Below are 72,089 nucleotides of genomic sequence, written 5' to 3'. Positions count from 1 at the left end.
CAACGACAGCAGAGTTGCCCACATTTTAACGTGTGCAGACTACTGGGTTGCCACCTTGCTGTATCCCCGGTACAAAGACAATGTTCCCACCTTACTTCCTACACTGGAGCGTGATAGGAAGATGCGCGAGTACAAACGCACGTTGGTAGACGCGCTACTGAGAGCATTCCCAAATGTCACAGGGGAACAAGTGGAAGCCCAAGGCGAAGGCAGAGGAGGAGCAAGAGGTCGCCAACGCAGCTGTGTCACGGCCAGCTCCTCTGAGGGCAGGGTTAGCATGGCAGAGATGTGGAAAAGTTTTGTCACCACGCCACAGCTAAGTGCACCACCACCTGATACGGAACGTGTTAGCAGGAGGCAACATTTCACTGACATGGTGGAACAGTACCTGTGCACACCCCTCCACGTACTGACTGATGGTTCGGCCCCATTCAACTTCTGGGTCTCCAAATTGTCCCCTTGGCCAGAGCTAGCCTTTTATGCCTTGGAGGTGCTGGCCTGCCCGGCGGCCAGCGTTTTGTCTGAACGTGTATTCAGCACGGCAGGGGGCGTCATTACAGACAAACGCAGCCGCCTGTCTACAGCCAATGTGGACAAGCTGACGTTCATAAAAATGAACCAGGCATGGATCCCACAGGACCTGTCCATCCCTTGTGCAGATTAGATATTAACTACCTCCCCTTAACAATATATTATTCTACTCCAGGGCACTTCCTCATCCAATACTATTTTTAATTTCATTTTACCATTATATTGCGGGGCAACCCAAAGTTGAATGAACCTCTCCTCTGTCTGGGTGCCGGGGCCTAAATGTGTGACAGTGGCCTGTTCCAGTGGTGGGTGACGTGAAGCCTGATTCTCTGCTATGACATGAAGACAGATTCTGCGCTGACATCAGGCCAGATTCTCTGTTACGGGACCGCTCTCCTCTGTCTGGGTGCCGGGGCCTAAATGTGTGACAGTGGCCTGTTCCAGTGGTGGGTGACGTGAAGCCTGATTCTCTGCTATGACATGAAGACAGATTCTGTGCTGACATAAGGCCAGATTCTCTGTTACGGGACCTCTCTCCTCTGCCTGGGTGCCTGGGCCTAAATATGTGACAGTGGCCTGTTCCAGTGGTGGGTGACGTGAAGCCTGATTCTCTGCTATGACATGAAGACAGATTCTGCGCTGACATAAGGCCAGATTCTCTGTTACGGGACCTCTCTCCTCTGTCTGGGTGCCGGGGCCTAAATATGTGACAGTGGCTTGTTCCAGTGGTGGGTGACGTGAAGCCTGATTCTCTGCTATGACATGAAGACAGATTCTGTGCTGACATAAGGCCAGATTCTCTGTTACGGGACCTCTCTCCTCTGCCTGGGTGCCTGGGCCTAAATGTGTGACAGTGGCCTGTTCCAGTGGTGGGTGACGTGAAGCCTGATTCTCTGCTATGACATGAAGACAGATTCTGTGTTGACATAAGGCCAGATTCTCTGTTACGGGACCTCTCTCCTCTGACTGGGTGCCTGGGCCTAAATGTGTGACAGTGGCCTGTTCCAGTGGTGGGTGACGTGAAGCCTGATTCTCTGCTATGACATGAAGACAGATTCTGTGCTGACATCAGGCCAGATTCTCTGTTACGGGACCTCTCTCCTCTGCTTGGGTGCCTGGGCCTAAATGTGTGACAGTGGCCTGTTCCAGTGGTGGGTGACGTGAAGCCTGATTCTCTGCTATGACATGAATACAGATTCTGCGCTGACATAAGGCCAGATTCTCTGTTACGGGACCGCTCTCCTCTGTCTGGGTGCCGGGGCCTAAATGTGTGACAGTGGCCTGTTCCAATGGTGGGTGACGTGAAGCCTGATTCTCTGCTATGACATGAAGACAGATTCTGTGCTGACATGAAGCCAGATTCTCTGCTATGGCATGAAGAGACTGATTCTGTGCTGACATGAAGCCAGATTCTTTGCTATGGCATGAAGAGACTGATTCTCTGCTGACGTGAAACCAGATTCTCTGCTATGGGACCTCTGTCCAATTGATATTGGGTCATTTTTTTTTTTAATTTTTTATTTTTTATTCATTTCCCTATCCACATTTGTTTGCAGGGGATTTACCTACATGTTGCTGCCTTTTGCAGCCCTCTAGCTCTTTCCTGGGCTGTTTTACAGCCTTTTTAGTGCCCAAAAGTTCGGGTCCCCATTGACTTCAATGGGGTTCGGGTTCGGGACGAAGTTCGGATCGGATTCGGATCCCGAACCCGAACATTCCAGGGAAGTTCGGCCGAACTTCTCGAACCCGAACATCCAGGTGTTCGCTCAACTCTAGTTTTGAGTAACTTGAGGGGTATAGTTTCTACAATGGGGTCATTTATGTGGGTATCCACTATGTAGGCCCCACAAAGTGGCTTCAGACCTGAACTGGTCCTTATAAAGTGGGTTTTGGAAATTTTCTTAAAAATTTTAAGAATTGCTTCTAAATTCTAATCCTTCTAACGTCCTAAAAAAAATAAAAAGACATTTCCAAAATGATGCCAACATAAAGTAGACATATGGGAAATGATAAGTAATAAATATTTTATTAGGTATGACTTTCTGTTTTAGAAGCAGAGAAATTGAAATTTGGAAAATTGAGAATTTTTCAAAATTTTGGGTACATTTTGGATTTTTTCATAAATAAAGGTGAAACATATTGACTCAAATATATGACTATCATGAAGTACAATATGTCACGAGAAAACAATCTCAGAATGGTTTGGATAAGTAAAAGTGTTCCAAAGCTATTACCACATAAAGTGACGCATGTCAGATTTGTAAATTTTGACCTGGACATTAGGGCATCAATGACCCTTTTTCATGAAAGGGTTAAGTATTTTGCCCAAAAATTTAGTTTTTTTTACTAACAGAATATGACAGCTGCATTGTTATGGGATATAATGGACACTTGCTTGTCACTTACAAAATGGTGTCTGTCCGAGAGGCAACCCCCAGTATGAATTCTATGATTGAAACTATTTGCAGCAAAAACTTGAAACTGTCAGGAATTCCTCTGAGTCTATCATACATATGCCTTAACACCTTAACGACCCAGGACAAGAATGCTCGTCCTTAGGCCTCATGCACACGACCGTTGTGTGCACCCGTGGCCGTTGTGCCGTTTTCCGTTTTTTTTCACGGCCAACGGTTCACGGACCCATTCAAGTCAATGGGTCCGTGAAAGAACACGGATGCACACAAGATTGGCATCCGTGTCCGTGATCCGTGGCCGTAGGTTAGTTTTTATACAGACGGATCCGAAGATCCGTCTGCATAAAAGCTTTTTCAAAGCTGAGTTTTCACTTCATGAAAACTCAGAACCGACAGTATATTCTAACACAGAAGCGTGTGTGGTGATGGGGACGCTTCTAGTTAGAATACACTACAAACTGTGTACAAGACTGCCCCCTGCTGCCTGGCAGCACCCGATCTCTTACAGGGGGCCGTGATCAGCACAATTAACCCCTTCAGGTGCCGCACCTGAAGGGGTTAATTGTGCTGATCACGGCCCCCTGTAAGAGATCAGGGCTGCCAGGCAGCAGGGGGCAGACCCTCCCCCCCCTCCCCAGTTTGAATATCATTGGTGGCCAGTGCGGCCCCCCCCTCCCTCTATTGTAATAATTCGTTGGTGGCACAGTGTGCGCCCCCCCCCCCTCCTCCCTCCCTCTATTGTAATAATTCGTTGGTGGCACAGTGTGCGCCCCCCATCGGCCCCCCCTTCCTCTATAGCATTAACAACATTGGTGGCCAGTGTGCGGCCTCCCATCTCCCCCCCCCCCCATCATTGGTGGCAGCGGAGTTCCGATCAGAGTCCCAGTTTAATCGCTGGGGCTCCGATCGGTAACCATGGCAACCAGGACGCTACTACAGTCCTGGTTGCCATGGTTACTTAGCAATAGTACAATAGTAGAAGATTCATACTTACCGGCTGCTGCGATGTTCGTGTCCGGCCGGGAGCTCCACCTACTGTTAAGTGACAGGTCTGTGCGGTGCATTGCTAAATGAACTGTCACTTACCAGTAGGAGGAGCTCCCGGCCGGACACGAACATCGCAGCTCCCAGGTAAGTATGAATCTTTTACTATTGTACTATTGCTAGTAACCCGCTGCCACCAATGATCGGGGAGGGGGGGTAGATGGGAGGCCGCACACTGGCCACCAATGTTGTTAATGCTATAGAGGGAGGGGGGGCCAATGGGGGGCGCACACTGTGCCACCAACGATTTATTACAATAGAGGGAGGAAGGGGGGGGGCGCACACTGTGCCACCAACGAATTATTACAATAGAGGGAGGAAGGGGGGGGCACATTGTGCCACCAACGAATTATTACAATAGAGGGAGGAAGGGGGGGCGGGGGGGCACACTGTGCCACCAACAAATTATTACAATAGAGGGAGGAAGGGGGGGGGGGGCCGCACTGGCCACCAATGATATTCAAACTGGGGAGGGGGGGGTCTGCCCCCTGCTGCCTGGCAGCCCTGATCTCTTACAGGGGGATATGATAGTACAATTAACCCCTTCAGGTGCGGCACCTGAGGGGTTAATTGTGCTGATCACGGCCCCCTGTAAGAGATCGGATGCTGCTAGGCAGCAGGGGGCAGTCATGTACACAGTTTGTAGTATATTCTAACTAGAAGCGTCCCCATCACCATGGGAACGCCTCTGTGTTAGAATATACTGTCGGAAATGAGGTTTCACGATCTAACTCATATCCGACAGTATATTCTAACATAGAGGCGTTCCCATGGTGATGGGGACGCTTCAAGTTAAAATATACCATCGGATTGGAGAACACTCCGATCTGATGGTATAAAAGGGACTCCAGACTTTACATTGAAAGTGAATAGGGACGGATCCGTTTGAAATGGCACCATATTGTGTCAACGTCAAACGGATCCGTCCCCATTGACTTGCATTGTAATTCAGGACGGATCCGTTTGGCTCCGCACGGCCAGGCGGACACCAAAACGACTTTTTTTTCATGTCCGTGGATCCTCCAAAAATCAAGGAAGACCCACGGACGAAAAAACGGTCACGGATCACGGGAAAACGGAACCCCGTTTTGCGGACCGCAAAAAAATACGGTCGTGTGCATGAGGCCTAAATCGACGGCACTTAGGGCTAGAGGACGAGTATTCTCGCGCTGCGATCCATCTCTTCCCCCACGCGTGGTCCCACGATCAGCGGCAGAGATCCGGCTGTTACTGACAGCCGGATCCCTGCTGCATCTACCAGCATCGGTAATGATGCCGATGTCGGTGGATTAACCCCTTATATGCCACGGTCAGCATATGGGAGGTTTGCGCCTCATCCACCGGTCCCTTTCACCTCATCCACCGGTCCCCGCGCTGCTGTGGCGGGGACTCAATGGTTGCCATGGCAGCCCCAAGCCATTCCAAGGTCCCCAGGCTGGGTCTCCTAGGCACCTGTTAGCGTCTTACAGTGTAAGACACTAACAGTTCAATACAGCACAATACAGATGTATCGTGCTGCATTGAAACAGGGATCAGACTCTGTAATGTTGTAGTCCCAGAAAAATAATAAAGTGAAAAAAAAGTTAATAAAATAAAAGTTTTACAAAAAAATTAAAAGTTTCAAGTAAAACAAAAAATGCATCCTTTTCCAAAAATAAAGTAAAACATTTTTAAAAAAATGGGGAAAAGACATATAGACATATTAGGTATCGTTGCGTCCGAATCGACAAGCTCTATAAACATATCACATGACCTAACCCCTCAGATTAACACCATAAAAAATAAAAAATAAAAACTGTGCTAAATAAACCATTGTTTTGTCACATTACATCACAAAAGGTACAACAGCAAGCGATCAAAAAGGCGTACGCCCACCAAAATAGTACCAATCTAACCGTCACCTCATCCCGCAAAAAATGAGCCCCTAACTGAGACAATCTCACAAAAAAAAAAACTATGGCTCAGAATATGGAGACACTAAAACATCATTTAAAAAAAAAAAAAAAAAAAAGCTGTTATTGTGTAAAACTTACATAAATAATTTTTTTTTTTACACATTTTAGGTATCACCGCGTCCCTATCAACCGGCTCTATAAAAATATCACATGACCTAACCCCTTAGGTGAACACCGTAAAAAATAAAAAATAAAAACTGTGCTAAATAAACCGTTTTTTGTCACCTTACATCACAAAAAGTGTAATAGCAAGCGATCAAAAAGTCATATGCACCCCAAAATAGTGCCAATCAAACCGTCATCTCATCCCACAAAAAATGAACGCTACCTAAGATAATCGCCCAAAAACTGAAAAAACAATGGCTCTCAGACTATGGAGACACTAAAACATTATTTTTTTGTTTCAAAAATGAAATCATTATGTAAAACTTACATAAATAAAAAAAAAGTATACATATTAGGTATCTCCGCTTCCGTGACAACCTGCTCTATAAAAATACCACATGATCTAACCTGTCAGATGAATGTTGTAAATAACAAAAAATAAAAACTGTGCCAAAACAGCTATTTCTTGTTACCTTGCCTCACAAAAAGTGTAATATAGAGCAACTAAAAATCATATGTACACTAAACTAGTACCAACAAAACTTCCACCCTATCCCGTAGTTTCTAAAATGGGGTCACTTTATTGGAGTTTCTACTCTAGGTATGCATCAGGGGGGCTTCAAATGGGACATGGTGTCAAAAAAACCAGTCTAGCAAAATCTGCCTTCGAAAAAACGTATGCATTTGTTTCCGTCTGTGCCCTGCAGTGTGCCCGTACAGCACTTTACGACCACATATGGGGTGTTTTTGTAAACTACAGAATCTGGGCCATAAATATTGAGTTTTGTTTGGCTGTTAACTCTTGCTTTGTAACTGGAAAAAAAATAAAAAATGGAAAATCTGGCAAAAAAGTGAAATTTTGAAATTGTATCGCTATTTTCCATTAATTCTTGTGGAACACCTAAAGGGTTAACGATGTTTGTAAAATCAGTTATGAATACCTTGAGGGGTGTAGTTTCTATAATGGGGTCATTTTTGGGTAGATTCTATTATGTAAGCTTCACAAAGTGACTTCAGACCTGAATTGGTCCTTAAAAAGTTTGTTTTTGAAAATGTCTGAGAAATTTCAAGATTTACTTCTAAACTTCTAAGCCTTGTAACGTCCCCCAAAAATAAAATGTAATTCCGAAAATAATCCAAACATGAAGTAGACATATAGGAAATGTAAAGTAATAACTATTTTTGTAGGTATTAATATGTATTATAGAAGTAGAGAAATTGAAACTTGGAAATTTGCTAATTTTTCCCAATTTTTGGCAAATTTGGTATTTTTTTATAAATAAAAATGATTTTTTTTTACTCTATTTTACTAGTGTCATGAAGTACAATATGTGACGAAAAAACAGTCTCAGAATGGCCTGGATAAGTCAAAGCGTTTTAAATTCTAGCTGTATTTCTAGCTTAAATTGCACACTGACTAATGTGGCAGAGGCCCCAGATGGAGGGTATTGCCAAAAATGGGTGTTTTTTTCAAAGCCAGAAAATGATTGAAGTATTTTAAGCTTGTTTTTAACAATCACAGATGCAGCAAAGGCTGCAATATTAAGTATTTTGCCCAAAAATTGTGTTTTTTTACTAACAGAATATGACAGCTGTATATAACGCTTGAATTTCACACGTGCAGATGCAGCAAGGGCTGTAAAATTGTGTATTTTGCCCAAAAAGGGTGTTTTTTAAAACCCAGGAAATGTTAGCTGTATTTCTAGCTTAAATTGCACACTGACTAATGTGGCAGAGGCCCCAGATGGAGGGTATTGCCAAAAATGGGTGTTTTTTTCAAAGCCAGAAAATGATTGAAGTATTTTAAGCTTGTTTTCAACAATCACAGATGCAGCAAAGGCTGCAATATTAAGTATTTTGCCCAAATATTGTGTTTTTTTACTAACAGAATATGACAGCTGTATATAACGCTTGAATTTCACACGTGCAGATGCAGCAAGGGCTGTAAAATTGTGTATTTTGCCCAAAAAGGGTGTTTTTTAAAACCCAGGAAATGATAGCTGTATTTCTAGCTTAAATTGCACACTGACTAATGTGGCAGAGGCCCCAGATGGAGGGTATTGCCAAAAATGGGTGTTTTTTCAAAGCCAGAAAATTATTGAAGTATTTCAAGCTTGTTTTTAACAATAACAGATGCAGAAAAGGCTGCAATATTAAGTATTTTGCCCAAAAATTGAGTTTTTTTACTAACAGAATATGACAGCTGTATATAAAGCTTGAATTTCACACGTGCAGATGCAGCAAGGGCTGTAAAATTTTATATTTTGCCCAAAAAGGGTGTTTTTTTTTTAAAACCCAGAAAATTATAGCTGTATTTCTAGCTTAAATTGCACACTGACTAATGAATGCTGCAAAGGCACCAGATGTAGGACATTGCCAAAAGGGTGTTTTTTTAAAACCAGATTATTATTGCAGTATTTCAAATACTGCAGGGTAAAAAGATTGTGCACTGCACCCACACAACTAAATCTATGTAGATCACTGCGTTCAATTGGAGTTCTGATTAAAGATTCTGTCCTATTCTCTCCCTCACAGCAGCAGCATCCTCTCACTACAATAAGCACAGCAGAGTGACGTGCAGCACTACGTGTCTCCAGCTTATATAGAGGCTGGGTCACATGCTGCACTGGCCAATCACAGCCATGCCATTAGTAGGCATAGCTGTGATGGCTTCTAAGGGCACACAGTTAAACGCTTGTTGATTGGCTGCTCTGCAGCCTTTCAAAAAGCGCCAAGAAATCGCCGAACACCGAACCCGAACTTTTACAGAAATGTTCGGGTACAGGTCCGGCGTCCAAAAATCCTAAAGTTCGGTACGAACCGAACCCTAATATTTATGGACCTTTAACAATACATTCTAACAATCTCTTTCAGATGTTCAGTTTTTTAGAAAATTGTTAATCAGATGAACTGTAGGTGTAAAATTGCATCTGCTGCGTATAGCAACCAGCAACAGGAAGGAAAAAAAAGTTATGTAAGCCCTAAGCTGTGCAGTGCGTCTATTTAAAAGCTATTTAAGATAATGAGCCTGTGGAAAGTTTCTGTCACTTGAAGATCAAATTAACACATTTTATAATTGTTGTAAAAAGGAATTTGCATTATAAAGTAGACTGTGTGCCTGCCAGTGTCAGTTATGTCTTTGCAATATATATAATTAATTTGATTCAAGTGCAAGTTTAAGATTACAAACCCAAGCTTTGTAAATGTTTCAAGTGTTTAATAGCTTTTCTGTTTCGTTTTATGATTTCAAGATAAATACTACAGATTTCATTTTTCATATTTTAGCATTTTTTGTACTTGTTTGCCAATAAAAAATGACAATTAGAGGAGTAGTAAGCTCTCCATGTTGCAATGTAATGAAACACATGTAATGAAAATTGAATGAAAATTATGTTCTATATTGATAAAAATGCCATATATAAACAGACACCATATCCCTTAAAGTGAACCTGTCAAATTGAACATGGTGTCTGAGCTGAAGGCAGCATATTACAGAGTAGAAGAAGCTAAGCAGATTGATATATCATTTTAAGGGAAACTTAAGATTCAGTATATCTTATATTTTATACATTTATATCCATGCTCATTCTTGGCTTTGAAGTCAAGGGTGCAATACTTTCAGTAAATAACAGGTATCTGTGTATACACAGTCATAAAGGGAAGACTGTCAATCACTTATAGGACTACCTCCTTGACTTCAAAGCCTCGAATGAGAAGGAATTTAAATGAATGAAATAGATTGAATCTTTTCCCATAAAATGTATATCAATAAGTTCAGCTTCTCCTTGTCTATAACACACTGCCTTCAGACTAATCTGCATTTTCATGGTGACAGGTTTTCTTTAAAACAATTTTCATCTGTTCTTTAGACCACAAGACGTCTTTTTACATGCACTGCTAATTTAAAACTTCACTTTTATTTTATTCTTATTAAATGAGGTGCTCCTTTATTAATTACACTTTAAACTATAACTGTGAGGTGATTTAAAATCTTCAGTAGAGCTACAGCAGTCTGCCTGAGTCTGTTTTGTCATCAGAAGGTGTATAAAGTGTTACTGTTATATTTCATAGCAACACTCTGCAACATTGTATCAGTATCAGCCAGTGTGCACCCTGGCTGTCTGTATCTAGTTTCTCTATATCCCTGATAGTATATTACATTATTTATTCTAACGGGCTGACTGCTTGCTACTGCTTTAAAAACACATACAGACGCACACCCTGCCTCCCAACATGTTTCGCGGACAAACTGTCGTCTTCAGGGATCGTGCAGACGGCGTCTTCATCCCCTGAAGACGCTGGTTTGCTGGCAAAACATGTCGGAAGGCAGGGTGTGCGTCTATATGTGTTTTTAAAGCAGTAGGAAGCAGTCAGCCCGGTAGTAGAAATAGAGTTACAAACTATCAGAGATATAGAGAAATAAGGCTACTTTCACACTCGCGTTTGGTGCGGATCCGTCATGGATCTGCACAGACGGATCCGTTCAGATAATACGAACGTCTGCATCCGTTCATAACGGATCCGTTTGTATTATCTGTAACATATCCAAGACGGATCCATCTTGAACACCATTGAAAGTCAATGGAGGACGGATCCGTTTTCTATTGTGCCAGATTGTGTCATAGAATCAGTTTGGCTCGGTTTCGTCAGACGGACACCAAAACGATGCAAGCCTCCAAAGCGGAATGGAAACGGAACGGAGGCAAACTGATGCATTCTGAGCGGGTCCTTATCCATTCAGAATGCATTAGGGCAAAACTGATCCGTTTTGGAGCGCTTGTAAGAGCCCTGAACGGATCTCACAAACAGAAAGCCAAAACGCCAGTGTGAAAGTAGCCTAAGATACAGACAGCCAGGGTGCACACTGGCTGATACTGATACAATGTTGCAGAGTGTTGCTATGAAATATAACAGTAACACTTTATATACCTTCTGATGAAAAAACGGACTCAGGCAGACTGCTGTAGCTCTACTGAACATTTTAAATAGCCTCACAGTTATGGTCTAAAGTGTAATTACTAAAGGAGTCCTTCATTTAATGAGAATAAAATAAAAGTGAAGTTTTAAATTAGCAATGCATGTAAAAAGACGTCTTGTGGTCCAAAGACCAGATGAAAATTGTTATAATAGATGTTAATGTCTGACATGCACTAAGAGATTTTATTTAATTTACTTGCAACCGTAAGGTTTTCTTTAAAGAGACTACAACACAGATACCAGCTCACTGTGTCTGCAGTTGAAATATACCCGTGTGCTCGGTGCCTGGTTTTTCAACCTCCTTATACAGGTACGACAAATAACAAAAAGATGTAGGCTCCAGCACTCACTTTTGTTGAAGTGTTTTTTCTCCTTCTTTATTTATCAAGTATTTACAGACATACAAACAGGACACAATTTCTCTCTGGTGTATTGGCTGTTGACGCATTTCGAAAACTTCTTATTCGTAACAGTGGTGTGCGTCTGGTGTTCTCAGGTATATGTAGCAATATGGGTGAATGTAATTAGTTACTGGTTTACTCCCACTCCAAGTCACATGGGAGGGAGGGGAGGGATATAGGCTAGACTTAGCCATTTTCCAAGACGCTAATCCCTAATAAACATCACCTGGAACACCAGACCCATTCCAGCTCAATATCTGACATACAAGGTTTGACATTTAAAAACATTTACTAGGGTTGTGATAGAAGCAAATTCTTCATCACATACTCATAAACTACAAATCGCAAGAGGCATAATAGCAGAGTTCTTCCCCTATTCCCTTTTCCCTTATCTGCATGATGTATAGCTTTTACTATGTTACAAGAGTTTATGAGTATGTGAAGAAGAATTTGCTTCTATCACAACCCTAGTGAATGTTTTTAAATGTCAAACCTTGTATGTCAGATATTGAGCTGGAATGGGTCTGGTGTTCCAGGTGATGTTTATTAGGGATTAGCATCTTGGAAAATGGCTAAGTCTAGCCTATATTCCTCCCCTCCCTCCCATGTGACTTGGAGTGGGAGTAAACCAGTAACTAATTACATTCACCCATATTGCTACATATACCTGAGAACACCAGACGCACACCACTGTTACGAATAAGAAGTTTTCGAAACGCGTCAACAGCCAATACACCAGAGAGAAATTGTGTCCTGTTTGTATGTCTGTAAATACTTGCTAAATAAAGAAGGAGAAAAGACACTTCAACAAAAGTGAGTGCTGGAGCCTACATCTTTTTGTTATTTTTCTTTAAAGAGACTCTGTCACCATGATCAACCCTATTAAACCAGACATACTGCCTGGTGTGGCTCATTATGCTGATAAAAACAATACCTCTGTTTTGTCTCTATGATTGTCAGTATTGGGTCCGTGTCCCCACTGCAGTGTGACAGATCCGTGTCTGCACATCTCAGCGCCATGGGTCCCAGGGCTGGCTTACCTTGCAGGAGATGCAGGCGTCCGCCAGCATATCGCCGCATCCGTCCTCACTGCCAGGTGTCATCTGATGCGCTATAGCGCACGCGTGCGCCCCTCTGCCTGTCTTATGGGAGTAGGCAGCTGGGTCCTGATTATTGTCCCCACCCAGAGGCAGAGCTTTGAGTATTTAAGGCAGCTTCACTTAGGAGGAAGTGCCCAAGCATGGTTGTTGTACCTCTTGACTCCCACTGAAGCTTCCTACAGTGTTCTGGACTATCAGTTTATTAGATTTCCTGGATTCCGACCTCTGCTTCGTTTGACCCCGACTCTGCCTACTGTCTGCTTGTTGGATTGCCTGGACTATTGAGCTCTGCAGAGTTTGACTACGAATCTGCTTGCTGTCTGTTTATTGGATCAGCTGGATTAGTGACCTCTGCACCGTCTGACTACGCATCTGCCCATCGCCTCCTGTAAGTCTGTCTAGATTCCTGATCCTGCACCGCCTGACAACGAGACCGCTTGAACCTGCACACTACATTACTTTGAACTATATTTGCCTCAACCGCAAGTGACTGTTGCTTTCCGTTTACCAGTAACGTTCTTCTGTTCCATTTATCTGCCTGTACTAGACTCTGTTCACACTGCTGCAGTTAGCAGGGTGGTTGGTGCAAAACACCAGTATCTTGACTCTGAGAGTCAGCAATGCAGGGCTAAAGTCCAGTCCTCCATCCGCTGACCCAGGGGATCCACAATCTCTGGTCGTAACAGTATACTTGGGCCATGGATCCTGCTGTCTCTAAGCCAGGAATGTCTGAACTACTACAGAAACTACAGCATACCACCCAGAAACAAGTGGTGAATTATCTGCAGCATATAGCTGCTCGCCTGGACTCTCTTTCTACAGCACAGTCTGCATAGGCTCCAACTGCTCCTGCTGTTCCTGTTGCGGCTTCATCGCAGCCAAGTTTTTATGGACCACGTTTATCTGCTCCGTCCTGTTACAGCGGCAACCCGAAAACCTGTCGCGGGTTTCTAAACCAGTGCGCAATTCAGTTTGAACTACTTCCTCATCACTTTCAATCAGACCGAGCTAAAGTGGGGTTCATTATCTCTCATCTCGAGAGGGAAGCTCTGGCCTGGGTGAATCAAATTTGGGAGAGATCTTGACCCATCACCAGTAATGTGGCTCTATTTATGGACTCCTTTAAGAGAGTGTTTGAAGAGCTTCTTCTGTGGCCTCCTCGCTGCTGCATGTCCATCAAGGAAGTCGGTCGGTGGGCCAATATGCGACCGACTTGCACCTTAGCATCTGAAGTTTCGTGGAATAAGGAGGCTTTGGTGGCGACCTTTTGGGAGGGTTTGTCTGGACGTATTAAGGACGAACTCGCAGGTCATGACATGCCTACTTCCCTGGAGGCCCTGATCTCTCTGGCTATAAAAATCAACATACGGTTTTCGGAGCGGGCTCGGGAGGTCAGTCACGAGAAGAGACTTCCACAACATATGTTTAAGTCTAACACGTCTCAGCCTTCATTACATTCCTCCTTTTCGGATCCCGAACCTATACAGGTGAATTCCACTTGGCTTTCGTATGAGGAATGTCGTGTTCGCATGTCTCTACTGTGGTGGTCCGGGTCACTGTGTCTGCAACTGTCCTCAGAAGTCGGGAAACTCCAGCGCTTAGGGTCTCTTGAAGAAGCGACCCTAAGCGAAATCTGTTCCACTCTCCAGATTCATGTAACTCTTTTTTGTGGGGGGCAACCTTTTGGGAGGGTTTGTCTGGATGTATTAAGGACTTAATCGCAGTTCGTGACGTGCCTACTAGTGATGAGCGAGCATGCTCGGCTAAATACCGGTTCAGCTCGAGCATCGCTATGCTCGGCACATGGCGGTACTCGTCCGAGTACCGCATTTGCTCGAGCGCCATGCTCAAGTCTCCTCCCCGCAGGTTTCGCAGGTTTTAAGCAGCCAATAAAGGTGCAGGTAAGTACTGCCCTTACTGTAATGCCAGTAGCCATGTTGGCTGCTGGCATTACAGTGATTGGCTGGCCGGAACGCAGTATCGGGTGCTATATAGCTATATAGTCATAGTCAGGGAGAGCAGAGCGTAGGAAAGGAAAGGCAGTGTAGGGAGCGAAATTCAGTTATTATTCTCAGAAAGCTTTTCAAAGACCCAAAAGTCCTTTTAAGGACTACTATGTGTGTGTCTTAGAGCAGCAATATATTTTGACCTGCGCTAAATTGATCATACTCAGGGACATCCGTGCTGAGGAAGGGACAGATAGTGCAGGGAGAGAAATTTGCTATTTTTACTACCAAAAGCTTTTCAAAGACCCCAAACTCTTTTTAAGGACTACTGTGTGTGTGTTTGACAGCAGCAAGATATTTTTCTTTATTACCTATTAATGACATATACTGTACAACATCCGCAGACTGTGTCTTTTTGCGTAAATTCTAATAATCAGCGCCACATTTATTGTCTATAGTGTGCTTTTAATACACAACTGTTTCTTTAGCGTAAATTTATATAATCAGGGGACAGCCTTCATCTACTGTCTCTGTAGTGTGGGCGTGTAATACACATCCGTTATACCTGACACACATCCCATGCCTAGCCCACGTCTTAAACTTAGTGGTTCAGCGGTTTATCAAAAACGACCTCAATTTGCCAGAGCTACTAGTGAAGGCGTGCTGCGTGTGTGCCCATGCTTGCGGCATCCAGCTCACCGACTGTTATGCGACATGAACCACAGGGCGAAACGTGTTGGGTAAGTAAGGAACACTGGGATGGGTGTTTTTGACTGTTTGGTACTAATATTAGCGGCAAAGAACCTTTATGGATATGTGTTTGGGTTCTCCTCTGTAGATTGCCAATATTTGAAAGCACTGGATTGATATAATTCAATGTGCAGTCTGCAGTGTGGACCAACATACTGTTCTTTTTTCTTGCACTGGCACTATAATGTATACGAGTATATGTAATTGAATAATATGTATACATGCTTCTTTGCTTCTTCCTTGTATACAGTCAGGTCCATAAATATTGGGAAATCGACACAATTCTAAAAATTTTGGCTCTATACACCACCACAATGGATTTAAAATGAAACAAACGAGGTGTGCTTTAACTGCAGACTGTCAGCTTTAATTTGAGTGTATTAACATCCAAATCAGGTGAACGGTGTAGGAATTACAACAGTTTGCATATGTGCCTCCCACTTGTTAAGGAACCAAAAGTAATGGGACAGAATAATAATCATAAATCAAACTTTCACTTTTTAATACTTGGTTGCAAATCCTTTGCAGTCAATTACAGCCTGAAGTCTGGAACGCATAGACATCACCAGACGCTGGGTTTCATCCCTGGTGATGCTCTGCCAGGCCTCTACTGCAACTGTCTTCAGTTCCTGCTTGTTCTTGGGGCATTTTCCCTTCAGTTTTGTCTTCAGCAAGTAAAACGCATGCTCAATCGGATTCAGGTCAGGAGATTGACTTGGCCATTGCATAACATTCCACTTCTTTCCCTTAAAAAATTCTTTGGTTGCTTTTCCATCTGCACTGTGAAGCGCCATCCAATGAGTTCTGAAGCATTTGGCTGAATATGAGCAGATAATATTGCCCGAAACACTTCAGAATTCATCCTGCTGCTTTTGTCAGCAGTCACATCATCAATAAATACAAGAGAACCAGTTCCATTGGCAGTGTAAGGGATCGCCTCTTATTCGGGGGGCATTCTCACAATGATCTTCATCGACCACAGGGTTAGGGGCCAAACATTGCTTTTATTTGGCACCTCAGCAAAACCAAAACAAACAATACAAATAAAACACCTGCCCGTCAGGGCTCTAACTAAACACGAGGACTCCCTACCTCACTGAAAGCCCCGTTCACACACGGGAAGAACATGCAGCTTTTCCCAGCCTAACAATCCAGCACTTCCAGGCTGTAACAAAGTCCAGTACATTTTGGGGGATTGTGGCTCAGAAGTCCTCCTGACTCTGGCCAATAGCGACCGTCGATTCCAAGACCTCGCGGAGTCCCCCAAAGTTCAGGCTAACACCTAGCCCCGTGGCCCCTCAGCCAGCTCAGCTGAGCCCACTTGTACAGTGCCTTCCCAGGCCTCTGCTGCACACAGACTTTTCCTCCTCCTAACAGTCTGGACTGGGCTCTTATCCCAGACTGATTGTTCCACCTGGTGCAGCCTCTGACCTCGTGATTGACAGTGAAGAAATGGAATCTTCTGCCATATCTCTCCCCTAGCAGCCGTGAGGCCTGTCACTGACTCACATATCACCCCCCCCCCACTAGCACCAAACCCAGATGCTTGTGAGAGGGCATCTACCTGGCCTACAGTCTTCCCTTTATTCTGCCAGACCCAGGACAACAGCGCTTGGTTTGTCACGAACACAAGTTTATTATGGAGTATATCATATCTATGGGACTTTCTTCCCCATCTCATGAGCAGGTACTCTCTTTCACGAGCGAGGATGTTACGCCTCCGCACCCGTGGCATCTCTCTTTTCTTTCTTTTTCTCCGGCTTCTGTACATGCTCCTCATGTTCTTTCTTGGACTGCTGCAACTCTTGACTGAACGGGTCCAGTTCATGGTTGTGTCTCGACCCATTCTCCTTCAGCAGAGCAGGCTTGTCTCCACACGCTTTTTTAAAGTGCCTCCGGTGCACATCTTCCATCTTCCCAGCTGTGGTTTCCCCCACTTTGGCAGCAGTTTCAGAGACCTCTGCTTCTTTAGTGGCTTTTTCCACATCAGTAGCCACTCCTTCGGTCTCTGCAGCACCTGAAGACTTCACGTCCCCCAACACCTCGGCCTTAACTTCTTCAGCCTTTGTTTCCGTGGACCCGGCATCATATACTTGCCCTTTTAAGTCCTTCTCCTCTTTCTCCAGAGGCTCACCCAGAACACTGTTCTCCTTTTGGGAGGAATTCGGGAGAGCCAGCCCACAGTAGTAGACAGGATCTGCATACTGGTCGTCCATCTCCTCATATTTCTTCCCCAGCAGGCTGCTGGCTACTTGGAAGGCCTTGTAGGCGGAGGGGACGTCTTTTGCGACCTGGTCCTGGTTACACACTGTCATGAGACTCTTGGCCTCTGCATCCACATCAGCCCAATCAGCAGAAAGACCTTCCATCTTCTCTGCCTCGGGCGGTACTACAGCGCCACCATCTCCAGACCACCTCCTAACAGCCTCTGGCTTAGACCTTATGATATCCTTCAGAGGACTCTCCTCTTCAGGTTTCTCATTTTCCACCTGCTGCTCAAGAGCACGCTTAGACTTCTCCAACTCATAGACGTTCTTCCCGACGTCATCTTTTGAGCTCATGAGATCTTCCATCTCTGCTCTGAGTTGCCTGTTTAGCCTCTCAAATTCATCTCGCTCCTCAAGTACTTCTTCAAGAGCTCTGGGCAAGGAGAGGGCCTTGGTCGACTTCTCTCGAGCATCAGTCTCCGCTTGGTCACGTTCTTCGGCATATCTGGCCGAGGTGGTTTTCTCTTCAGCCAGGAGCTTGTCCAACATCTTCTGTTTCTTCTCCAATTTTGACACAATTTGTTTCTGGTGGTCCAGGTCTACCATCCGATCACGCAACTCTTGATCAAGTTGAGCCATCCTGGCTTCCAAATGTCTTTTCTCCTCCAAGAGAGCAGATTTTTCTGAGGCGCTGTTTAGAACCTCATCAGCCAGCATATCTCTTTCCTGCTCTGCATGAAGTCTGGATCGCTCAGAAGCTGCAAGTTCCTCTTGAAGTTGGAGAATTTCCGCTTCTATTAGTGACTCTAGTTCCTTCAGTTCATTCATCTCTTTCTGTGACTCCTCTGGAGATTCCTGCAGTTGCTCTGCGAGAACCACTAGCCCTATCTCTACTGTATCTAGGGACTGTGCAGAGCGAGCAAAAACATCTTCAAGTTTGTAGCTGTACTGTCCTGTCAGGTCATCTACAACTGTCTGCATATGAGCTTTAGACACTAGGCTGTCACCCGACTGAACTCTTGTCTCGTCAGATATAACGGTCATCTGGTCGCTACTAGTAACCACTTTAGTTTTGCTGGGTCTTGACATGGTAGCCTCACTCTCAGAGTTGCTAACTGTCATGGCACATACGCCACTAATACTGCTTGTGTCATTATTAACCCTGACCTCTAGGGGCACCCATGAGTCAATCTCCACCTGGGACATTTTATTAATCATAGAAACCTGTGGAGACTGCACATCCACCTCTGGTACGTGTGGTACACCCCTCAGCATTGCCACAGTTTCCTGCACATTCACTACAGTGGGTTTACTCAGCTGTGAGCTCTCAACATCAATCAGCATTTTTATACCGCATACATTTTTACCAAGAGGGGGAGCTCCTTCCCCAATAACAGCCTGCAAAGGAAAAGGATCATCATCATCACCACCACTATCATGATATTTTTCACTTGTATCCACATTGCCATTATGCCTATCCTCAAACTTGTCACCATTGTTTTCAATGGTCATATCACTTAAACCATTGTGCAGCTTCCTTGCATAGTCCCCAGCTACCAAGCTGGCATGTACCAGGCTCACCTGGCTTTCGGTGTCCACCAACACTTGGACTGGACAGTCCTTTACCATATTGTTACACATTTGTTTAGCAGTCTCTATTCCCGGTGTCTCAACACCTCCCGGCTCGGCAGGCAGCAACTGCCGCCGGCTCACACCCCAGTTCACGGCTTCTGAGGTACCAGGGCACGGGTCATTAACATGCCCACCCTCCAGAGCTGAGCTCACTGTCACTTTGTCAGCTATACAAGTAATTGCTGGAACGATCTTACCCCTTGTAATCAACCATTCGGGTAAAGCAGTGACATTCTCTCCCGCAGACTCATCAAGATTGTGGTTACTCCTAGCAACAGCTTTACTGAACCTCCACACTTCCTCTCTAGGACTCCGGACACAGTCGCATGTAAGATATGCACTCCTGAGAACCGCACCGCTCTCCACCTCTTTGTCTTCCCGACGGTTGCCCTTGGCAACGGCACATATCTGCTGTTCATCGGATTCTCCAGGTACACAATTTGTAGCATTTTCTCCGCTCCACAGCTGCCAAAATAATGGAAAGTCTTTGCCAAGCACAAATTCCACTTCCAGGGTCTCACATTTTAAGAGCTCCCATTGCACAGGGCCATAGTCTGTTATAAAGGTAAGTGACACCTTAGTTGTTGTCTCTGGCCCTCTTGTCACAAAGTCCAGAATTTCGGGCAGGACCTGAGACACTTGTTGGGGGGAGTCTAGTATAACCTCCAGCAGTATCCCCCCGATCACCATCAAACAGGACTTTTCCCACGCGCTCCATCATTTGGCAGCCATTTTGACAGGTCAGTTTCTTTTACTGTGCCCTTTAAATCCCTGCACAGCTTGGACCTCAGAAAAGAAAGTCCAGATAAACCAGCAGTTTTCCAGCAGCACCTGCTCCAGCGAACAAGCAGGCTTCCGGCCCTTTAAATCACTGCACACCAGCACAGCAATTCCTTGGCAACATTCAGCAGCATCCTCCACCATATGTAAGGGATCGCCTCTTATTCGGGGGTCATTCTCACAATGATCTTCATCGAGGTGCTTTTATTTGGCACCTCAGCAAAACCAAAACAAACAATACATATAAAACACCTCCCTACCTCACTGAAAGCCCCGTTCACACACGGGAAGAACAGGCGGCTTTTCCCAGCCTAACAATCCAGCACTTCAAGGCTGTAACAAAGTCCAGTACCTTTTGTGGGATTGTGGCCCAGAAGTCCTCCTGACTCTGGCCTAGCGACCGCCGATTCCAAGACCTCGCGGAGTCCCCCAAAGTTCAGGCTAACACCTAGCCCCGTGGCCCCTCAGCCAGCTCGGCTGAGCCCACTTGTACAGAGCCTTTCCAGGCCTCTGCTGCACACAGACTCTTCCTCCTCCTAACAGTCTGGACTGGGCTCTTATCCCAGACTGATTGTTCCACCTGGTGCAGCCTCTGACCTGCTAATTGACAGTGAAGAAATGGAAACTTCTGCCATATCTCTCCCCTAGCAGCCGTGAGGCCTGTCACTACATCACAGCAGCCATACATGCCCACGCCATGACACTACTACCACTATGCTTCACTGATGAAGTGATATACTTAGGATCATGAGCAGTTTGTCACGAGTTGGAGGTCCCAGGAGAGACCACCGCGTCTTCAAGCAATAAACAAATGGTACAGACACATAAGAGTTTATTGCACAAACAAAAACCAGGGAAGGCAGCACAGACAAAACATGAGCTCTATGTACCGTCAGCACAGTGGGAGAAAACCCCCACTGCGCCACTGTCTATTAATACTCCAGAGGGGCGTGACTAAGCAACTCCTGGTATTCACTAGGGCCCCAGAAGGTAGGGTTAGGCTTTGCCGCAGGAAGTTGCCAGGGTCCACTCTGGAGCGTGAACTAGACAGTGACAGCAGGAACGAATGGACAACAGGTACCAGAAGGTACCGACGGCACATAGGCAAACATAACAGACAGGCAAATACAAAACAGGGCAACTAATAACACAAGCAGAAATACATAGCAAGGAAACAGGAGTGACAATGAACAGAGAAGGACTAGCTCCACCAGTGGTATACTGCGTGGCCTTGCGCATAGCACTCTGCAGCTAGGCACGCTGCAGCAAGGGCTTGCTGAACAGAGACATATGAATACACACAAGGTAACTAAAAATACAAGCAGAAGTTCACGCAAGGGAGCAGGAGAGGCAATGAGCAGAGAAGGACTTGCTCCACCAGTAGTAAACTGCATGGCCTTGCGCATACCACTCTGCTGCAAAGAAAGGTGCAGCAAGGGCTTGCTGAACAGAGACATATAACATAACAAACATAACTGGCAGAACAGATAACAGAAACATAGGAAAGAGGACATCAAAGAAGACAGGAATGAACAAGTAGGAAACCCACAGAGCACAGACAGACAGACACGGATCCCATGGGTCAGCAGCATGGGAGAGTGAGTACAAACAGGAGCAGGACAAGACAACACACACCAGGAGAGCTGACCCAGAACTGAGGAAACCTCAGCCTTATATACAGGTTCCATGGGTGCAGCAGAGAGGCCACACCCATGGAGCAGACAGAGAGGATTAACTCCTAATAGGAACACAGGGGAGTTAACCCATACAGAACCACAAATAACACAGAAACAAAACTTCAGCGAGGAGCGCCGAATGAGCAAGGACGGAAGGTCACAGCCAGAGATAGTGGCTGTGACACAGTTCCTTTCCTTCTCCATACTCTTCTCTTCCCATCACTCTGCTACAAGTTGATCTTGGTCTCATCTGTCCATAGGATGTTGTTACAGAACTGTGAAGGCTTTTTTAGATGTCGGTTGGTAAACTCTATTCTGGTCTTCCTGTTTTTGAGGCTCACCAATGGTTTACATCTTGTGGTGAACCCTCTGTATTCACTCTAGTGAAGTTTTCTCTTGATTGTTAACTTTGACAAACATACACCTACCTCCTGGAGAGTGTTCTTGATCTGCCCAACTGTTGTGAAGGGTGTTGTCTTCACCAGGGAGAGAATTCTTCGGTCATCCACCACAGGTCTTCCGGGTCTTTTGGTGTTGCTGAGCTCACCAGTGCGTTCCTTCTTTTTAAGAATATTCCAAACAGTTGTTTTGGCCACGCCTAATGTTTTTGCTATCTCTCTGATGGGTTTGTTTTGCTTTTTCAGCCTAATGATGGCTTGCTTCACTAATAGTTGGATCTCATCCTGAGAGTTGACAGCAACAGATTCCAAATGCAAATAGCACGCTTGAAATTAACTCTGGACCTTTTATATGCTCATTGTAATTGGGATAATGAGGGAATAACACACACCTGGCCATGGAACAGCTGAGAAGCCAATTGTTCCATTCCTTTTGGTTCCTTAACAAGTGGGAGGCACATATGCAAACTGTTGTAATTCCTACGCTGTTTACCTGATTTGGATGTAAATACCCTCAAATTTAAGCTGTCAGTCTGCAGTTAAAGTACATCTCGTTTCATTTCAAATCCATTGTGGTAGTGGATAGAGCCAAAAATGTTACTATTGTGTCGATGTCCCAATATTTATGGACCTGACTTTATGTAATAAGATATTAGCCCCACCCCGGCTGTCTCTCTTTCATACAATTTTATCCCGCTGTAAGGTGTGGACTCCATTTTATGTTTTTAGTGAATTGTATTCAATAAAGATATATATTTTTGGTCTACAATATGGTCTTTTGTAGTCATATGACATGGGTATACACATTTTTGCTGTAGGTTTTGTGTTTTGATAATTATAATCTCAAATTACAATATTTTCACTTACGATAATTTACAACGGCTTGGTGTCACGGCTGAGGATGGGGGAAATCCTCAGCCGTGTGGAGCCCGGTGATGTTACGGCTGCTTGGCCATGAAGACAGGATTAGGGAGCAGGTCACCTCCTAAACGCATCCCTAACCTGACCCTGGCTCCTAGCTACATGAGCCAACCTTGATGGTAGGAGGGCCCATGCTCCGGAACCTAAAAGTCCCTGCTAGCCCTCAAGATGACCCTCACCTAGGAGCTGAGTAAGACAAGCCCACTCCTCCAAGACACGGAGGAGCAGGAGTCTCAACGGCCAAGCTGCAGGAAAAGGGGAGACATAAACAGCTCTATGGATATGGCAGGTGAACAAAGAGTTCCACCTACCTGCCACAGCCTTGCTGACTGGATCCCTGTGTTAGCAGGGTGCAGATCACAAACGCATCCCCACACAAGGACCCAGATCCATAGCTGCACAAAATCACATATAAAACATCACACGGACATCACACATAACTAGAAATAACTTAAAGCGACATTATGGTTATGACCACAGGGGTGGCTCTTACTGGCAGGTAATAAAGACATGAGGCTGCTCTCAGCTAAGCATGGCTGAAGCAACCTGCAGGCCTGCAAAAGCAGTGAGGCTTTATAGGCCAAGAAGCCACACCCCACAGTCGGACACACCCAGTGCACACACACACTAGGAAGGAGATTAACCCTTCCAACACCAGGGAAGGGAAAACACCACTTAAAGGAGATGTGCACACAATAACATAAAAAGGAAGTGCACACATACACACATAACACAAAACCGCATGCACAGCGTAGCGAGCTGCAATGGCACAGCTCAGCCTGCTACGCTGCCACATATACACTGTTGCCAGCGGCAACCACAGGTGAGGCAAATACCACAGCCCTCACCTGTGATTGAACACCAAAGAAAACCGCTGACAACCGCATGCGGTTCAGGAGTCACGGTCATAGCCATGGCCGTGACACTCCCACCCCTCAAAGCCCCCCCACCAAAAAAAAGACACGTGAGGGACTCACACAAGGGGATGAGAGAAGGGGACGTCCACTCTCAGGACATGGTTCCCAGAAAGTCGCTGTCAGCTGCATCCTCTCCCAGCACACAACACAGCCAGTCCGACGAGGCCTGCAGCCCGCACCAGCGACACGGAAATGGAACCACTGAGAGTGGACGAGGGGACTCTCCACTCACGTCCCCACTCCAGTCGCTGCCAGCAGACACTCCTAACCAGCACGCAGCCGGACCACTTACGGAGTGCTGCCAGCAGACGACCAGAGATGGGAACATGGAGAGGGACGAGGGATCCCCAACACGGACACGGAAGGTAAGGTGGCGGGGAATAAGCCACCAACCGTGCCGTTAACGGAGAACCCCCAGGAACGCTCTCCCTCCGGAGAACGCGCATGCAGGCCACAAGGATATGGCACTGCATGCTGCACCCTCTTTCGAAGGTGTGCAACTCGCACACCAAACAAACACCCTAGTGCTATAAAATCAGGGGGACGCCAAACGAGGCAACGGTGAAGGGAAGGCGGGGAAACGCCACTCACCGCGCCGTCAGAGGCGAAACCCCCAGAACGCTCTCCCTCCGAAGAGCGCGCATGTAACCCTTCCGCAGAGGGCGGTACATGCTTCACCCTCTTTCGAGGGATGCATACTCCCACCCCTCAAAGCCCCTCCCAACAACAAAAGGGGAAAGTTGGTGAGGCATAAGAAACAATGGGAGGGGGGGAGGGGAAAGACAAACAAAAAGGGGACACCAACACGGACAACGGTGAGCTGGGAATGCCACTCACCGCGCCGTAAATGGTGAAAGCCCCATAACGCTCTCCCTCCGGAGAACGCGCATGCACCCCATCCGTAGACAGCAGTGCATGCTTTACCCTCTTTCGAGGGAGAGCCACGTAAGAAGCGACTGTGGTCATACTGTCACGGCTGAGGATGGGGGAAATCCTCAGCCGTGTGGAGCCCGGTGATGTTACGGCTGCTTGGCCATGAAGACAGGATTAGGGAGCAGGTCACCTCCTAAACGCATCCCTAACCTGACCCTGGCTCCTAGCTACATGAGCCAACCTTGATGGTAGGAGGGCCCATGCTCCGGAACCTAAAAGTCCCTGCTAGCCCTCAAGATGACCCTCACCTAGGAGCTGAGTAAGACAAGCCCACTCCTCCTAGACACGGAGGAGCAGGAGTCTCAACGGCCAAGCTGCAGGAAAAGGGGAGACATAAACAGCTCTATGGATATGGCAGGTGAACAAAGAGTTCCACCTACCTGCCACAGCCTTGCTGACTGGATCCCTGTGTTAGCAGGGTGCAGATCACAAACGCATCCCCACACAGGGACCCAGATCCATAGCTGCACAAAATCACATATAAAACATCACACGGACATCACACATAACTAGAAATAACCTAAAGCGACATTATGGTTATGACCACAGGGGTGGCTCTTACTGGCAGGTAATAAAGACATGAGGCTGCTCTCAGCTAAGCATGGCTGAAGCAACCTCCAGGCCTGCAAAAGCAGTGAGGCTTTATAGGCCAAGAAGCCACACCCCACAGTCGGACACACCCAGTGCACACACACACTAGGAAGGAGATTAACCCTTCCAACACCAGGGAAAGGAAAACACCACTTAAAGGAGATGTGCACACAATAACATAAAAAGGAAGTGCACACATACACACATAACACAAAACCGCATGCACAACGTAGCGAGCTGCAATGGCACAGCTCAGCCTGCTACGCTGCCACATACACACTGTTGCCAGCGGCAACCACAGGTGAGGCAAATACCACAGCCCTCACCTGTGATTGAACACCAAAGAAAACCGCTGACAACCGCATGCGGTTCAGGAGTCACGGTCATAGCCATGGCCGTGACACTTGGATTGGTTGAATTTTAAATTCTCAATCTTTAGCTCTCCTACATCTGCCATCGAGGAACAGTCAGGAGGCCCCCATAAACATGACATAGTCGGCAAGTCCTGCTGAAATAGGAGGGCTAGCCAATCACTATCCAATGTGTGGGACCTGTTTACCCATTGTCACGACCAGAGGATGTGGATCCTCTGGGTCAGCTGATAGTTGACTAGGAATTAGCTTAATATTGCTGACTGCTGCCTCCCAGAGTCAGGACCCTGGTATTTATACCAGTCACCCAGAAAGCAGCTAACTATAGGAGTGTGTACAGAGTCCAACAAAAGCAGAGTAACGGAACAGATGATCTTTACTGGCAGAAGGTAGACAAAAGTTACTTGAAACAAAGGCAAAACAAAGTTCAGAGTAATACGGTATACTGGGTCAGACGGACTCGTAGTCAGGCAATGCAAGGTCAGAGGTCCAGACGAACTTACAGATGACAGCAGGCAGATTCGTAGTCAGGCAATGCAGGGGTCAATAGTCCAGGTAATTCAAGTAGCAGATGGCAGGTAGAATCATAGTCAGGCAATGCAGAGGTCAATTCTGGAGGCAGACAGGCAGGGAAGGTGAGGGTTGATTGGCAAAAGTCCAGTACACGGCAGAGCAGAAGGAAGCTTCAGCAGAGGTTATCATGTATAACAACCACGCTTGGGCACTTCATGGTCAGTGAAGCTGCCCTAAATACCAGTAACCCCACCTCTGGGGCAGGGACAGTAATCAGGAAGTGTGCTCTCCACTCCACACTATAACAAAGGGAGAGGTGCATGCGCGTACGCAATAGCGCACAAGACGAGACCTGGCAGTGAGGGTGTATGCTGGCGGGTGCCTGCTCCTCCTGCAAGGTAGGCTAGAGCTCGGACCCATGGCATTACAGTGTGAAGACAGCGGTCTGCCACACTTCGGTGAGGTCACGGACCCAATATACTGACACCCGTTACAGAATGTGTTTTTTTTGTTCCCTCTATGGAGAAAACATATTATTTATTCAACTTTACTCAGGAAAACCATTCAATGGCTACATGAATGGATGGATCACAAAGGGATAACTTCCATAATAAAACAGTATTTTTTTAACTCAATATTATTTTTCATGTTGGCAATACAATGTCATTGTAAATTAAATAATAAAGGGGTTATTTATTATTCAGAAATATGTCCATATTTTTTCTGGAGCAGATTGCGACGCAAAGGTTATTTGCGATGCAATCTGCGACTTTTCCCCACTCATACCAGGTCTAAAAAAGTGGCCATGGCATCAGCAGGGAAGGGGATGGACCAGAAGGCCCATCTCATTCATAATTTTCCTGTTTTAGGAGTAGAAAATAGGGTTGAGCGAACCAGAACTGTAAAGTTTGGGTTCGTACCGAACTTTACGGTGTTCGGCACCCGAATCCAAACCCGAACATTTCAGTAAAAGTTCGGGTTCGGGTTCGGTGTTCGGGTAATATTAATATACCATCGGATCTGAGTTTTCTCCAATCCGATGGTATATTTTAACTTGAAGCGTCCCCATCACCATGGGAACGCCTCTATGTTAGAATATACCATCGGATTTGAGTTAGATCGTGAAAACTCAGATCCGACAGTATATTCTAACACAGAGTCATTCCCATAGTGATGGGGACACTTCAAGTTACAATATACTGAGAACTGTGGACATAACGGCCCCCTGCTGTCTGGCAGCACCTGATCTCTTATGGGGGCTGTAAGCCGCACAATTAACCCCTCAGGTGCCACACCTGAGGGGTTAATTGTGCGGATCACAGCCCCCTGTAAGCAATCAGGTGCTGCCAGGCAGCAGGGGGCCGTTATGTCCACAGTTCTCAGTATATTGTAACTTGAAGCGTCCCCATCACTATGGGAATGACTCTGTGTTAGAATATACTGTCGGATCTGAGTTTTCACGATCTAACTCAAATCCCTCCCTCCTCAGTATTAAAATCATTGGTGGCCAGTGCGGCCGCCCCCTCCCAATTAAAATCATTGGTGGCTAGTGCGGCCCCCCACCTTCTATTAAAATCATTGGTGGCTAGTGCGGCCCCCCCACCCCCACCTCCCCTATTAAAATCATTGGTGGTTAGTGCGGACCCCCCTATTAAAATCATTGGTGTCCAGTGCGGCCTCCCCTCTCCCCCCCACCCCTAATTAAAATCATTGGTGGCTAGTGTGGCCCCCCACCCCCTAATAAAATCATTGGTGTCCAGTGCGGCCTCCCCTCCCCCCCTAATTAAAATCATTGGTTAACAACCCCCCTCACCCCCCCATCATTGGTGGCAGCGGAGCGGCAGTTCCGATCAGAATCCCAGTTTAATCGCTGGGGCTCCGATCGGTTACCATAGCAGCCAGGACACTACTGCAGTCCTGGCTGCCATGGTTACTTAGCACTTTTAGCAGCATTATACGTACATGCACTGTCTGTGGCCGGCCGGCGCTCCTCCTACTGGTAAGTGAAAGGTCTGTGCGGCCGACCGGCCGCAGACAGAGCACGTAAGTATAATGCTGCTAAAAGTGCTAAGTAACCATGGCAGCCAGGACTGCAGTAGCGTCCTGGCTGCCATGGTAACCGATCGGAGACCCAGCGATTAAACTGGGATTCCGATCGGAACTGCCGATCCGCTGCCACCAATCATGGGGGGGGAGAGGGGAGGCCGCACTGGACACCAATGATTTTAATAGGGGGGGTGGGGGTGGGGGGGCCGCACTGGCCACCAATGATTTTAATACTGGGGAGGGAGGGGGGCCTCACTGGCCACCAATGATTTTAATACTGGGGAGGGAGGGGGGTCTGGCCCCTGCTGCCTGGCAGCACCCGATCTCTTACAGGGGGCTGAGATCCACACAATTAACCCCTCAGTTGCGACACCTGAGGGGTTAATTGTGCAGATCACAGCCCCCTGTAAGAGATCGGGTGCTGCCAGGCAGCAGGGGGCCGTTATGTTCACAGTTCTCAGTATATTCTAACTTGAAGTGTCCCCATCCCCATGGGAACGCCTCTATGTTAGAATATACTGTTAGATCTGAGTTTTCACAATCATGAAAACTCAGATCTGAAAAAGCTAATACTATTATTTTCCGTTATAATCATGTTATAATGGAAAATAATAAAGTGAAGTTCGGGACCCCATTGACTTCAATGGGGTTCGGGTCCAAGTTCGGATCAAGTTCGGGTCCCGAACCCAAACTTTTTTAAAAGTTCGGCCGAACTCCCCGAACCCGAACATCTAGGTGTTCGCTCAACTCTAGTAGAAAATTGTCTAACTGTAAGCCAGCAAGGAATCCAGTGTTGGATGCGCCAAAGTTATGTAGAGGCCAGATAGATCCACCACTAGATATAGGGGTTTTTAAGAACGGCGTCTTAATGAATGGCCACCTAACTATTTTCCTTCTGTAGCAGCCAACACAGAGAGATACCACTCCTATCTGGTATGCAGAAAACCACCCACCCTTTTTACATAAAAAAAATGTGTAGAATAGTTAAATATGTGATTTAAAAAAAATGCTGGAATTGTCCCTTTAAATATGTTCTTAAATTACTAAACTGATAATCAGGACTGAATCTATGAGCTCTAAATGTAAAATAATATAGTAACATTATACTTTATAAGGTCTAAAAAAGACATCTGTCCTTCCAGTTCGGCTTGTTATCCTGCAAGTTGATCCAGAGGAAGGCAAAACAAAAAAAAACTGTGAGGTAGAAGCCAATTTTCCCAACTTAAGGGGAAAAAAAATCCTTCCCGACTCCAATTAGGCAATCAGAATAACTCCCTGGATCAACGACCTCTCTCTAGTAGCTATAACCTGTAATATTATTACACTCCAGAAATACATCCAGGCCCCTCTTGAACTCTTTTAGTGAACTCGCCATCACCACCTCCTCAGGCAGAGAGTTCCATAGTCTCACTGCTCTTACCGTAAAGAATCCTCTTTTATGTTTGTGTACAAACCTTCTTTCCTCCAGACGCAGAGGATGTCCCCTTGTCACAGTCACAGTCCTGGGGATAAATAGGTGATGGGAGAGATCTCTGTACTGACCCCTGATATATTTATACATGGTTATTAGATCTCCCCTCAGTCGTCTTTTTTCTAAAGTGAATAACCCTAATTTTGATAATATTTCAGGGTACTGTAGTCCCCCCATTCCAGATATTACTTTAGTTGCCTCCTCTGAACCCTCTCCAGCTCTGCTATGTCTGCCTTCTTCACAGGAGCCCAGAACTGTACACAGTATTCCTTGTGTGGTCTGACTAGTGATTTGTAAAGTGGTAGGACTGTGTTCTTATCACAGGCATCTATGCCCCTTTTGATGCAACCCAATATCTTACTGGCCTTGGCATCAACTGCCTGACACTGGTTTCTACAGCTAAGTTTGCTGTTCACTAAAATTCCTAGGTCCTTTTCCATGTTAGTGTTACCCAGTGTTTTACCATTTAGTATGTACGGGTGACTTGCTGTATTCCTTTCCATGTGCATAACCTTACATTAGTCATTGTTATAATATATATTATTTTTTAGTAATATGTAGTATATTTGCTATTAACATGTTATAAACATATTTGCTGCTTCGCTATTTTAAACTAATAAACATAGTTTATTCCATTTTAGATGTCAGAATGAATCTATTTTTCTCATCATTTCAGTGGCACACAGTCTTATTTCTAGCATATTACCGTAAGGTTCTGAAGGAATGTTCAGAGTCTCACACCATTAGTTCTAGCCATGTGCCATTACTTTCTTGCTTATAGTGCTGTGCCAAAGATTTATACAACAGACCTCAGAGCCTGCCCTGACTCAGTTCACAGTTTAAATTTACAATAGCTGAAAATAAAACCATACATTATTCATATGCACCCTATTGTGAGTTATAAACTCCGTAGTCTAGAAAGTTAATTATGTTGCCTAATGGGCTTTTATCATGCAAGTTATGTTTATCTATGTTTATTACTAGAATTGTGAAAGTGTTTTTCTTGGGAAGAACTATTCTCGGAGGGTCAAGAGGAAAAAAGTGAATGCCGTTTGAAGAAAAAAGTGTAATTGTAGTTATGGAGGCATGACCGAATGGACTATTTGTGTTAAATGATCCCACTGCTCAAAATACTGTATATGCATCCTACAAATAAGATCCCATTGATGTGGCGCTTTAATGGCACCCATTTTCACACACTACTGATTTCCAATATTCCTTATAAATCTGCAGAGTGAAAACATTAAAGCAAACAAAAAGAGTAAAATTTAAAATATCTCTCTTACAGACTGCATAATCTTTTTAACGTCTCACACCTCTTACAGTATCAGGCATGTGATTAGCATGGTAAAACATCAGGCTTCCATAAAATTCAGGTTGGTTCGGATGTTGTGATGATTTAATGAAAGGTTCTCTACATTAAATAGCAATGAATACCCATTAGAATTAAACTGCACACCTCACAACTTTCTAAATGAACAAAAGAGGCACACATCGTGCGGCAAATGTTTTCCACACTAGGCCACGCCTCTAACTCCTGTTAGAGTAGCTTCCTCTAATAAAAATGAAGTTGTCAAGGTTCAAGTGATTCACTGGCCAGGAGACATCAAGCGCACACAGAGTTGGTGTACAATTGAGTCCGGGTTTCCCCTTTCTCTGTGTTTATTTATACACAATTATTTATTAATAATATTTATTATTAAAGCACCATTCATTCCATGGTGCTGTACATATGAAAAGTGGTATACATACATAATACAGACAATTGCAATAAGCATAAACAAGATGAGTTACAAACTGGTACAGAAGGAGAGAGGGCCCTGCCCATGAGGGCTTACAATCTACATGGTATAGGAAAAGGACACAGTAGGTGAGGGTGAAGCTGGTCATGGCAGTATAGAGGCAGCAGGGTCACTGGGTTGTAGGCTTGTCTGAAGAGGTGGTTTTTTATGTTTCTTTTGAAGGATTCCACTGTAGGTGAGAGCGGGTATATCGAACTCTTTAATCAGTATTTTGTGGAAGCAGGTATATCACACCCCTCAATCGGTATTTTGTGGAAGCAGTTATATCAAAAATCTTAATCAGTATTTTGTGGAAACAGGTATATAGAACACCTGAATCAGTATTTTGCAGAAGCAGGTATATAGAACCACTTTATCATTATTTTGTAAAAGCAGGTATATCACACCCCTCAATCAGTATTTTGTGGAAGCAGGTATATAGAACCCCTTAATCAGTATTTTGTAGAAACAGGTATGTCGCACCCCTCAATCAGTATTTTTTAAAAGCAGGTATAACTCACCCCTCAATCAGTATTTTGTAGAAGCAGGTATATAGAACCCCTCAATCAGTATTTTGTAGAAGCAGGTATATCGCACCCCTCGTATCTTCACAGCATAGACGATTGCCTTCAGATGATACGAGATGTGCAGAACCTGAAACTACGGATACTGGAAGCCTGTGCTAGCATTTCTCCTGCGGTGTTGCTATCAGTGTGTGAAGAGTGGGAGAAAAGGGTTGCATTGACAATCCAACACAATGGGCAGCACATTGAACACATTTTGTAAGTGGTCAGAATCTTGTAAATAACTCATGAAAGAATAAAGTTACGTTAAAACCAAGCACACCATTGTTTTTCTTGTAAAATTCCCAATAAGTTTGATGTGTCAAATGACCCTCTTCCTATTGAAAAAACAAAAGTTGGATTCAAAAAGGCCGACTTCAAAATGGCCGCCATGGTCACCACCCATCTTGAAAAGTTTCCCCCCCTCACATATACTAATGTGCCACAAACAGGAAGTTAATATCACCAACCATTCCCATTTTATTAAGGTGTATCCATATAAATGGCCCACCCTGTATCTTTTGTGGAAGCAGTTATCTCAATTCCATTAATCTGTATTTTGTGGAAGCAAGTATATCGCACCCTCAATCTGAATTTTGTGGAAGCAGGTATATCGCACCCCTCAATCAGTATTTTGTGGAGGCAGGTATATCGCACCCCTTAATCAGTATTTTGTGGAAGCAGGTATATAGAACTCTTTAATCAGAATTTTGTGGATGCAGGTATATCGCACCCCTCAATCTGTATTTTGTGGAAGCAGTTATATCAAAAACCTTAATCGGGATTTTGTGGAAACAGGTATATAGAACACCTGAATCAATATTTGGTGGAAGCAGGTATATCGCACCCCTCAATCAGTATTTTGTGGTAGCAGATATATATAACCCCTTAATCAGTATTCTGTAGAAGCAGGAATATAAAGCCCATTAATCAGTATTTTGTAGAAGCAGGTATATCGCACCCCTCAATCTATATTTTGTGGAAGCAGGTATATCAAACCCATTAATCTGTATTTTGTGGAAGAAAGTATATCGCACCCTCAATCAGAATTTTGTGGAAGCAGGTATATCGCACCCTTCAATCAGTATTTTGTGGAGGCAGGTATATCGCACCCCTCATTCAGTATTTTTGTGGAATAGAATTAGAGAAATTAGAGAAATGGAAGCCTCCCTCAAGGAGGGAGGAAGCAAACCATTCCTCCAAGATTCATTGAGCATTTGAAGAAGGAGAGGCAATACCGTTTTACGATGTACTCTATATAGTTCAAAGGGTAAGCCGTCTCGGCCCGGAGCCGTATTACTTTTTATACTATCAACGGCAACCTCCAACTCTTCAAGAGTAATTGGCGAATTTAATTTTAAACGATCTTGATCGGAGAGGCGAGGGAGTACCACTTTGTCCAAAAAATGAACCAAGGCTCCATCTTCCACCCCGAGATCCGACTGGTATAATTTAGTAAAATATTCAGTGGAGGCAGATTTAATATTTAAATGATCATTGGTTAGAGCACCGGAAGACAGCTTAATTTGCTTTATTGGGATTTGGATCTTTTGATTAGCGACTATAGATGCCAACATTCTACCTGGTTTTCCTTTTTCAAAAAAGGCCCGCTGTCCCACAAAAAAACTTGTGTTGCGCTTTTTCATATAGGAAGGTCTGATATTCCCTCTTAGCCTCCATTAACCACTTCAGCCCCCAGTGCTTAAACACCCTGAAAGACCAGGCCACTTTTTACACTTCTGACCTACACTACTTTCACCATTTATTGCTCGGTCATGCAACTTACCACCCAAATGAATTTTACCTCCTTTTCTTCTCACTAATAGAGCTTTCATTTGGTGGTATTTTATTGCTGCTGACATTTTTACTTTTTTTGTTATTAATCGAAATTTAACGATTTTTTTGCAAAAAAATGACATTTTTCACTTTCAGTTGTAAAATTTTGCAAAAAAAAACTACATCCATACATAAATTTTGCTCTAAATTTATTGTTCTACATGTCTTTGATAAAAAAAAAATGTTTGGGTAAAAAAAAAATGGTTTGGGTAAAAGTTATAGCGTTTACAAACTATGGTACAAAAATGTGAATTTCCGCTTTTTGAAGCAGCTCTGACTTTCTGAGCACCTGTCATGTTTCCTGAGGTTCTACAATGCCCAGACAGTACAAACACCCCACAAATGACCCCATTTAGGAAAGTACACACCCTAAGGTATTCGCTGATGGGCATAGTGAGTTCATAGAACTTTTTATTTTTTGTCACAAGTTAGCGGAAAATTATGATTTTTTTTTTATTTTATTTTTTTCTTACAAAGTCTCATATTCCACTAACTTGTGACAAAAAATAAAAAGTTCTATGAACTCACTATGCCCATCAGCGAATACCTTGGGGTCTCTTCTTTCCAAAATGGGGTCACTTGTGGGGTAGTTATACTGCCCTGGCATTCTAGGGGCCCAAATGTGTGGTAAGGAGTTTGAAATCAAATTCTGTAAAAAATGACGAGTGAAATCCGAAAGGTGCTCTTTGGAATATGGGCCCCTTTGCCCACCTAGGCTGCAAAAAAGTGTCACACATCTGGTATCTCTGTATTCAGGAGAAGTTGAGGAATGTGTTTTGGGGTGTCTTTTTACATATACCCATGCTGGGTGAGATAAATATCTTGGTCAAATGCCAACTTTGTATAAAAAAATGGGAAAAGTTGTCTTTTGCCAAGATATTTCTCTCACCCAGCATGGGTATATGTAAAATGACACCCCAAAACACATTCCCCAACTTCTCCTGAGTACGGAGATACCAGATGTGTGACACTTTTTTGCAGCCTAGGTGGGCAAAGGGGCCCATATTCCAAAGAGCACCTTTCGGATTTCACAGGTCATTTTTTACAGAATTTGATTTCAAACTCCTTACCACACATTTGGGCCCCTAGAATGCCAGGGCAGTATAACTACCCCACAAGTGACCCCATTTTGGAAAGAAGAGACCCCAAGGTATTCGCTGATGGGCATAGTGAGTTCATGGAAGTTTTTATTTTTTGTCACAAGTTAGTGGAATATGAGACTTTGTATGAAAAAAAAAAAAAAAAAATCAGCATTTTCCACTAACTTGTGACAAAAAATAAAAAATTCTAGGAACTCGCCATGCCCCTCACGGAATACCTTTGGGTGTCTTCTTTCCAAAATGGGGTCACTTGTGGGGTAGTTATACTGCCCTGGCATTTTCCAGGGGCCCTAATGTGTGGTAAGTAGGTAAATGACCTGTGAAATCCTAAAGGTGCTCTTTGGAATATGGGCCCCTTTGCCCACCTAGGCTGCAAAAGTGTCACACATGTGGCATCGCCGTATTCAGAAGAAGTTGGGGAATGTGTTTTGGGGTGTCATTTTACATATACCCTTGCTGGGTGAGAGAAATATCTTGGCAAAAGACAACTTTTCCCATTTTTTTATACAAAGTTGGCATTTGACCAAGATATTTATCTCACCCAGCATGGGTATATGTAAAATGACCAGGGCCGGTACAAGGCAGGGGCTGAAGGAGCGGGTGCCCTGGGCGCTACCATTTGCGGACAGGAGGGGGGCGCAGGTGAAGTGCCAGCAGCAGTGGCGTCGCCAGGGGGGGGCCAGAGGGGGCCACGGCCCCCCCTACATCATGCTGTGCCCCCCCATGTGCCCCCCCAACTAAAATGACCCCCCCCCAAGTGAGCAGCCGCCGCCGGGCACAGGGAGATGAGCGCTTCCATTGCGCTCATCTCCATTGTAAACTGTCTGTGCCAGCGGAGGTGCAGGGGAGGGAGAGGCGTGTCCCTTCCCTTTCCTCTGATAGGCTGCAGGCAGGCACCGAAGTGGAGGAGAGGCCCCGCCCCCTAATTACTCCTGTTTACCTTTCTAAAGCTAAAGGACCTTTGATGATGTCATCACAGGTCCTGTAAGGGAACTGCACAGTGTAAAGTGTAGTTCCCAGGTTAGAACAGTGCATCTGCCAGGACCTGTGATGACATCATCTTCAACATCACAGGTCCTGCAGAATCTAGCAAAGGAACTGCACCAAAAATGGTGTAGTTCCTAGGTTTCAAAGGTACATCTGCCAGGACCTGTGATGACATCATCACAGGTCCTTCAACCCCTAACAGCAAGTATTAAAAGTTCACAAGCAGCTCTGTATTGATCCATACAGACTGGAATGGAGAGGTAAGAGGAGGTCCTCCACTTTTCATCATTTAGCCCCCCCCCCCCTCCATGCCCTGTTTTTACTCATTGCTCACTCATGTATACTACTTCAGACAGTTACCACTACCTCATGTACCTCACAGTGACTATAATGCATAACTGACCACATATTTCTATAAACACTGCATCTACAGTATTATACCTTCTATGTGTCACATCAATACACTTCTCTGTATATATATATATATATATATATACACACACATACATGCACACACACTGCATATATTACACAGTATTATACATGCAATATGTACAGATATATAGTATATACCGCAGTGCACTGATATGTGAGGTATGAGGTATAATAGATGCTGTGTGTACAGATATCAGTACACTTCTGTATATACTATATATGTGAGGTACGAGGTATAATAGATGCAGTGTGTACAGATATATAGTATATACAGCAGTGTACTGATATGTGAGGTACGGGGTATAATATATGCAGTGTATACAGTATATACAGTAGTGTAATATGTGAGGTACGAGGTATAATAGATGCAGTGTGTACAGATATATAGTATATACAGCGGTGTACTGATATCTGAGGTACGAGGTGTTAATACACTGCTGTATTTACTATATACCTGTACACACTGCATCTATTATACCTCGTACCTCACATATTACACTACTGTATATACTGTATACACTGCATATATTATACCCCGTACCTCACATATCAGTACACTGCTGTATATACTATATACCTGTACACACTGCATCTATTATACCCTGTACCTCACATATCAGAACACTAGGGAATATACTATATACCTGTACACACTGCATCTATTATACCGCGTACCTCACATAACTGTACACTGCTGTATATAATATACATCTGCATCTATTATACCTCTTTTGTGTGCCAGGGCTGTTTTGTAATCCCATTCCGGCCCTGATGGCATAAATTATAAAACGCAGCAGCAAGAATAGTTCATGGAACAAAGGGAGGGGCTATAAAAGGGGAATGGGGGCCCAATTTAGATTCCTGCTATGGGGCCCAGTGATTTTTATGTACGCCCCTGGCTGCAGGCACTAGGCCGGCAGCCTATCAGAGGCCGGCGCAATGACGTCATCGTGCCGCCTGAGCCTTACATTACAGGAAGAGGCTGCATCGCATCGCTGACACTTAGGTAAGTATAAGTGTTTTTTTTTTGTTTTTTTTTACAATAGTGTTACTGGCACATTGGGGGGGCTTATTACAAAACTGGCACATGATGATGGGGGGGACTTTATACTGGCACATGATGATGGGGGGGAACTTTATAGTGTCTGTGACTTTCAAAGTCCCACAGTCCTTTGTTCTATTGCTTTAAGTATATTCTTGTTTTGAAACAACATTGATTCTTTCTTAAAAACGGGGGGGGGGGGGGGGGGGGGGGGCGCAGTTTGCCATCTTCGCCCTGGGCACCAAATGGCCTTGTCCCAGCCCTGAAAATGACACCCCAAAACACATTCCCCAACTTCTCCTGAGTACGGCGATACCAGATGTGTGACACTTTTTTGCAGCCTAGATGCGCAAAGGTGCCCAAATTCCTTTTAGGAGGGCATTTTTAGACATTTGGATACCAGACTTCTTCTCACGCTTTGGGGCCCCTAGAATGCCAGGGCAGTATAAATACCCCACATGTGACCCCATTTTGGAAAGAAGACACCCCAAGGTATTCAATGAGGGGCATGGCGAGTTCATAGAAATTTTTTTTTTTTGGCACAAGTTAGCGGAAATTGATATTTTTAATTTTTTTCTCACAAAGTCTCCCGTTCCGCTAACTTGGGACAAAAATTTCAATCTTTCATGGACTCAATATGCCCCTCACGGAATACCTGGGGGTGTCTTCTTTCCGAAATGGGGTCACATGTGGGGTATTTATACTGCCCTGGCATTCTAGGGGCCCTAAAGCGTGAGAAGAAGTCTGGAATATAAATGTCTAAAAAATTTTACGCATTTGGATTCCGTGAGGGGTATGGTGAGTTCATGTGAGATTTTATTTTTTGACACAAGTTAGTGGAATATGAGACTTTGTAAGAAAAAAAAATAATAATTCCGCTAACTTGGGCCAAAAAAATGTCTGAATGGAGCCTTACAGAGGGTGATCAATGACAGGGGGGGTGATCAATAACAGGGGGGTGATCAATGACAGGGGGGTGATCAATGACAGGGGGGTGATCAGGGAGTCTATATGGGGTGATAACCACAGTCATTTATCACGCCCGTGTAAGACTTCATTCAGACGTCCGTATGCGTTTTGCGGATCCGATCCATCTATCAGTGCATCCGTAAAAATCATGCGGACATCTGAATGGAGCTTTACAGGGGGGTAATCAATGACAGGGGGGTGATCAGGGAGTCTATATGGGGTGATAACCACAGTCATTGATCATGCCCCTGTAAGGCTTCATTCAGACGTCCGGATGCGTTTTGCGGATCCGATCCATCTATCAGTGCATCCGTAAAAATCATGCGGACATCTGAATGGAGCTTTACAGGGGGGTAATCAATGACAGGGGGGTGATCAGGGAGTCTATATGGGGTGATAACCACAGTCATTGATCATGCCCCTGTAAGGCTTCATTCAGACGTCCGGATGCGTTTTGCGGATCCGATCCATCTATCAGTGCATCCGTAAAAATCATGCGGACATCTGAATGGAGCTTTACAGGGGGGTAATCAATGACAGGGGGGTGATCAGGGAGTCTATATGGGGTGATAACCACAGTCATTGATCATGCCCCTGTAAGGCTTCATTCAGACGTCCGGATGCGTTTTGCGGATCCGATCCATCTATCAGTGCATCCGTAAAAATCATGCGGACATCTGAATGGAGCTTTACAGGGGGGTAATCAATGACAGGGGGGTGATCAGGGAGTCTATATGGGGTGATAACCACAGTCATTGATCATGCCCCTGTAAGGCTTCATTCAGACGTCCGGATGCGTTTTGCGGATCCGATCCATCTATCAGTGCATCCGTAAAAATCATGCGGACATCTGAATGGAGCTTTACAGGGGGGTAATCAATGACAGGGGGGTGATCAGGGAGTCTATATGGGGTGATAACCACAGTCATTGATCATGCCCCTGTAAGGCTTCATTCAGACGTCCGGATGCGTTTTGCGGATCCGATCCATCTATCAGTGCATCCGTAAAAATCATGCGGACATCTGAATGGAGCTTTACAGGGGGGTAATCAATGACAGGGGGGTAATCAATGACAGGGGGGTGATCAGGGAGTCTATATGGGGTGATAACCACAGTCATTGATCATGCCCCTGTAAGGCTTCATTCAGACGTCCGGATGCGTTTTGAGGATCCGATCCATCTATCAGTGGATCCGTAAAAATCATGCGGACGTCTGAATGGAGCTTTACAGGGGGGTAATCAATGACAGGGGGGTGATCAGGGAGTCTATATGGGGTGATAACCATAGTCATTGATCATGCCCCTGTAAGGCTTCATTCAGACGTCCGGATGCGTTTTGCGGATCCGATCCATCTATCAGTGGATCCGTAAAAATCATGCGGACGTCTGAATGGAGCTTTACAGGGGGGTAATCAATGACAGGGGGGTGATCAGGGAGTCTATATGGGGTGATAACCACAGTCATTGATCACGCCCCTGTAAGGCTTCATTCAGACGTCCGGATGCGTTTTGCGGATCCGATCCATCTATCAGTGCATCCGTAAAAATCATGCGGACATCTGAATGGAGCTTTACAGGGGGGTAATCAATGACAGGGGGGTGATCAGGGAGTCTATATGGGGTGATCACCACAGTCATTGATCACGCCCGTGTAAGGCTTCATTCAGACGTCCGGATGCGTTTTGCGGATCCGATCCATCTATCAGTGGATCCGTAAAAATCATGCGGACATCTGAATGGAGCTTTACAGGGGGTTGATCAATGACAGGGGGGTAATCAATGACAGGGGGGTAATCAATGACAGGGGGGTGATCAGGGAGTCTATATGGGGTGATCAGGGGTGATCAGGGGCTAATAAGGGGTTAATAAGTGACGGGGGGGGTGTAGTGTAGTGTAGTGGTGCTTGGTGCTACTTTACTGAGCTACCTGTGTCCTCTGGTGGTCGATCCAAACAAAGGGGACCACCAGAGGACCAGGTAGCAGGTATATTAGACGCTGTTATCAAAACAGCGTCTAATATACCTGTTAGGGGTTAAAAAAAACACATCTCCAGCCTGCCAGCGAACGATCGCCGCTGGCAGGCTGGAGATCAACTCTCTTACCTTCCGTTCCTGTGAGCGCGCGCGCCTGTGTGCGCGCGTTCACAGGAAATCTCGGCCATCGCGAGATGACGCATATATGCGTGACTCTGCGCAGGGCTGCCACCTCCGGAACGCGATCCTGCGTTAGGCGGTCTGGAGGTGGTTAATAATAATCAGGCATTTTCCCCGTTCTGTCTGGCCAGGTCTACCTCCAAGGCCCCAACCCTCTCTGTCAATTCCTTTTCAGTATTAGCATATTCCATTTTTTTTCTAATCCTCTTACAATATACCCCTCTTATCATAGCCTTCAGGGAATCCCACACAAAGTGTATATGTGTGGATCCGTTTTTTAATGCCCAAAATTCTAAAATATCTTCCCCGATCCTTTCTTTTTTTTTTAAATCAGGTAATTTTTATTAGATATTTTCAAAATAAGAGATGTTATGACATCTAAAAATCCCCCCACCCCCACCCCTCCCACAAAACCTTTCAAGGCAAGAGCAATCTAACAAAGTCCCATAATAACAAGGTCCGGCATGTTAGCAAAGCAATATCACAATATCGACACAGGATTACATCGCAATATAGATCCATATTTTGAACTATGATATACATTAATCATGTACATACAGACATAACAACATGATATACTGTGTATACATTTCAGAAGACTCCTGAAGCAACTATTTCAATCAAATCACATCAGATAGCCCTAGAGTACTTCCTTGTACCCCCTTTAGTAACCTCTTCCATACCCCCATTCCACTTACACTTGGATATTATAATGTTGAATCCATAGTGACCAGATTTTCTCAATTTTTTTAGACCGTTTCTTTTATGATAGACAAATTTTTCAAGGCGTATCAGCATATGTACTTTATTTTTCAGTTCACTCACCGATGGTGGCTGTCTATCCAGCCAGTGAAACGCTATCACCTTTCTCGCCTGATACAGCACTCAAAGGATAGCCAGTCGTTTCTCAGGCGCTGCCTCATACAATTCCACACATCCCAATATGCAGGTCACAATCGACATATCAATTCTAACTTCAAATACATTCCTTACTATCCCTTCCACTCCCTTCCAGTATCTCCTTAGTCTGGGGCAGTTCCACATTAAGTGAATGAGGTCTGCATTCGCCACATCACATCTCGGACAGCAATCATCCATTCTGTACCCTATTTTCTTCAAAAGGACCGGTGTTTTATATACGCGGTGCACCAACAGGAGTTGAGACACCCTATGAGCCTCAGTTACCGCTACCTGAGTAAAGTCTTCTAGGACAGTGTCCCATTGCTCCTCCGTTAAATCCGGAGCATCCTTCCTCCATTTCTCATATAACGTGAACTCCTGCTTTTTAAACTGTGCTTCCATAAGGCAGGCATAGTTCAACGAGATGACTCCTGCTGTACCTCCACTAGACTTTACCAAGTCTATTACTGAGTTTTTCTGTGCAGGACGTACTACATCCACCTGTCCTTGGGCTTGCAATGCGTGTCTAAGTTGCAAGAATAAATAGAATTGTGACTTCTGCAACTCAAATTCCTGCTGTAACTGAGTATATTCTTTAAGGATATTATTATCAAACAGCTGTCTCATATATTTAAGCCCTTTTTCTTCCCATACCTGGACTCCATTAACTTTATTCACTTCTTTATACATGAAATTCGGCCAGATATGAGTGAGATCAGAATATCCCTGTATGCCCATAACTTCCCTAGCTTTCCACCACGTATTATGGATGGAGCGCAGTATCCTATGTGTACTACCCATTACTATCCTATGTGTACTACTCACTAATAAGTAGTCAGACCTGTTAAAATGTGAAGTTGCACATATTGCGCTAAAATATTTGCATCATTAGTGCCGATTTTGCAATTGCAAATATATTGGAGCACTCTATCTGCATATAAAGCTATTGTAATGTTCTGCCATGCCAACCATTTTCTCCAGTTTCAGGAAGCTTCTAGCAGCTTGAAAAACGTAGCAAAAGTGACCCACGCCTGTATTTTACACGCATTCCGCGAATATTACATTGCTGATTTTTTGCAATCAAGAAAATAATCTCGAATTCGCGAATTCGCGAATATATGATGAATATTCTACCAAATATTTGCGAAATATAGAGAATTCAAATATTGCCCCTGCCATTCATCACTATTCCTTAATGTAATTGTGCCTCTACACAGCAATGATCTTCCTTTTGTGCCATACTTGTGTCCCTCACATGATAAGAATAAGTGCCTCCAAAAATAATAATATCTAATAGCTACCTACGTAATCCATTCCCATAACCAACCATACATGCATACTGTAAATAAATCTTACATATACAAACGCTAGATGTACAGATTATCGCACAATATACTGGATGAATCAATCACTTTCTTGGCCTAACTATGTTATTGTGTTACTATATAACTTGAATTTATGGGTTGTTCTATATTAAGCAAAGGACATAAAGCTTTTAGGTTTCTGCAGTTATTTTAAAACAAAATGTTAATATGGATCTGTAAAAATTCTAACAAATGACATGAAAGTTGGATATGATAAATGATGCGGTGGTCCAATCTCCAAGAACCCCACCAATAATCAGAATGAGGTTCCCACCATTTGAGTGGAGCAGTGGTCATGCATGCATACTTCAATTCACTGTCTATTGGATTGTTGGAAAAAGCTTAGATCTGCAATATACTCGGCTATCTCATTCAGTCCATTAGTCAGTGAATGGAGCAGGAGTAAGAATGCATGACTACTGCTGCATTCACACAGGGGAACTCAAATTCAAATGATTGGTTGGAGTCCCCAGTGTTGGACTCCACACAATCATACATTTATCAGCAGTGCTGTGGATAGATGATAGATGAATATTTACTGAATACAATTTATGAAGAATATATCGTGCATTATATATATATATATATATATATATATATATATATATATATATTACAACATCATTTTTTCTCTACATTTGAGTAAGTAAAATCTATAGTTGACCAGAAGAATTTATAGTTTATGAATATATTAATTTTGAAAACAGTGAGTTAATGGGTAACATATTTGTTGTTTAGACCCGTGCAGAAGAATTGTGTTGCCAGCATCTTCCTCAACAATTTGTTCATATACTTTCAAAACATGAATAATTGACAAAAAACTATCCTTTGCTAATGCGCTTTCATTTCAGCTCTTTGTATAATAGCTTTCTAATGATGACAGCCTCTGAACCCAAATGGAATCTATTCTTGGATACAATGGAACTGTTTATATCTTAACATGGGGCATATCCTTCTAGATCCACATTTTGTATCTTGCCTAAATTAATTACTCTCTGGCACTCTTAGACAAGGCATTAAGAAATCTTTTCCAGTCAGTCAGACGGAGAACTCACTATGTCATAAATATGGTATATTTTGCAGTGCAACAATTATCAAGCAATATTAAAATATGTCCATGCAAAGATACTGTATATTTTAAGTCTTGTATTCCCTGTGGGCAGCTGTAGGAATTTGGAATTTCTGCCAATATTTCAGCATAATTACAGCAAAAAAAATGAGACTTATCTGAGCTCAGACAGGTATTCGAGTTTCTGTAGCTTTCTAACAACCCCTTCTGGTGACTCCAATATGATTTCTTTAATAGCAAGTTATACTTGATAAAGAATTTATTACCTTCTGGAAGGCACTTGCTGAAATATCTATTGCTGGATTCAATACTGGGACTTGTAGTTTTAGGAGCCAAGAATTTAGTTTTTATGGCGAAGCTCTTATTGCCAAAAGCATTTAAATTAGTTTTTTTACAGTTCTTGATTTGTTTCCTATATATGTATATATATAGCAAAAACATAATTGCATAAAATAGTATAGTGCTATTCTTTTTTCCTTTTTTGGATGTGCTCCTGGCATCATTAGAAAATTCATGAAAAAGTCATACGAACAACATAGACAAGTTATTGAACTTGGCTGACATATTTTTCCAGTGATATGTTGGTTTTATACAGAGGTTTTGTGTTCCAAATATATGTATTTATATAATTTGTAATAGATCTATAAATGGTTAATTAATTCTATTGTCTGCGAAAAATGTATATGGTCTAAATTATCTCTCTTTACTTGTATCCCTTCTTAATCTTGCATTGAAAGGGTCAATCTTTCCCTTGCTGTGTGTGTCTGCATCTGTTCGACTAATCAGTTTGTTAAATCTGCTATATAGTACTGAGTTCTGTGTCACTTTGATATGTGTCTATTGAATGCTGTGACTTGCCCTGGATGTGCAATGAAGTAATGTCTTTCTTTCATGTCTTGCAACATGTCTTGCTTTGGTCCATTTGGTATATGAACCCTGTTTTTGTTCTTGGCATTCTACTGTATGTACAGTACTCTGTTTGCTTGACCTTGTCATGGATTGTATATGCTCAGCTAGAGTTTGTATGAAGCTTATACTGTATGTTTGTTTGTGTGTGCCAGTTTCAGTCCGTATTCTTGTAAGCGCTGTGTCCAAAATGTGTCCTTTAACAAGTGTGAGCACCTTATGATTTCTTCTGCCGAGATGTCTTGATCATTCCTGTCCAGTATCTGCTTTGTATCTCTGGGTTACTGATGTCCATTTGTCCAAATTCCCAAATTTTGCATGTCTGATTTCTGTGTATTCCCTGTTCACCAGTATATGACACTTATGCCAAGTGTGAACGGTGTCCTGCAGCTCCTACTGAGTATAAAAAGATTCCTGCAACTCTTACTGGATGTGATCAGATTCCTGCAGCACCTCATGAGTGAACGGGCTCCTGCATCCATCTGCATGGGTTCCTAATCTGTTTGTCTGCTAGTGCTCCATATTTAGTGCCTTGCCTGTGTCTCTGGTGCTTTGCACTAATATCCCAGGTCAGCTGCAAAGTACACAGGGCCCATCCCAGGAGGTAGCCGTCTAGCCGTTAAGTCATTAAGCCACAGCAAAGTCTACATCCCAGTTTAGGGCTCAAACAATGAATTCCAGAGAGGTGCCAGAATAACGCCCTAGAGTTTGGCCCAGTATCAAAAAGGTCATTTTGAACCATTGTCAGTACGCATGTTTGTAACAATATTTTTGCTTATTATCCCTTGTATGTGTATTGAATGGAAGTTAACATAAAAACCCCTTTTACTGTCCTGATCCTGTGATGTATGCACTGTGAAAATGTGAACTTTTGTCAACTTCTTTTAGCTTCAAAGGCAACCGGTTGGTTACTAGGTGCCAGCTGATTCCAGTCGTAAGTGCTACAACTCTGCTGCTTCATGGGCATTCGAAGTCTGTTAGGCCTCTTTCAGATGGGCGTCCCGGATTTGCTCCGGATGCGTCCCGGGTGCATTGCGGGAAAGCCATGCTAGTGTGCACGCAATTTCAGTCAGTTTTGACTGCAATTGCGTTGCCTTGTTCAGTTTTTATCGTGCGGGTGCAATGTGTTTTGCACGCGTGTGATAAAAAACTGAATGTGGTACCCAATCCTGAACTACTTCACTGAAGTTCGGGTTTGGGTTCGGTGTTGTGTAGATGTTATTATTTTCCCTTATAACATGGTTATAAGGGAAAATAACAGCATTTTTAATACAGAATGCTTAGTAAAATGTTGCTTGAGGGGTTAAAAAAAATTATAATTAACTCACCACATCCACTTGGTGAGCACGATTACGTCATCAAAGGTCCTTTTGTAGGTCCTCAAAGAAGAAGAAAGAAGACCATGCCGGCTGCGTGATCAAGTGGATGAGGTTAGTTAGTTTTATTAATTTTTTAACCCCTCCAGCCCTATTGTACTGTGCATTCTGTATTAAGAATGCTATTATTTTCCTTTCTAGCCATATTATAATGGAAAATAATACAGTATGTAAATTGACTTTAATCAATTTACTAACATCATCTCCTAGCAACCATGCGTGAAAATCGCATTGCATCTATGGGGCCTGCGTTGCGTGAAAAAGCAGAATATAAAACATGCTGCGATCTTCACGCAACGCACAATTGATGCCTGAAAATCACCACTCATCTGCTCAGCCCCATTGAAGTGAATAGGTCCGGATTCAGTGCGGGTGCAATGCGTTCACCTCACGCATTGCACCTGCGCGGAATTCTTGTCCGTGTGAAAGGGGCCTTAGAGTTGCCCTGGCCGGTGGGGTTTAAAATTTGTTTCAAAGTTTGATGCTGGCTGGAGCTGATTTGGAATGCATGTGCAGCTGCATACAGTACATGTGCTAACGGTATAAGAAGTGGACACTATCTGGATTCCATAGTGGCATGGAAAGGATTGATAACTTTCCACAGTGATACTAAGTAAGGGCTCATGCATACAACCATAGCCCTTTTTGTGGTCTGCAAATTGTGGATCTGCAAAACATGGACACTTGAGATGTCCTTTGTAGAACTGTCCTATGTTCTATGCTCTTGCGGATGTAACAGAATGGAAAAAACAGATGAGGATAGCACACGGTATGCTGTCCCCATCTTTTGAGGCCCCATTGAAGTTAATGGGTCCACATACGACCCGCACAAAATACGGATCCAATGCGGACAGAAACAATGGTCATGTGCATGAGCCCTAATGGCAAGGAGAAGTTTTAACAAACCCGCAGGATTGGAATTCCATGTGACAGAGCTGGATATAAGGTAGCTATCAATGTGTCTATTTTGCACATTCTTTATTTTAGCCCAGGGAGGCTATGTACTGATGTGACTTGTGTAAGTCTTGTTTTCCAGAACTTGAGGTCAACTTCTTTGTAGCCCTGTCTATCTTTTTAGTGTGTATGCAGTCCTAATCTGCTGTAGATAGGCGTGTTGAGTTTAAAGAAGCTCAAGCCTAGTTTACTTTTACTGTGCAGCAAAGGCCTCTTTCACACGGGCGACCTGGATTTGCTCAGCATGTGTCACGTGTGCATTGCGGGAAAACCGCACGAGTAGGCACGCTATTGCAATCAGTTTTGACTGTGATTGCCATCTGATGTTCAGTTTTTTCCGTGCGAGTGCAATGCATTTTTTCACGCGCGTGAGAAAAAACTGAATGTGGTACCCAGACCCGAACCCGGACTTCTTCAGTGAAGTTCGGGTTTGGGTTAGATGTTCTATTCATTTTATTATTTTCCCTTAAAACATGGTTATAAGGGAAAATAATAGCATTCTTAATACAGAAAGGTTACTAAACTGTGCCTTGAAGGGTTAAAAAAAATCTAAAATCCTTCTATCTTCATTCAGCAGGACCTGTGCTGAAATCACTATGCTAACCACGTGGTGAGCGCGATTACGTCATCAAAGGTCCTTTTGCAGGTCCTGAAAGAAAAAGAAAGAAGACGATGCCGGCTGCACGAACAAGTAGATGAAGTGAGTTATTATTTATTTATTTTTTAACCCCTCAAGGCACATTTTAGTAAGCATTCTGTATTAAGAATGCTATTATTTTCACTTATAACCATGTTACAGTAATTAGACTTTAATGGGGTTGCTCATCCCTATCATCTCCTAGCAACCATGTGTGAAAATCGCACCGCATCAGCACTTGCTTGCGGATGCTTGCGATTTTCACGAAGACCCAATCATTTCTATGGGGCCTATGTTACGTGAAAAACGCAGAATATAGAACATGCTGCAATTTTCACGCAACACACAAGTGATGCGTGAAAATCACCGCTCATCTGCACAGCCCCATTGAAGTGAATGGGTCCGGATTCAGTGCGAGTGCAATGCGTTCACCTCACGCATTGCACCCGCGCTGAATTTTCGCCCATGTGAAAGGGGCCAAAGGAAAGTACTTAGAACAGCAGCTCCCTATACATTTTTGTTATTTTAGCTATTTTAATGTAATAATATTACATGTACATGTTATAGTTACTAGAGAGGAGTTCTTGATCCAGGGAGTTATTCTGATTCCCTGATTGGAGTCGTGAAGGAATATCTTTTTCCCCTAAAGTGAGAAAAATTGGCTCCTACCTCACAGTGTTTTTTTTTTTTTTTGCCTTCCTCTGGATCAACTTGCAGGATAACAGGCTGAACTGTTTGGACAGATGTCTTTTTTCAGCCTTTTAAAGCGAAACTGTCACCTCAAAAATGCATCTACACCCGCCAGCAGTACCTCATAGTAGCCCGCAGCCTGTTAATAATCATATATTTCATCCTGTTGTCCGATGCCGCGTAAGTAAAAAAAAAATGCATTTTATTCTCCATCAGCACTATGGTGCCGGCCAGCTTGAAGTCAAGGGGGCAGCGGCCTCCTTGCTTCAAGTCAAGGTAACCTCACCCTCTAACTGTCCCCTCTTGCCTGAGAGTGACAGTCTGCAGTGCGGCCGCGATTCCCCAAGTCTCGCGTATGCGCGGTGCGCTCTGTAGGGGAATTGCAGCCTCACTGCAGGCTGTCACTCTCAGGCAAGAGGGGCCATTTAGGGGGCGTGGTTACCTTGTTTTCTCATCCAAAATACTGCAGTGAAATTCCCTGTAATTTTTTATTACTCATTCCAATAACAGGGCATCTTAAGAGCCCTGTATTGTTATTTATCGCCACTACCTCCACGAGTCGGGAGTGTGTGATTTGCCCGCCACCCGCTTGCCTTCCTTGGATGTGGTAGCCGTTTCTCAGGCTCCCTCTCTGAAATAAAAAACTGATTCCCCGTTACCCGTAGTTTACAATGGTTTTGAGCTGACAATTACATCGAAAGTTGATAGGCCAGACATCCGAATGGATCGTCGCCGTCACGGGGACGTGCCATCGGCCCCAGGTTAACTAGAGTCACCAAAGCGGCAGCAGGCCATCGCCCATAATGTTTTAGATGGTCAGATCAGAAGGCCCTTGCTCCTAATGTTTGTATACTTTTTTTAGCAGATGAATTGTATACTTTTTTGATGGTAACATTTGGAGAGAGAAAAAACGCCATTCTACCATTGTTTTTAATGTTCTTATTTTAATGGCATTTATTTATTAATTCTGTGGGTCAGAACAATTATGGAGAAACCAAACTTGTGTTTTTTGTTATGTTCACTATAAAAAAATAAAAATAAACACTCTTTAAAAAAAAAAGGATTGTTTTGTGTCACCATAATTTTTCTGTCCATGGTACTGTGTCAGGGCTCACTGCAAGATATGTAAGGCCTTCAAAAGTAACCTAGCTCCCATGCATAGTACAGTACGTGGCACTCCTCTTTTATGTTCAGGGGCTGCCGATTAAGAGAGAGAGAGCTTTCTCCCTCTGTCTAACTGTTCAGATGCTGCATCTGCGGGGATAACCTGCTGGATTCAGAGTTATCTCAGATCCCAACAGTGAGAGCTGGGTGTCTGCTGTATAATACATCCAGCACCTGGAAGTTATGTCACGGGCCCAGCTCCTGAGCCAGCACTTTTACCATGACATCCTATTATGGCACTGAGCATTATGTTCTAGTATTCCATGATATAATAGTATGTCATAGAGCGTTAAAGGATTAAAGGGGTATTCCCATTTGAGACCTTTATGACATATCAAAATTAAATGTCATAAATGTCTTTTAGGTGCTGGTTCCACTTCTAGAACTTCCACCTGTCAGGAGAATGGAGATCTCCTTCTCTGTCCACACTTTATAAAGGAAGAGACCAAGAACATGCATGCCTTTGAATCTCCTTGTTATAGTTTTAATGAGATGTTGAAACAGCAAAGTGTTTAACAACTACAATAAACGTAAACTGAAGATAGCAGCATATACAGTATGATCGCCTCTCCACCTCAACAACTCCAAACATGGGTCAGTAGACACCCATTGAGCCGATACATGGGGATTCCAGAGATGACTGCACAGTGCATTGTAAGTACATACCCTTCCCTGCTACCATGCTAAGCGCCGCTCCTTTTTTCTGTGACATGGAAAATAAATATCATTGACTAGATGGTTGAGGAATGCACAGAGCAGCCAAGTGGTCCCCAGGTCACAGGTTGTGCGCTCATGATTTGAAGCATATATTTGATCTTGTTGACATTTTCTGCATTCCATTTTAAATTTGGTTACTCTATATGTTTCTCAGAGGCTCATAACAAAAAGACTACAAATTGTAACTTTTTTTACAGTATACATACATACTGTATAACGTATGAAAATTTTAATTCAATAATTCTTAACAAAACTGAATGTTAGCTTTAACAGCTTTTTTTTTTTTTTCAAAAAAGTGGTTACTGTTTTTTTTCTGCACTTTTCTTGCAAATGTATGAAAACATATGCCATACATTTGGAATCCATATGTCCACTGGCTTTCAGTGTAAAAGCAAAAAAAAAGATATCCAGATGTAAACCTATCAAACATATGCCAAAATAACACTTATTTGACGTGCTGGTGCTCCAAAGAACCTATAGGAATATTATTGTGTATGTTTATGTACTTTTTTTATATGCCCAAAGTATGATCACGCATGATGTGAAACTAGCTTAATTTCCAGGCATTCTGAGAGAAAAGACAGCAATTATAAAGTAATGCTACATTCACATCTAAGTTGGAAGTTCCATTAGAAGCCTCCATCGTAGATTCCATAAAATCCATATGTCCACTGGCTTTCAGTGTAAAAGCAAAAAAAAAGATATCCAGATGTAAACCTATCAAACATATGCCAAAATAACACTTATTTGACGTGCTGCTGCTCCAAAGAACCTATAGGAATATTATTGTGTATGTTTATGTACTTTTTTTATATGCCCAAAGTATGATCACGCATGATGTGAAACTAGCTTAATTTCCAGGCATTCTGAGAGAAAAGACAGCAATTATAAAGTAATGCTACATTCACATCTAAGTTGGAAGTTCCATTAGAAGCCTCCATCGTAGATTCCATAAAAATAAAATCAAAATTGAATAGCACAGCATGCTGCACCATTTTGTCTGGTCAAATAACAAACACAATGACAGGGTCAATAGGGTACAGGTCAGGTGACTTTGGTGTCATGTAACAGATCCATTCCTGTCTTGCATTCTGTTTTCTATTCCTACGACGGAACACAAATATGAAATGCCGAATGCAGATGTGATTGAAGCCTGGACTGTTTAAAAAGCTGGTGAACTAATGTATTAATAGAATTTATAGGCACATTAAAGGGGTTCTCCAGGCTTTTAATATTGATGATATATCCTCAGGATAGGTCATCAATATAAGATCGGCGGGGGTCATCCGGACATCCCCGCCGATCAGCTGTATGAAAGGAAGGTGCGCTCAGTGCGCACGTTCTGTCTCCCTTTTCTCTTCCTGCTTGCTTCTGCTATGTCTATGGCAATATTAAAAGCCCGGAGAACCCTTTAATGTGCAGATAGATTTTATTAATACATTAGTTCATCAGGTTATTGAACAGTCCAATAGTAAAAGCCTGGAGAACCCCTTTAAATTAGTAGTACTGACAAAAGCAAAAGGAAAATTCAAAATAAGTAGGGTTAAATTTTGCATAAACTGAAATGGCTTTCAGACAATGTAAATTTGCAGTTTAGAAGTATGACCATGTTTATATGTGGTTAAAATACTTCAGTTCTGTGGTGTGCTAAAACATTATAATTTATGCTAGTTACTACATTAAGCATTGTTATGACATGCAACATCTATAAATATAATAATTATCCTTTCTAGATACAATTTACAAAATTGTATAATTATTCTTCATGAAGCTAGGTGACTGCTAAATATAAACAAAGCCTAATTTGGTAAATAAAAGCACAGCGTGCATTTGCAGAGTACATAAATGATTGGTTAGAATTAGAGATGAGCAAATTTTTCAAAAATTCGATTTGGCCGGTTCGACAATTTATCCAAAAATATGGTTCGATCCAAATTTATTTGCTGCGAATCGCGTTAAAAAAGTCTATTTCCTGGTTGCAGAGAGCCTTTATAGTGGTGTAGAACACTGTGCCTTTCAGTTACAAGCATAGGGAATCTGCTGTGGTAGTGAAATAATGCTGTGAGTCAGTATAACATGCAAATGACAGGTGTCGCTCTTAGAGTCACTGCACACTTCACTTATTTGGGCAGTTAAGGGGCCAAAACTGACCAAATAACTCAAGTGTGAACTCAGCCTTACAGGTTGATGTTAGCGCCAAGAAGAAGTGCACTCCTTTTACACCGTCGTCAGGTAATTCCACATAGATGTCTACATATCTATTCTATCTCTATCAGATCTGCTCTATTAAATGCCTATACAAGTAGAGCCCGCCGACAGTGGAGAGGGTGTCTGCAGTAAGTTTGTGTTGACGTCACTAATTATTCCTCTGATCCGTCAGAACAATAACGCCCAAAAAACGGATCCTGTCTGTTGAGCATCCACCTTCACTCGGTAAGCATTTGTTCAGTAATCCATCAGTGGATCCAAAACAGAGATGACATGTGAATGAAACATTTCCATGTCTTCTGAGTTTTGTAGCCAAACCTCCTTTTGGCTACCAAATCACAAGCCAATTCTGATAGGGCCATACAGGCCTGACAGCTGCTATACAGACAGGATCTGTTGTGCATCTCATTTTTTCTTCCTTCTGACAGATCAGAAGAAGTTTTGTCAGCCAGGCCGAAAGGCAAATAAGTGGCTCAGTCATGAAGTGGGGAGGGTGGAAACAGCATGAGAAGTCCACAGAGTGGCCCTATGACATACTGGTGAGGTGGAAGCAGCATGAGGAAACCACAGAGTGGCCTAATGTCAGAGTTAGGAGGTGGTGGAAGCCTCAGGAGGAGGCCATAGAGTGGCACATTGACAGTGTGGAGGTGGAGGCAGCATCAGAAGACCACAGAGTGGCAAGGTGACATAGTGTGGAGGTGGCATCAGCATTAAGAGACCACAAAGTGGTAAGGTGACATAGCATGAAGGTAACAGCAACATGAGTAGACCACAGAGTGGCAAGGTGACATAGTGTGGAGGTTGCAACAGTATCAGGAGACCACAGAGTGACCCGGTGACAGAGTGGGGAGGTGGGTGGCAATACCAGTACCAGCTGAAGATGGTGGGTGAAAGAAGGATCACTTGGCATCAGATGTGTGGCATCAGGCGGGTGGCAGCATCAGAATAGTAGCTGAGTCAGGTAGCCAGAAGAAACCAGTCTCTTTTGTCAAAGTGTTGGTGTGGCACCATGGATGATGTAGTCTGATGCATCAAGCATTAATGGGTAGAGATGGACAAACATCGTCCGGGACGGTTCGCGAATGGGCCGCATTCACTTTAATGGCAGGTGAACCTGAAAAAACTTCAGCTCATATTTGCAGCCACCAAATACTTAGTCAAAGTGCACAAATAGTCCCACAACATGGACAGTGACATACAACAGGAGAATCAATGACAAAAATTCCAACAAAAATTATGTATCTTAATCGGGGGACATTTTTATGCGTCTTAAAGGGAAATTCTCTGAAATGTGCCCTGTCGAAAATTTAATTGGGCCTTAAAAATAAGGCATTCACCTGACATAAATGAAATTCTGATTATGTGGCTCGAGGTGCATTATGTGGTCAATGGATAAAAATTTTACTGTAGGCCACTGGATTACAGGCCGCAAAACATTAGGCATTCACCAGCCAAAAAAGATCAAGTGATTATGTGGCCGGAGGTATATTATACAGTCAATGGATGTAAATTTTACTTCAGGCCAGTACAAATACAGGTCAAATACATATGTTTAAAAAAACTAAAAATATAAAATTGGATTTTTAAAAACATGGCTAACAAAATCCCCCCTCTTGAAAAAACCCTAATGATAACAGTTAAAATTCTATAACACTTGGTCGTCACTGGTGTTGACTCTTCCGAGGCAGCAAAAATTATTCATTCAGCGTACAGAAAAGAACAAGTAAGTATGTGGCTGGAGGTAGATTTACACGGTCATTGGATATCAATTTTAAAGCAGGCCAGTGGACTACAGGTCCCAAGTAGTGTTGATCACGAATATTCGAATTTCGAATTTTTATCGCGAATATAGGTAGAATATTTCGAATATAGTGATATATATTCGTAATTTTGAATATTCGATTTTTTTTTTAATCAGTACACATGATCCCTCCCTGCTTCTAGCTTGTGGGCCAATGAGAAGGCTGCAGTATATTTGACTTTAGGAGTAGTGTTGATTGCAAATTTTTGTAATGCAAATTTTTATTGCAAATTTTTCAACTTACAACTATTAGACAAAGAAGATTATAGCACTATATTAGCTAAATTGCTCCAAATTTAATTTTTTTTCGAATATTCGCTATATTGCTATAACTTTGTTTTTTCGAATAGTCGGAATATTCTAAAACAAGAATATACAGCAATATAGCGAATATTCGAAAAAAAAACAAATATAGAGCAATTTAGCTAATATAGTGCTATAATCTTCTTTGTCTAATAGTTGTAATTTTTTTATCATCTGAAGTTCAGATTGGAAAAAAATTACAACTATATAAAAAAAAGATTATAGCACTATATTAGCTAAATTGCTCTATATTCGCTTTTTTTTTCGAATATTCGCTATATTGCTATATATTCTTGTTTTAGCAAATATTCGAAAAAAAATAACTAATATAGAGCAATTTAGTAAATATAGTGCTATTATCTTCTTTGTCTAATAGTTGTAAGTTGAAAAATTACGAAAATTCGCATATTACACGATCATTACCTTGCTGATTTTTCGAGTAAAAAAATCATAGAATATAACGAACATTCGAATTTGCGAATATTCAATAAATATTCTACGAAATATTTGCGAAATATCGCGAATTCGAATATGACCCCTGCCGCTCATCACTAGTCCCAAGCATTATGAATTCAGCGTCCAGAAAAAAAACAAGCAAGTATGTGGCTGTACGTAGATTACACGGTCATTGTATATCAATTTTACAGCAGGCCAGTGGACTACAGGCCCCAAAATTATGCATTCAGCAGAAAGTAAAGAACAAGTAAGTATGTCGCAGGAGGTAGATTACACGGTCATTGGATATCAATTTTAAAGCAGGCCAGTGGACTACAGGCCCTAAAATTTATGCATTCAGTGTACAGAAAAGAACAAGTATGTACTGTATGTGGCTGGAGGTAGATTACACGGTCATTGGATATCAATTTTACAGCAGGCCAGTGGACTACAGGCGCCAAACATTGTGCATTTAGCGTACAGAAAAGAACAAATAGGTATGTGGCTGGAGGTAGATTACACGGTCGTTGGATATGAATTTTAAAGCAGGCCAGTGGACTACAGGCCCCAAAAATTATGCATTCAGCGTACAGAAAAGAACAGGTAAGTATGTGGCTAGAGGTAGATTACACGGTCATTGGATATCAATTTTATAGCAGGCCAGTGGACTACAGGCCCTAAGATTTATGCATTCAGTGTACAGAAAAGAACAAGTATGTATGTGGCTGGAGGTAGATTACACGGTCATTGTATATCAATTTTACAGCAGGCCAGTGGACTACAGGCCCCAAACATTGTGCATTTAGCGTCCAGAAAACAAGTATGTATGTGGTTGGAGGTAGATTACACGGTCATTCGATATCAATTTTATAGCAGGCCAGTGGACTACAGGCCCTAAGATTTATGCATTTAGCGTACAGAAAATAACAAATAGGTATGTGGCTGGAGGTAGATTACACGGTCATTGGATATCAATTTTAAAGCAGGCCAGTGGACTACAGGCCCCAAACTTATGTATTCAGCGTACAGAAAACAACATGTATGTGGCTGGAGGTAGATTACACGGTCATTGGATATAAATTTTAAAGCAGGCCAGTGGACTACAGGCCCCAAACATTGTGCATTTAGCGTACAGAAAAGAACAATAGGTATGTGGCTGAAAGTAGATTACAAGGTCATTGGATATGAATTTTAAAGCAGGCCAGTGGACTACAGGCCCCAAAAATTATGCATTTAGCGTCCAGAAAACAAGTATGTATGTGGCTGGAGGTAGATTACACGGTCATTGGATATAAATTTTACAGCAGGCCAGTGGACTACAGGCGCCTAACATTGTGCATTTAGCGTACAGAAAAGAACAAATAGGTATGTGGCTGGAGGTAGATTACACGGTCATTGGATATCAATTTTACAGCAGGCCAGTGGACTACAGGCCCCAAAGATTATGCATTCAGCGGAAAGTAAAGAACAAGTAAGTATGTGGCAGGAGGTACAAACCGGATTCCAAAAAAGTTGGGACACTATACAAATAGTGAATAAAAACTGAATGCAATGATGTGGAGGTGCCAACTTCTAATATTTTATTCAGAATAGAACATATATCACGGAACAAAAGTTTAAACTGAGAAAATGTACAATTTTAAGGGAAAAATATGTTGAATCAGAATTTCATGGTGTCAACAAATCCCAAAAAAGTTGAGACAAGGCCATTTTCACCACTGTGTGGCATCTCCCCTTCTTCTTACAACACTCAACAGACGTCTGGGGACTGAGGAGACCAGTTTCTCAAGTTTAGAAATAGGAATGCTCTCCCATTCTTGTCTAATACAGGCCTCTAACTGTTCAATCGTCTTGGGCCTTCTTTGTTGCACCTTCCTCTTTATGATGCGCCAAATGTTCTCTATAGGTGAAAGATCTGGACTGCAGACTGGCCATTTCAGTACCTGGATCCTTCTCCTACGCAGCCATGATGTTGTGATTGATGCAGAAAGTGGTCTGGCATTATCTTGTTGAAAAATGCAGGGTCTTCCCTGAAAGAGATGACGTCTGGATGGGAGCATATGTTGTTCTAGCACCTGTATATGTTTTTCTGCATTGATGGTGCCTTTCCAGACATGCAAGCTGCCCATGCCACACGCACTCATGCAACCCCATACCATCAGAGATGCAGGCTTCTGAACTGAGCGTTGATAACAACTTGGGTTGTACTTGTCCTCTTTGGTCCGGATGACATGGCGTCGCAGATTTCCAAAAAGAACTTTGAATCATGACTCGTCTGACCACAGAACAGTCTTCCATTTTGCCACACTCCATTTTAAATGATCCCTGGCCCAGTGAAAACGTCTGAGCTTGTGGATCTTGCTTAGATATGGCTTCTTCTTTGCACTGTAGAGTTTCAGCTGGCAACGGCGGATGGCACGGTGGATTGTGTTCACTGACAATGGTTTCTGGAAGTATTCCTGAGCCCATTCTGTGATTTCCTTTACAGTAGCATTCCTGTTTGTGGTGCAGTGACGTTTAAGGGCCCGGAGATCACGGGCATCCAGTATGGTTTTACGGCCTTGACCCTTACGCACAGAGATTGTTCCAGATTCTCTGAATCTTCGGATGATGTTATGCACAGTTGATGATGATAGATGCAAAGTCTTTGCAATTTTTCGCTGGGTAACACCTTTCTGATATTGCTCCACTATCTTTCTGCGCAAAATTGTGGGAATTGGTGATCCTCTACCCATCTTGGCTTCTGAGAGACACTGCCACTCTGAGAAGCTCTTTTTATACCCAATCATGTTGCCAATTGACCTAATTAGTGTTAATTGGTCTTCCAGCTCTTCGTTATGCTCAAATTTACTTTTTCCAGCCTCTTATTGCTACTTGTCCCAACTTTTTGGGGATTTCTTGACACCGTGAAAATTGGAATCAACGTATTTTTCCTTTAAAATGATACATTTACTCTGATTAAACGTTTGATCTGTCATCTACGTTCTATTACAAATAAAATAATGACATTTGCCATCTCCACATCATTGCATTCAGTTTTTATTCACAATCTGTTTAGTGTCCCAACTTTTTTGGAATCCGGTTTGTAGATTACACAGTCATTGGATATAAATTTTACAACAGGCCAGTGGACTACAGGCCCCAAAAATTATGCATTCAGCGTACAGTAAAGAACAAGTAAGTATGCGGCTGGAGGTAGATTACACGGTCATTGGATATCAATTTTGCAGCAGGCCAGTGGACTACAGGACCCAAAAATTATGCATTCAGCGTACAGAAAAGAACACGTAGGTATATGGCTGGAGGTAGATTACACAGTCATTGGATAACAATTTTACAGCAGACCAGTGGACTACAGGCCCCAAAATTATGCATTCAGCATACAGAAACGAACAAGAAAGTATGTGGCTAAAATTAGATTACACGGTCATTGGATATCAATTTTATAGCAGGCCAGTGGACTACAGGCCCCAAAAATTATGCATGTGGCTGGAGGTATATTAGATGGTCAATGGATATCAATTTTACTGAAGGCTAGTATAAATACAGGTCAAATGCATATGTTTACATGTACAGTACAGACCAAAAGTTTGGACACACCTTCTCATTCAAAGAGTTTTCTTTATTTTCATGACTATGAAAATTGTAGATTCACACTGAAGGCATCAAAACTATGAATTAACACATGTGGAATTATATACATAACAAACAAGTGTGAAACAACTGAAAATATGTCATATTCTAGGTTCTTCAAAGTAGCCACCTTTTGCTTTGATTACTGCTTTGCACACTCTTGGCATTCTCTTGACGAGCTTCAAGAGGTAGTCCCCTGAAATGGTTTTCACTTCACAGGTGTGCCCTGTCAGGTTTCATAAGTGGGATTTCTTGCCTTATAAATGCGGTTGGGACCATCAGTGGCGTTGAGGAGACGTCAGGTGGATACACAGCTGATAGTCCTACTGAATAGACTGTTAGAATTTGTATTATGGCAAGAAAAAAGTAGCTAAGTAAAGAAAAATGAGTGGCCATCATTACTTTAAGAAATGAAGGTCAGTCAGTCAGCCGAAAAATTGGGAAAACTTTGAAAGTAAGGGCTATTTGACCATGAAGGAGAGTGATGGGGTGCTGCGCCAGATGACCTGGCCTCCACAGTCACCGGACCTGAACCCAATCGAGATGGTTTGGGGTGAGCTGGACCGCAGAGTGAAGACAAAAGGGCCAACAAGTGCTAAGCATCTCTGGGAACTCCTTCAAGACTGTTGGAAGACCATTTCAGGGGACTACCTCTTGAAGCTCATCAAGAGAATGCCAAGAGTGTGCAAAGCAGTAATCAAAGCAAAAGGTGGCTACTTTGAAGAACCTAGAATATGACATATTTTCAGTTGTTTCACACTTGTTTGTTATGTATATAATTCCACATGTGTTAATTCATAATTTTGATGCCTTCATAGTCATGAAAATAAAGAAAACTCTTTGAATGAGAAAGTGTGTCCAAACTTTTGGTCTGTACTGTACATGTTCATAAAAGAACTAAAAATATAAAATTGGATTAAAAACATGGCTAACTAAATCACCCCTCTTGAAAACACCCCTAATGATAATAGTTGAAACAGGTGGTCGTCACAGGTGTTAAATTCCTCCTAGGCCCAAAATATTAGGCATTCAACAGACAGAGAAGGCCTTTTATGCCGCTGTATTTACCTAAGACACGGACCATTATTTGTTCTGGGTGGTGGCGGATATGTGTGAGCTGGCAGGAGGAAATTTAATTAAATGTGTTCGACTCATCACTAGTGTTGAGCGAACAGTTCGAGCATAGTTCGGGTCCGTACCGAATTTTGGGGTGTTCGTGACACGGACCCGAACCTGAACTTTTTCATAAAAGTTCGGGTTCGGGTTCGTCGTTCGGCATGTATTTTGGCGCATTTTGAAAGGCTGCAAAGCAGCCAATCAACATGCATCATACTACTTGCCCTAAGATGCCATCGCAGCCATGCCTACTATTGGCAAGGCTGTGATTGGCCAAGTGCAGCATGTGACTCAGCCTCTTTATAAGCTTGTGCGCACGTCGGGACGTGCTCACTCCCGATGTGAATAGAACAGGGATAGACGCAGCTGATGCTAGGGCGAGAATAGGCAGGGATAATTGAATAACTGGAAGCAAATTTCTCTCCTCCACCTGTGATTCATCTGAACAACTGCAGCTGAGCTGCTTTTTTGATAGGGATTGGCTATTTTTAGAGTGGCCAGAGTGATTTTTCCATCCACATGTACCTGGGCTGACCGCCGGCCGCCATTTTGCGACTTGTAGTGCTGCAGCAGAAGCTGCCACAGTGTGCATTCCAAAGCTCCAAACAAGTCAGACATCTACACCTGGGATTCAGACCAATAGCGATTTAGCAGCTCAGTCCAAGGCTATTTTTTTTAAAGGTTGTGCAGACCATTTTGTGGCACATGTTACTGGGCTGATAGGCGGCGGCCATCTTGGGACTAGTGCTGCAGCACAATCTCTCCCAACGTCCATTAATCACTTGTAATAGTGGTCTGTGCCATAGAAATCCTACATCAGGGACTTGGGTGTGCTTGTGTCACCCCTACTAATACCAGTCCACCTGTAATCCATACAGTGAAAAGCCATAAAGTATTCCAGTGAGGGAATTTTTTTTTTATTTAAAAAAGGCCAAGTTAGTTTATCTGGCATTCAATATACTAGATACAGTTAGGCCTGCGTTTCATACATCTGGAATTAGCAAACTAATGTGCTGGGGTTGGGAAAACATATATGTACCCATACTAGAATCTGTCAAAGAAAGCGGTACTCACATATAACAGTCATTCCATCTGTAATCCATACAGTCAAAAGACTGAAAGTATTCCAGTGAGGGAATTTTTTTTATTTAAAAAAGGCCAAGTTAGTTTATCTGGCGTTCAATATACTAGATACAGTTAGGCCTGCGTTTCATACATCTGGAATTAGCAAACTAATGTGCTGGGGTTGGGAAAACATATATGTACCCATACTAGAATCTGTCAAAGAAAGCGGTACTCACATATAACAGTCATTCCATCTGTAATCCATACAGTCAAAAGACTGAAAGTATTCCAGTGAGGGGATTTTTTTTATTTAAAAAAGGCCAAGTTAGTTTATCTGGCGTTCAATATACTAGATACAGTTAGGCCTGCGTTTCATACATCTGGAATTAGCAAACTAATGTGCTGGGGTTGGGAAAACATATATGTACCCATACTAGAATCTGTCAAAGAAAGCGGTACTCACATATAACAGTCATTCCATCTGTAATCCATACAGTCAAAAGACTGAAAGTATTCCAGTGAGGGGATTTTTTTTATTTAAAAAAGGCCAAGTTAGTTTATCTGGCGTTCAATATACTAGATACAGTTAGGCCTGCGTTTCATACATCTGGAATTAGCAAACTAATGTGCTGGGGTTGGGAAAACATATATGTACCCATACTAGAATCTGTCAAAGAAAGCGGTACTCACATATAACAGTCATTCCATCTGTAATCCATACAGTCAAAAGACTGAAAGTATTCCAGTGAGGGGATTTTTTTTATTTAAAAAAGGCCAAGTTAGTTTATCTGGCGTTCAATATACTAGATACAGTTAGGCCTGCGTTTCATACATCTGGAATTAGCAAACTAATGTGCTGGGGTTGGGAAAACATATATGTACCCATACTAGAATCTGTCAAAGAAAGCGGTACTCACATATAACAGTCATTCCATCTGTAATCCATACAGTCAAAAGACTGAAAGTATTCCAGTGAGGGGATTTTTTTTATTTAAAAAAGGCCAAGTTGGTTTATCTGGCGTTCAATATACTAGATACAGTTAGGCCTGCGTTTCATACATCTGGAATTAGCAAACTAATGTGCTGGGGTTGGGAAAACATATATGTACCCATACTAGAATCTGTCAAAGAAAGCGGTACTCACATATAACAGTCATTCCATCTGTAATCCATACAGTCAAAAGACTGAAAGTATTCCAGTGAGGGGATTTTTTTTATTTAAAAAAGGCCAAGTTAGTTTATCTGGCGTTCAATATACTAGATACAGTTAGGCCTGCGTTTCATACATCTGGAATTAGCAAACTAATGTGCTGGGGTTGGGAAAACATATATGTACCCATACTAGAATCTGTCAAAGAAAGCGGTACTCACATATAACAGTCATTCCATCTGTAATCCATACAGTCAAAAGACTGAAAGTATTCCAGTGAGGGGATTTTTTTTATTTAAAAAAGGCCAAGTTAGTTTATCTGGCGTTCAATATACTAGATACAGTTAGGCCTGCGTTTCATACATCTGGAATTAGCAAACTAATGTGCTGGGGTTGGGAAAACATATATGTACCCATACTAGAATCTGTCAAAGAAAGCGGTACTCACATATAACAGTCATTCCATCTGTAATCCATACAGTCAAAAGACTGAAAGTATTCCAGTGAGGGGATTTTTTTTATTTAAAAAAGGCCAAGTTAGTTTATCTGGCGTTCAATATACTAGATACAGTTAGGCCTGCGTTTCATACATCTGGAATTATCAAACTAATGTGCTGGGGTTGGGAAAACATATATGTACCCATACTAGAATCTGTCAAAGAAAGCGGTACTCACATATAACAGTCATTCCATCTGTAATCCATACAGTCAAAAGACTGAAAGTATTCCAGTGAGGAGATTTTTTTTATTTAAAAAAGGCCAAGTTAGTTTATCTGGCGTTCAATATACTAGATACAGTTAGGCCTGCGTTTCATACATCTGGAATTAGCAAACTAATGTGCTGGGGTTGGGAAAACATATATGTACCCATACTAGAATCTGTCAAAGAAAGCGGTACTCACATATAACAGTCATTCCATCTGTAATCCATACAGTCAAAAGACTGAAAGTATTCCAGTGAGGGAATTTTTTTTATTTAAAAAAGGCCAAGTTAGTTTATCTGGCGTTCAATATACTAGATACAGTTAGGCCTGCGTTTCATACATCTGGAATTAGCAAACTAATGTGCTGGGGTTGGGAAAACATATATGTACCCATACTAGAATCTGTCAAAGAAAGTGGTACTCACATATAACAGTCATTCCATCTGTAATCCCTACAGTCAAAAAACTGAAAGTATTCCAGTGAGGGCATTTTGCTTATAAAAAATAATATATTTCATTGTGGTGCGAGTTGAATCGCAACAATGAAGAAAAATACTATTAAGGGACGAGGACGCGGTCGTGGTGGTGTCCGTGGAGCCTCTGTTGCTGGTAGAGGACGTGGCCGTTCGGCCCCAGGCGCACACAGTAGGGAACGAACTCCCTCAACTAGCCGGCAGAATGTACCGCAATATCTCGTGGGGCCCAATGCCGCTCTTAGGATGGTAAGGCCTGAGCAGGTACAGGCATTAATCGATTGGGTGGCCGACAGTGCTTCCAGCACGTTCACCACATGGTCTTCCACCCAGTCTTCTGCGGAAAGCGCACAGGTGGCACCTGAAAGCCAAGCCCATCAGTCTGTCACATCACCCCCAAGCATATCAGGGAAACGGTCTGAGCCACAAGTTATGCAGCAGTCTCTTCTTCTGTTTGAAGACTCTGCTTCCAGGGTTTCCCAGGGGCGTCCACCTAGCCCTTCCCCAGTGGAGGAAGACATACCATGCACTGACGCACAACCACTTATGTCTCCAGATGAAGAGGACATGGGAATACCACCACAGCAGAGTCACTGACTCTCTGATGATGACGAAACACAGGTGCCCACTGCCGCGTCTTTTTGCAGTGTGCAGACTGAACAGGAGGAGGTCAGGGAGGGAGACTGGGTGGAAGACGATGCAGAGGACGATGAGGTCTTAGACCCCACATGGACTGAAGGTCGTGGCGATGACTTTCACAGTTCAGAGGAAGAGGTAGTGGTGAGACCGAGACAACAGCGAAGCCAAAGAGGGAGCAGGGGGCCAAAGCAGACGAGCCGCCGCCCCCAGAGTTCGCCTGCTACTGGACATCGCCAACAGGGACCCAGCCCCACAAAGGCAGCTTCAAAGAGTTCCCTGGCATGGCACTTCTTTAAACAATGTCCTACCGACAAGACCCGAGTGACTTGCACGCTCTGCCATCAGAGCCTGAGGCGAGGCATTAACGTTCTGAACCTCAGCACAACCTGCATGACCAGGCATCTACATGCAAAGCATGAACTGCAGTGGGGTACACACCTTAAAAACCAGGCACTCGCTGAGGCTCCCCCGGCTCCCTCTACCGCTGCTGCCTCAGCTTCCGCCTCGAGAGGAATGTTGCCACCTGCCGAGCAGCAAACAGAGGATGTGCCACCGACACCACCACCACCGCCACCGTCAACTAGCGTCTCCACTATATCACACAGCAGCGTTCAGCTCTCAATATCTCAAACCTTAGAGAGGAAGCGCAAATTCCCCCCGAGTCACCCTCGAGCCCTTGGCCTGAACGCCAGCATTTCTAAACTGCTGGCCTTTGAAATGCTGTCATTCCGGCTGGTGGACACAGACAGCTTCAAACAGCTGATGGCCATGGCTGTCCCGCAGTATGTGGTTCCCAGCCGCCACTACTTCTCCAAGACAGCCGTGCCTTCCCTGCACATGCAAGTGTCCGATAAAATCAAGTGTGCACTGCGCAACGCCATTTGTGGCAAGGTCCACCTAACCACAGATACGTGGACCAGTAAGCACGGCCAGGGACGCTATATCTCACTAACTGCACACTGGATGAATGTAGTGGCGGCTGGGCCCCCGGCGGACAGTTCCTTGGCGCACGTCCTTCCGCCCCCTAGGATCGCAGGGCATCATTCTCTGCCTCCTGTAGCCTCCTCCTCCTACTCGGCTTCCTCCTCCACTGCTTCCACCAGCTCATCCGGTCAGCCACACACCTTCACCACCAACTTCAGCACAGCCCGGGGTAAACGTCAGCAGGCCATTCTGAAACTCATATGTTTGGGGGACAGGCCCCACAGCGCAAAGGAGTTGTGGCGGGGTATTGAACAACAGACCGACGAGTGGTTTCTGCCGGTGGGCCTCAAGCCAGGCCTGGTGGTATGCGATAATGGGCGAAATCTCGTGGCAGCTCTGGGACTAGCCGGTTTGACGCACATCCCTTGCCTGGCGCATGTGCTGAACTTGGTGGTGCAGAGGTTCATTCACCACTACCCCAACATGTCAGAGCTGCTGCATAAAGTGCGGGCCGTCTGTGCACGCTTCCGCCGTTCACATCCTGCCGCTGCTCGCCTGTCTGCGCTACAGCGGAACTTCGGCCTTCCCGCTCACCGCCTCATATGCGACGTGCCCACCCGGTGGAACTCCACCTTGCACATGCTGGAGAGACTGTGCGAGCAGCAGCAGGCCATAGTGGAGTTTCAGCTGCAGCACGCTCGCGTCAGTCGTACTGCCGAACAGCACCACTTCACCACCAATGATTGGGCCTCCATGCGAGACCTGTGTGCCCTGCTGCGCTGTTTCGAGTACTCCACCAACATGGCCAGTGGCGATGACACTGTTATCAGCGTTACAATACCACTTCTATGTCTCCTTGAGAAAACACTTAGGGCAATGATGTTAGAGGAGGTGGCCCAGGTGGAGGAGGAGGAGGAGGATGAGGGCTCGTTTCTAACACTTTCGGGCCAGTCTGTTCGAAGTGGCTCAGAGGGAGGTTTGTTTAAGCAGCAGAGGACAGGTTCACAAGTCGCCAGCCAAGGCACTGTACTGGAGGACGAGGAGGATGAGGAGGAGGAGGTGGAGGGGGACGAGGATGACGCAAGTTCACAGCGGGGTGGCAGCCCAGGCCCATCACTGGTGTGTGGCTGGGGGGATACGGTGGACGATGACGATACGCCTCCCACAGAGGACAGCTTGTCCTTACCCATGGGTAGCCTGGCCCACATGAGCGAATATATGCTCCAATGCCTGCGCAACGACAGCAGAGTTGCCCACGTTTTAACGTGTGCAGACTACTGGGTGGCCACCCTGCTGGATCCCCGGTATAAAGACAATGTGCCCACTTTAATTCCTGAACTGGAGCGCGACCGTAAGATGCGCGAGTACAAGCGCACGCTGATAGAGGCGCTCTTGAGAGCATTCCCACATGTCACAGGGGAACAGGTGGAAGGTGAAGGCAGAGGAGTGGCAAGAGGTCGCCAACACAGCTGTGTCACGGCCAGCTCATCTGAGGGCAGGGTTAGCATGGCAGAAATGTGGAAAAGTTTTGTCTCCACGCCACAGCTATCTGCACCGACACCTGATACGGAACGTGTTAGCAGGAGGCAGCATTTCACTAACATGGTTGAACAGTATGTCTGCACACCCCTCCACATCCTGACGGATGGTTCGGCCCCATTCAACTACTGGGTTTCGAAATTGTCCACGTGGCCAGAGTTAGCATGTTATGCCTTGGAGGTGCTTTCCTGCCCGGCGGCCAGCGTTTTATCTGAACGCGTATTCAGCACGGCAGGGGGCGTCATTACTGACAAGCGCAGCCGCCTGTCCACAGCCAACGTGGACAAGCTGACCTTCATAAAGATGAACCAGGCATGGATCCCACAGGACCTGTCCCTCCCTTGTGCAGAGTAGTCCTTATTAACTGCCTAAAACATGTCTTGTTGTGCTACGGGCCACTTCTTTATTTGATACAAATTTTATGAAACCCACAGTTGAATGAAACTCTTCTCTTTCTGGGCGCCGGGGCCTAACCAGATGAAAGTGGCCGGTTAAACTAACGGGTGACATGAAGCCATAACCTCTGCCATGCTACCTCTGTCTTCTGTCTGGGTGCTGAGGCCTAAGTCAAATAAAGCGGTCTTCTGCTGTGCTGGGGGATATGAAGCTAATCTCTGACCTCTCTCCTCTGTCTGGGTCCAAAGGCCTAAATCACTGAAAGAGGCCTTCTCCTGTGGTGTGTGATATGATGCCAGAATATGTGCTGTGGGGCCTCTCTCCTCTTCCTGGGTGCAGGGGTCAAATAAACTAAATTGTGGCCTACTCCTGTGGTGGTTGATATGATGCCTGATTCTCTGATGTGGAACCTCTCTCCTCTGTTTGGGTGAAGGGGTCAAAGTAACTAAATGGTGGCTTCTCCTGTGGTGGCTGATATGATGCCAGAATATGTGCTGTGGTGCCTCTCTCCTCTTCCTGGGTGCAGGGGTCAAAGTAACTAAATGGTGGCTTCTCCTGTGGTGGCTGATATGATGCCAGAATATGTGCTGTGGGGCCTCTCTCCTCTTCCTGGGTGCAGGGGGCAAAGTAACTCAATGGTGGCTTCTCCTGTGGTGGCTGATATGATGCCAGAATATGTGCTGTGGTGCCTCTCTCCTCTTTCTGGGTCCAAAGGCCTAAATCACTGAAAGAGGCCTTCTCCTGTGGTGTGTGATATGATGCCTGAATATGTGCTGTGGTGCCTCTCTCCTCTTCCTGGGTGCGGGGGTCAAAGTAACTCAATGGTGGCTTCTCCTGTGGTGGCTGATATGATGCCAGAATATGTGCTGTGGTGCCTCTCTCCTCTTCCTGGGTGCGGGGGTCAAAGTAACTCAATGGTGGCTTCTCCTGTGGTGGCTGATATGATGCCAGAATATGTGCTGTGGGGCCTCTCTCCTCTTCCTGGGTGCAGGGGTCAAAGTAACTCAATGGTGGCTTCTCCTGTGGTGGTTAGTATGATGCCAGAATATGTGCTGTGGGGCCTCTCTCCTCTTCCTGGGTGCAGGGGTCAAAGTAACTCAATGGTGGCTTCTCCTGTGGTGGCTGATATGATGCCAGAATATGTGCTGTGGTGCCTCTCTCCTCTTCCTGGGTGCGGGGGTCAAAGTAACTCAATGGTGGCTTCTCCTGTGGTGGCTGATATGATGCCAGAATATGTGCTGTGGGGCCTCTCTCCTCTTCCTGGGTGCAGGGGTCAAAGTAACTCAATGGTGGCTTCTCCTGTGGTGGTTAGTATGATGCCAGAATATGTGCTGTGGGGCCTCTCTCCTCTTCCTGGGTGCAGGGGTCAAAGTAACTCAATGGTGGCTTCTCCTGTGGTGGCTGATATGATGCCAGAATATGTGCTGTGGTGCCTCTCTCCTCTTCCTGGGTGCGGGGGTCAAAGTAACTCAATGGTGGCTTCTCCTGTGGTGGCTGATATGATGCCAGAATATGTGCTGTGGGGCCTCTCTCCTCTTCCTGGGTGCAGGGGTCAAAGTAACTCAATGGTGGCTTCTCCTGTGCTGATTGATATAAAGCTGATGGTTGTGCCATCTGACATGGTTGCCAGGGTCTGATTCAATGGGGGCCTACTCCTGTGGTGGGTGATCTAAATGCCTGATTCTCTGCTGTGAAACCTCTCTCCTCCGTCTGGGTGTAGGGGTCAAAGTCTTTCAAAGTCGCCTTCTCCTGTGCTGATTGATATGAAGCTGATGGTTGTGCCATCTGACATGGTTGCCGGGGTCCCATTAAATTGTGGCCTACTCCTGTGGTGGTTGATATGATGCCTGATTCTCTGATGTGGAACCTCTCTCCTCTGTTTGGGTGAAGGGGTCAAAGTAACTAAATGGTGGCTTCTCCTGTGGTGGCTGATATGATGCCAGAATATGTGCTGTGGGGCCTCTCTCCTCTTCCTGGGTGCAGGGGTCAAAGTAACTCAATGGTGGCTTCTCCTGTGGTGGCTGATATGATGCCAGAATATGTGCTGTGGTGCCTCTCTCCTCTTCCTGGATGCGGGGGTCAAAGTAACTCAATGGTGGCTTCTCCTGTGGTGGCTGATATGATGCCAGAATATGTGCTGTGGTGCCTCTCTCCTCTTCCTGGGTGCGGGGGTCAAAGTAACTCAATGGTGGCTTCTCCTGTGGTGGCTGATATGATGCCAGAATATGTGCTGTGGTGCCTCTCTCCTCTTCCTGGGTGCAGGGGTCAAAGTAACTAAATGGTGGCTTCTCCTGTGGTGGTTGATATGATGCCTGATTCTCTGCTGTGAAACCTCTCTCCTCCATCTGGGTGTAGGGGTCAAAGTCTTTCAAAGTCGCCTTCTCCTGTGCTGATTGATATAAAGCTGATGGTTGTGCCATCTGACATGGTTGCCAGGGTCTGATTCAATGGGGGCCTACTCCTGTGGTGGGTGATCTAAATGCCTGATTCTCTGCTGTGAAACCTCTCTCCTCCGTCTGGGTGTAGGGGTCAAAGTCTTTCAAAGTCGCCTTCTCCTGTGCTGATTGATATGAAGCTGATGGTTGTGCCATCTGACATGGTTGCCGGGGTCCCATTAAATTGGGGCCTACTCCTGTGGTGGGTGATCTAAATGCCTGATTCTCTGCTTTGAAACCTCTCTCCTCCGTCCGGGTGTAGGGGTCAAAGTCTGTCAAAGTCGCCTTCTCCTGTGCTGATTGATATAAAGCTTATGCTTGTGCCATCTGATATGGTTGCCGGGGTCTGATTCAATGGTGGCCTACTCCTGTGGTGGGTGATCTAAATGCCTGATTCTCTGCTGTGTAACCTCTCTCCTCCGTCTGGGTGTAGGGGTCAAAGTAACTAAATGGTGGCCTACTCCTGTGGTGGGTGATATGATGCCTGGTTCTCTGCTGTGGGACCTCTCTCCTTTGTCTGGGTGCTGTGGTCAAAATAATAGTAAGTGACCTTCTCCATTGGTGGGTGACTTGAAGCCTGATTCTGTGCTATGGGACCTCACTCCAATTAATATTGTTTAATTTTTATTTATTTTATGTTAACTCATCATTTCCCTATCTACATTTGTTTGCAGGGGATTTAACTACATTTTGCTGCCTTTTGCAGCCCTCTAGCCCTTTCCGGGTGTGTTTTACAGCCTTTTTAGTGCCCAAAAGTTCGGGTCCCCATTGACTTCTATGGGGTTCGGGTTCGGGATGAAGTTCGGGTCGAGTTCGGATCCCGAACCCGAACATTTTTCGAAAGTTCGGCCGAACTCGTCGAACCCGAACATCCAGGTGTTCGCTCAACTCTACTCATCACATGTCTTGAATTCCTCCGAGATCCATGCCTCATTCATTTTTAGAAATGTGAGGCAGTTCACATTGTCGTGAGCTAGGCGATTAAGCTTATCAGTCACGATCCCCCCTGCTGCGCTGAACATCTTTTCGAACAGGACACTCGACGAGGGGCAAGCCAAGAGTTCCATGGCAAATTGTGCCAACTCTGGCCACAGGTCAAGCCTGCACACCCAGTACTTCAGGGGTTCCTCGCTTCTCAGAGCATTCACATCGACCATTAACCCAATGTAGTCGGACACCTGTCGGTTTAGGTGTTTCCTGAGGCTGGATCCGGAGGGCGGCTGTCGATGGGTTGGCTGCATTAATGATCTCATATCCGAAGTGACCAACACATCTTCAAACTGCCCTCTTCTTTCAGGTGCGTTAGAATTGGTACCCGCACCTGTTTTGCTGTGGGTGGAAAATCCTCTGTCAGCGCCCGCAACAGCAGAATGCAGCATCTCTCGCAGCAAGGCCTGGAAATGCTGCATTCTGCCAGCCCTCTGTGATGTTGGTAACATTTCCGCTATTTTTTGTTTGTATCAGGGGTCTAAGTACGTTGCCACCCAGTACTGGTCCTTGCTCTTTATTCTTTTTATACGGGGTCCCTCTTCAAACACTGGAACATGGAGGCCCTCATTTGCACTAAATTGAAAGCAGTGGAGCATCCTGGCTCCTGCTAATCGCCCAAGAGAATGTCGTCCTCGGTCTCCTCTCCCCAGCCACGTACAACACCAGGGATCCCCGAAAAGTTGGTGTGTGTGGGTCCTCTGCCTCGTCTTTCTCATCGCCCTGTAGCTCCTCTGGCTGCTCCTGCTCCTTCCCACACCAGTTGAAATTATTTGTTTTAATAGCGTTTGTCACTCTGTGTAGCTGAGGTAACGCAGCAAAACCGCAAACAAATGCTGCACTACCCAAATGCACTTTATATAGAAAATATATTATTGTTATATAACACCCCTGCTTCAATCAGTTTTTTGGGGGGGCAACTCGTGTATCACACGAGTTGAAATGATTTGTTCCAATAGCGTTTGTCACTCTGTTTAGCTAAGGTAATGCAGCAAAACCGCAAACAAATGCTGCACTACCCAAATGCACTAAATGGAAAGTACAGTATATATACAAATAGCTATCTCTCTCTCTCTCTCTCTCTCTCTCTCTCTCTCTCGCTCTCTCTATCTCTCTCTCTCTATATATATATATATATATATATATATATATATATATAGCTATCTATCATTTATGCCTCCATTTTCCTAACCTTAACTAAAGATGGGCTTGCGGTTCACCCAGCGGTTGTTTCGCTGCAAACTTTGCGTGTTCGCGATTCGCCGAACATGCAAACATATGGCTTATTTTTATCCACTTATACAAGCCACAGAAAGCTATAGAACAAATAACTGCACCACTGAATGGCAAATATATTTTTATTTTTCCACTAGAACACGACAAAAAGGGTTTTAGAACATATAAATGCACCGCTGAATGGCAAATATATTTTACTTTTGCCACTAATGCACGACAAAAAGGACTTTAGAACATATAACTGCATCACTGAAAGGCAAATATATTTTTATTTTGCCACTAGTACATGACAAAAAGAGCTTTAGAATATTTAACTACACAGCTGAACGGGAAATATTTTTTTTATTTTGGCACTAATATACTGCAAAAAGTGTTTTAGAACATATAACTGCACCACTGATCGCCAAATATATTTTTATTTTGCCACTATTACACAACAAAAAGGGCTTTAGAACATATAACTGCACCGCTGAATGGCAAATATATTTTACTTTTGCCACTAATGCACGACAAAAAAGGCTTTAGAACATATAACTGCACCGCTGAACGGCAAATACACTGCTCAAAAAAATAAAGGGAACACAGAAATAAAACATCCTAGATCTGAGTTAATTAAATATTCTTCTGAAATACTTTGTTCTTTACATAGTTGAATGTGCTGACAACAAAATCACACAAAAAAATAAAAATGGAAATCAAATTTTTCAACTCATGGAGGTCTG

Source organism: Bufo bufo, chromosome 1, assembly GCF_905171765.1.
Source record: "Bufo bufo chromosome 1, aBufBuf1.1, whole genome shotgun sequence".
NCBI classification, from domain to species: domain Eukaryota; kingdom Metazoa; phylum Chordata; class Amphibia; order Anura; family Bufonidae; genus Bufo; species Bufo bufo.
This window is presented reverse-complemented; position numbering follows the sequence as displayed.